General features: G+C 37.6%; 1 protein-coding gene across 5 annotated transcripts; it reads right to left on the bottom strand.

Moving 5' to 3' along the window:
• Positions 1-16,822: 16,822 nt before the first annotated feature.
• Positions 16,823-59,379, bottom strand: RRAGB (Ras related GTP binding B). Of its 5 annotated transcripts, none has more exons than XM_043571569.1 (11): positions 59,316-59,379; positions 57,830-57,863; positions 55,157-55,256; positions 50,517-50,600; positions 48,536-48,602; positions 45,899-46,121; positions 33,354-33,449; positions 31,005-31,127; positions 19,446-19,537; positions 18,281-18,396; positions 16,823-17,347 (listed from the first exon to the last, which is right to left on the bottom strand). In XM_043571569.1, exons 2-11 carry the CDS (start codon positions 57,839-57,841, stop codon positions 17,250-17,252), a joined length of 1,011 nt encoding a protein of 336 aa, XP_043427504.1. In that variant the 5' UTR covers positions 57,842-57,863; positions 59,316-59,379; the 3' UTR covers positions 16,823-17,249. The 5 variants fall into 5 exon arrangements, with proteins under 5 accessions (XP_043427504.1, XP_043427503.1, XP_043427500.1 ...); XM_043571568.1 differs by having other exon boundaries at positions 59,238-59,353; XM_043571565.1 differs by having other exon boundaries at positions 58,699-59,352.
• Positions 59,380-72,089: the final 12,710 nt, after the last annotated feature.

The following is a 72,089-nucleotide window of genomic DNA, read 5'->3' as shown; positions in this document are numbered from 1 at the left end:
AATATTATCAAGCCATTAAGAAAGACAGAATAAAAGGAACAAGAGAACCACAAAAATATGGAAAATTATTAAAATGGAATACATATGTTTATATCTATGAACAGTTACTTTATTTTTTATGAATAATTAATTTAATTGTAGATGGATAAATTCATGAGTCAATGGATATAGAGTAACTGAATGGAAAACAACAAAAATAAAGACCCAACTATATGTTACATACTGAATATTGATTGTAGATTTATAAATGCATAAATCTAAAAATGAAAGGAGAGCAATGTTATTCCACACAAATGTTAACAAAAAACAAAAAAATGGAATGATAGCTATATTTAGACAAAACAAACAGTAAGTCAAGATAAAACAAAGTTCATTACATAATGATAAAAGAGTGAACTCATTAAGATGATATAACAATTAGACATAAAGACACTTGCAGATTAAAAGTGAGGGGATGTCGAGTCATCTATCATACTAATGAATGTCAAAAGAAAGTGAGAGTAGCCACACTTATATCAGACAAACTAGATTTTAAAACGAAGACCATAATAAGACATGAAGAAGGGAATTATATCACAATTAAGGGGTCTATCCATCAAGATGATATAACAATTATAAATATTCCTGCCCCCAACTTGAAAGCAACCAAACATATAAATTAATAAGAAACCTGAAGAAAGTCATTGATAACAATACAGTAATAGTAGGGGAATTTAATAGCCAACTTAGAGTAATGACAGATCATCTAAGGAGAAAATCAACAAGGAAACAATGGTTTTGAATGACACACTGGACTGAATGGACTTAACAGATATATGTAGAACATTTTCCTGTAAATCAGTAGAATACACATTATTCTTGAGTGCACATGGAACATTCTCCAAAACTGATCACATACTTTGTCACAAATCAGTGCTCAACATGTACAAAAAGATTGAGATCATACCATGCATATTTTCAGATCACAATGCCAAGAAACTTGAAGTCAACCACAAGAAAAAATTTGGAAAGCCTTCAAATACACAGAGGTTAACAAACATCCTATTAAAGAATGAATGGATTAATGAGGAAATGACAGAAGAAATTTAAAAAAAATACATGGAAGCTAATGAAAATGAAAACATGACAGTAATAACTCTTTAGGATGCAGCAAAGGCCATCTCAAGAAGAATGTTTATTGCAATTCAGGCATACGTCAAGAAGCAAGAAAGGTCTGAAATATATAATCTAACCTTATACATAAGGAAGCTAGAAAAGGAACATCAAGTAAAGCCTAAAACCAGCAGAAGAAAGTAAACAATAAAAATCAGAGCAGAAATAAATGATATAGTAAGAAAAAAAAAACTAGAACAGATCAACAAAACTAAGAGCTGGTTCTTTGAAAGAATTAACAAAATTGATAAACCCCTTAGCAGACATATCAAAAAGAAAAGAGAAAGGACCCCAATAGATAAAATCATAAATGAAAGAGCAGAGATCACAACCACCACAGAAATACAATTATAAGAGAATACTATGAAAAATTACATGCCAACAAACTGGGTAATCTGGAAGATATATATAAATTCCTAGAAACATACAAACTGCCAAAACTGAAACAGGAAGAAATGAAAAATTTGGACAGACCCATAGAGAGGAAAAAAAAAAATGAATAAGTAATAACTACAACCCAGCAATTGCACTACTAGGTATTTACCCAAAAGAAAAAATGCTGAATTGAAGGGGCACGTGCACCCCAATGTTTATAGAAGTTCTATCAACAATAGATAAATTATGGAAATAGCCCAAATGTCCATCAAGTGATAGAAGATTTGTCCATTTGGTGATAGAAGATAGAAGTGATATATAAATAAAATATATATATATATATATACACACACACACACACACACACACACACACACAATGGAATACTACTCGGCAATCAAAAAGAATAAAATATTACCATTTGCAATAACATAGATGGGATTAGAGTGTATTATGCTAAGCGAAATAAGTCAGGCAGAGAAAGACAAATGTCATATGATTTCACTCATATGTGGAATTAAAAAAAAAACAGATGGACATAGGGCAAGGCAAGGCAAAATAAGATAAAATAAAGATAAAATATCTTAAAAATAAGATAAAAAGAGAGAGGCAGGGAAACTGTAAGAGACTCTTAAATACAAAGAAGAAACTGAAAGTTGCTGGAAGGTAGGTGGGTGGGAAGATGGGCTAAATAAATGTTGGCATGATGGGTATTAAGGAGGGCACTTACTGGGATGAACACTGGGTGTTTTATGTAAGTGAAGAATCACTAATTCTACTTCTGAAACCAATACTACACTACACTATAACTAATTTGAATTTAAATTTAAAAAGAAGATGATATAATTATAAACATATGCACTCAAAACCAGAGTTTCTAATATATAGAAAAGATTGATATATATCAAGGTAAAAATAGGCAGCAAAACATACATAGTAAAAGACTACATGAGTCCACTTTCAATAACTGGTAAATCATGCACACAGAAAATCTATTATGGAAAAACAGACTTGCACAACAGTATAGATCAAATGGTTTTATCATACATACATAGAATATTCCACCCAATAGCAGAATACACATTCTTATCAAGCATGCACAAAACATTCTCCACTTTGGAGAATATACTAGGTAACAGAGCAAGAATAAACAAATTTTAAAGATTGAACCTATCCCAACAATCTGAGTACAATAAAATGAAAATCAATACCAGTAACTTAAGGGAATGGGGAAATTCACAAATACGTGAAAATCAACCAGCTATTGAACAACCAGTAGGTCAAATAAAATAACAAAAGGTAGTAAAAATGTATCTCGAAAAAAAACCAAAAATAAAACACAGCATACCAAAATGTATGCAATGAAATAAAAGCAATAGTTAGAAAAAATTTATAAACCCATTTTTAAAAAGTTCTCAAATAAACAACCTAATGCCATCTCAAGAGACTTCAAAAAAAGAAAAAAAATTGATTAAAATAAGCAGAAGGAAAAAATAATTATGAAAGCACAAATAAATCAAATATAGGATCAACATTTTAAAAGTAAAAGCTATCAAGCAAATTAAGAGTTGTGCTTTTCTTGAAAATATGAAATATATCCAACTTTTTTCTGGGCTAACTAAAAGAGAGAACTGAAATAGAAACCATCAGAAATTTAAAAGGATTTTAACCTGACTCATCATTATACTTGATTCCACAGAAATAAAAAGCTCTCAAGTGATTAATTATGAAAAATAATATGCCAATAATTTAAACAATGTAGATCAAAGGAAGAATTTCTGTAAACATACAACATGCAAAGACTAAATTGAAAAGAAATTGAAAGCTTGGTCATTAGGATAGCATCAATAAACAAAAACCTTCCAATCAACAAAGCCCAGAGCCATATGTTTTCAAGGTGGATTCTATTAAACATTTAAATGTTAATTACTATCAATAATTTTTCAACTCTTCTAAAATTATAAAGAAAGATGAAACAATTCTGAACTCATTTTAGAGTATGAGAGGAAGATAGTGGCAGACTAGGTAGACCCTAGGCTCGCCTTGTCTTATGAACACTAATTATCAAATCATCATAAATACCACAGAAATCAATCTGAAGGCTGACAGAACAAACTTCACAACTAAAGGGAAAGAAGAGGCCACATCAAAGAAGGTAGTAAAGAAAGAGATGTCGTTTATGGGAGACAGAGACTGTGGGTTTTATGGAGGGGATGGAGCCATGGTCATGTAGATAGATGGACAAGAGAGAGAGGAACATACAGTGGAATGCACAAGGAGAATACTGCCCCAAAGCAATTGGCTTGGAAAACAAGTGGCTGAATTTCCTGAGGTTTTACAACCACCGGGGCTTAAATCCTGGAGTTGAAAATGCCAGTGGGCTTGGCTGGGCTGGGGATGGAGGGCACTGCCCTGCTCCTGGAGAGAAGGCAGAGAAAAAGCCAGGGGGCAGACAGCATGCAAACAGTGAAGTGAAGAGCGCCCAGAGCACACAGTGGGGAGAATATTGGCTCTTCTCAGAGTACATGCCTGAGAAGCAGTGTTCACAGAGACACCTCTCCAGGGACAAAAGAGCTGGTTAGTGCCATTTCCCTCCATGGTCCTTCAGCATAATCACAGAGTCACCTGCAGGAAGCAGTGCAGTACCAATTGGCTGTGAAACTTGCTTACACCAAGCCCCACCTCCTGAGATCTGGTGGAACTGCCTTTCTCAGTCACTCTTGGCTACATCCCTGTATGGTGGGCCCCTTCCCCAGAAGAACAGTACAAACCCCTGCCCAAACCATGTCTCCTGACCAGAGATTTCCATAGGGCCTTAGTTCAAGTGAAAGTAGTATCACATCTTATTTCACAAGCAGACCAGTGCACACTGAGTTAAACACTCACCAGGTTTAACATTCAGGCCAGGGACAAACACTGCCCACAGTAGGCAAGGAGAGCCTCTGCAGATGACTGGCCTGAAGGATAGAGTAGCCAGAATACAACAGAAGGGCACACACAGCACACTGGAGACACTTCCTGAAGCACCCGTCCTGGGCTCTACATGACCTCTTCTTCATAAGGCCATGTCCTTCACGAACTGGAGACATAACAGGATTTTTAAACACTCAGAGTAAGGTAGAAACTTAGATAAAATGTGGAGATTGAGGTATTTATCCCAAATGAGAAAAGATAAGACCATGGCAAGAGATCTAGGCAAAAGAGGTATAAGTAACATGCCCAGTGGATAATTTAATGCAACCATCATACGGATACTCACTGGGTTAGAGAAAAGAATAGAAGAAATCAATGACATCCTTACACAGAGAATAAAGAGTTAAATAATTAATATGAGATGAAGAGTGCAATAAGTGAGATTACAAACATGCTTGATGTAATGAAGAGTAGACTGGAAGAAGCAGAAGAATGAATTAATGACCTAGAAGAGAAAGTAATAGAAAGCAATGAAGCTGAACAAAAGAAAGAAATAATTATGCAACCAAATAATAGACTTTGGGAACTCCGGAAACCATCAAATATAATAACACTCATATTACAGTAGTCCTAGAAGAGAGTGACATAAAGGCAGAAAATTTATTTGAAGAAATAATAGCTGAAGACTTCCCTACCTGGGGAAGGAAACAGGCACCCAGATCCAGGAGGCACAGAGATATCCCATCAAAATCAAAAAAAGCAGGCCAAAACCAAAACAGACTACAATTAAATTTGCAAAATACCGTGATAAAGGAAAAATCTTAAAATCAACAAGACAAAAGATGTCTTTAACTTACAAGGGAAAACCAATAAGGCTAGCTGGAGATCCTTCAACAGAAACTGGCAAGACAGAAGGGAGTGGCATGATATATTTCAATGTGTTGAATGGGAAAATCTGTTGCCAAGAAAATTCTATACAGCAAGGCTATCATTCAAGTAGGAGAGACAAACAAAACAAAACAAAACAAAATAAAAACAACACACACACACACACACACACACACACACACAAACTCTAAAAGAATTCATGATCACTAAACCAACACTACAAGAAATATTACAGGGGACTCTTTGAGTGCAAAGGAGAGACTAAAGTTGACAAAAATAAGAAAGGATAAGAGAAAATCTCCAGAAAAAATAATAAAATGACAATAAATACATACTGATTAAGAATTACTTTAAATGTAAATGGACTAAATGCTCCAGTTAAGATACATAGGGTGTCAGAATGAATAAAAGGCAAGACTCATTGATAGGCTGCCTACAAGAGACTCATCCTTAGACCTACAGACACCTTCAGTGTGAAACTGGGGGGGTGGATTTTATCAAGAAAGGATTCTGTATTTTGTCAAATGCATTTCCCATATCTATTGAAAGGATCACATGGCTCTTCTCCTTTCTTTTACTAATATTGATGTACACATTAATTTGCAAATAATGAACCAGCCCTGCACCCAGGTATAAATCCCACTTGTTCATGGTAATAATTCTTTTGATGTAGTGTTGAATTGGTTTGCTAGAATCTTGAAAATTTTTGCATCCAGGGATGATTGGAAGATGGCAGCATAGGAGGACGCTGGGCTCACCGCACGTCCTGCTGATCACTTAGATTCCACCTACACCTGCCTAAATAACCCAGAAAACAACCAGAAGACTAGCAGAACGGAGTCTCCGGAGCCAAGTGCAGATGAGAGGCCCATGGAAGAGGGTAGGAAGGGCGGAGAGGCGGTGCGCACTACACGGACTTGCGGGAGGGAGCTGGGGCAGAGGGGCAGCTTGCTGGCCAAGCAGAGCCCCTGAGTCTGGCTTGCAAAAGTGGAGGGGCCTGCCAGAGTGTGTTCCCACAGCAAGCACGACTTAGCATCTGGGAGGTCATAAGTTAATAGCTCTGCTCCGAAAGCAGGAAGGCTGGAAGACAAAGGGAGGGAGAGCTGCTGAGCCCCAGGACTACAGAGCTCAGTTTGGTGGGGAACAAAGACGCTCGCCAGCACCATCTCCCTCGCCCATCCCCCAGCCAAAATCCCAAAGGGAACCAGTTCCTGCAGGGGAACTTGCCTGCTCCCCACAAACTCCCAACACTGTGCTTCTGCAGAGCCACCCCTCCGGCAGTGGGTCTGACTCCCTCCCGCTGCCACAGGGCCCCTCCTGAAGTGGATCACCTAAGGAGAAGTGAGCTAAGCCTGCCCCTCCTGCCCCCGTGCACCTTGCCTACCCACCCCAGCTAATATGCCAGATCCCCAGCACCACAAGCCTGGCAGTGTGCAAGTAGCCCAGACGGGCCATGCCACCCCACAGTGAATCCCGCCCCTAGGAGAGGGGAAGAGAAGGCACACACCAGTCTGACTGTGGCCCCAGCGGTGGGCTGGGGGCAGACATCAGGTCTGACTGTGGCCCCGCCCACCAACTCCAGTTATACACCACAGCACAGGGGAAGTGCCCTGCAGGTCCTCAACACTCCAGGGTCTATCCAAAATGACCAAATGGAAGATCCCCTCAAAAGAATCTCCAGGAAATAACAACAGCTAATGAACTGATCAAAAAGGATTTAAATGATATAACAGAAAGTGAATTTAGAATAATAGTCATAAAATTAATCGCTGGGCTTGAAAACAGTATAGAGGACAGCAGAGAATCTATTGCTACAGAGATAAAAGGACTAAGTAACAGTCAGGAGGAGCTGAAAAACGCTTTTAACGAGATGCAAAATAAAATGTAAATGTCCATGGATCGGATCGAAGAGGCAGAGGAGAGAATAGGTGAACTAGAAGATAAAATTATGGAAAAAGAGGAAGCTGAGAAAAACAGAGATAAAAAAATCCAGGAGTATGAGGGGAAAATTAGAGAACTAAGTGATACACTAAAAAGAAATAATATATGCATAATTGGTATCCCAGAGGAGGAAGAGAGAGGGAAAGGTGCTGAAGGGGTACTTGAAGAAATTATAGCTGAGAACTTCCCTGAACTGGGGAAGGAAAAAGGCATTGAAATCCAAGAGGCACAGAGAACTCCCTTCAGACGTAACGTGAATCGATCTTCTGCACGGCATATCATAGTGAAACTGGCAAAATACAAGGATAAAGAGAAAAATCTGAAAGCAGCAAGGGATAAACATGCCCTCACATATAAAGGGAGACCTATAAGACTCGTGACTGATCTCTCTTTTGAAACTTGGCAGGCCAGAAAGGATTGGCAGGAGATCTTCAATGTGTTGAACAGAAAAAATATGCAGCCGAGAATCCTTTATCCAGCAAGTCTGTCATTTAGAATAGAAGGAGAGATAAAGGTCTTCCCAAACAAACAAAAAATGAAGGAATTTGTCACCACTAAACCAGCCCTACAAGAGATCCTAAGCGGGATCCTGTGAGACAAAGTACCAGAGACATCGCTACAAGCATAAAACATACAGACATCACAATGACTCTAAACCCGTATCTTTCTATAATAACACTGAATGTAAATGAATTAAATGCTCCAACCAAAAGACATAGAGTATCAGAATGGATAAAAAAAACAAGACCCATCTATTTGCTGTCTACAAGAGACTCATTTTATACCTGAGGACACCTTTAGATTGAGAGTGAGGGGATGGAGAACTATCTATCATGCTACTGGAAGCCAAAAGAAAGTGGAGTAGCCATACTTATATCAGACAAACTAGACTTTAAATTAAAGGCTGTAACAGGAGATGAAGAAGGGCATTATATAATAATTACAGGGTCTATCCATCAGGAAGAGCTAACAATGATAAATGTCTATGCACCGAATACGGGAGCCCCCAAATATATAAAACAATTACTCATAAACATAAGCAACCTTATTGATAAGAATGTGGTCATTGCAGGGGACTTTAACACCCCACTTACAGAAATGGATAGATCATCTAGACACACGGTCAATAAAGAAACAAGGGCCCTGAATGACACATTGGATCAGATGGACTTGACAGATCTATTTAGAACTCTGCATCCCAAAGCAACAGAATATACTTTCTTCTCGAGTGCACATGGAACATTCTCCAATATAGATCATATACTGGGTCACAAAACAGCCCTACATAAGTTTACAAGAATTGAAATCATACCATGCATACTTTCAGACCACAATGCTATGAAGCTTGAAATCAACCACAGGAAAAAGTCTGGAAAACCTCCAAAAGCATGGAGGTTAAAGAACACCCTACTAAAGAATGAATGGGTCAACCAGGCAACTAGAGAAGAAATTAAAAGATATATGGAAACAAACGAAAATGAAAACACAACAATCCAAATGCTTTGGGATGCAGCGAAGGCAGTCCTGAGAGGAAAATACATTGCAATCCAGGCCTATCTCAAGAAACAAGAAAAATCCCAAATACAAAATCTAACAACACACCTAAAGGAAATAGAAGCAGAACAGGAAAGGCAGCCTAAACCCAGCAGAAGAAGAGAAATAATAAAGATTAGAGCAGAAATAAACAATATAGAATCTAAAAAAACTGTAGAGCAGATCGACGAAACCAAGAGTTGTTTTTTAGAAAAAATAAACAAAATTGACAAACCTCTAGCCAGGCTTCTCAAAAATAAAAGGGAGATGACCCAAATAGATAAAATCATGAATGAAAATGGAATTATTACAACCAATCTCTCAGAGATGCAAACAATCATCAGGGAATACTAGGAAAAATTATATGCCAACAAATTGGACAACCTGGAAGAAATGGACAAATTCCTAAACACCCACACTCTTCCAAAACTCAATCAGGAGGACATAGAAAGCTTGAACAGACCCATAACCAGCGAAGAAATTGAATCGGTTATCAAAAACATCCCAACAAATAAGAGTCCAGGACCAGATTGCTTCCCAGGGGAGTTCTACCAGATGTTTAAAGCAGAGATAATACCTATCCTTCTCAGGCTATTACAAGAAATAGAAAGGGAAGGAAAATTTCCAGACTCATTTATGATGCCAGTATTACTTTTATTCCTAAACCATACACAGACCCAGTAAAAAAAAGAGACCTACAGACCAATATCCCTGACGAATATGGATGCAAAAATTCTCAATAAGATACTAGCAAATCGAATTCAACGGCATATAAAAAGAATTATTCACCATGATCATGTGGGATTCATTCCTGGGATGCTGGCCTGGTTCAACATTCACAAATCCATCAACGTGATACACCACATTAATAAAAAAAAAGAGAAGAACCATATGATCCTGTCAATCGATGCAGAAAAGGCCTTTAAAAAATTCAGCACCCTTTCTTAATAAAAACCCTTGAGAAAGTTGGGATAGAAGGAACATACTTAAAAATCATAAAAGCCATTTATGAAAAGCCCACAGCTAACATCATCCTCAACGGGGAAAAACTGAGAGCTTTTTCCCTGAGATCAGGAACATGACAGGGATGCCCACTCTCACCGCTGTTGTTTCACATAGTGTTGGAAGGTCTAGCATCAGCAATCAGACAACAAAAGGAAATCAAAGGCATCAAAATTGGCAAAGATGAAGTTAAGCTTTCTTTTTTTGCAGATGACATGATACTATACACGGAAAATCCGATAGACTCCACCAAAAGTCTGCTAGAACTGATTCATGAATTCAGCAAAGTTGCAATATAGAAAATCAGTGTACAGAAATCAGTTGCATTCTTACACACTAATAATGAAGCAATAGAAAGAAATATAAAGAAACTGATCCCATTCACAATTGCACCAAGAAGCATAAAATAACTAGGAATAAATCTAACCAAAGATGTAAAAGACCTGTATGCTGAAAACTACAGAAAGCTTTTGAAGGAAATTGAAGACATATAAAGAAATGGAAAAACATTCCATGCTCATGGATTGGAAGAATAAATATTGTCAAAATGTCAATACTACCCAAAGCTATCTACACATTCAATGCAATTCCTATCAAAATTGCACCAGCATTCTTCTCGAAACTAGAACAAGAAATCCTAAAATTCATATGGAACCACAAAAGGCCCCGAATAGCCAAAGTAATTTTGAAGAAGAAGACCAAAGCAGGAGGCATCACAATCCCAGATTTTAGCCTCTACTACAAAGTTGTAATCGTCAAGACAGCACGGTATTGGCACAAAAACAGACACATAGACCAATGGAATAGAATGGAGACTCCAGAATTGAACACACAAACGTATGGACAACTCATCTTTGACAAAGCAGGAAAGAACATCCAATGGAAAAAAGACAGTCTCGTTCTGGGAGAACTGGACAGCAACATGCAGAAGGTTGAAACTAGACCACTGTCTCACACCATTCACAAAAAAAACCTCAAAATGGATAAAGGACCTGAATGTGAGACAGGAAACCATCAAAACCTAGAGGAGAAAGCAGTAAAAGTCCTCTCTGACCTCAGCCGTAGCAATCTCTTACTCGACACATCCTGAAAGGCAAGGGAATTAAAAGCAAAAATGAATTACTGGGACCTTATGAAGATAAAAAGCTTCTGCACAGCAAAGGAAACAACCAACAAAACTAAAAGGCAACCAACGGAATGGGAAAAGATATTCGCAAATGACATATCAGACAAAGGGCTAGTATCCAAAATCTATAAAGAGCTCACCAAACTCCGCACCCGAAAAACAAATAATCCAGTGAAGAAATGGGCAGAAAACATGAATAGACACTTCTCTCAAGAAGACATCCAGATGGCCAAAAGGCACATGAAAAGATGCTCAACGTCGCTCCTCATCAGGGAAATACAAATCAAAACCACACTCAGACATCACCTCACGCCAGTCAGAGTGGCCAAAATGAACAAATCAGGAGACTATATATGCTGGAGAGGATGTGGAGAAATGGGAACCCTCTTGTACTGTTGGTGGGAATGCAAACTGGTGCAGCCACTCTGGAAAGCAGTGTGGAGGTTCCTCAGAAAATTAAAAATAGACCTACCCTATGACCCAGCAATAGCACTGCTAGGAATTTACCCAAGGGATACAGGAGTACTGATGCATAGGGGCACTTGTACCCAATGTTTTTAGCAGCACTCTCAACAATAGCCAAATTATGGAAAGAGCCTAAATGTCCATCAACTGATGAATGGATAAAGAAATTGTGGTTTATATACACAATGGAGTACTACATGGCAATGAGAAAGAACAAAATATGGCCCTTTGTAGCAACGTGGATGGAACTGGAGAGTGTGATGCTAAGTTTAATAAGCCATACAGAGAAAGACAGATACCATATGTTTTCACTGTTATGTGGATCCTGAGAAACTTAACAGAAACCCATGGGGGAGGGGAAGGAAAAAAAAAGTGGTTAGAGTGGGAGAGAGCCAAAGCATAAGAGACTGTTAAAAACTGAGAACAAACTGAGGGTTGATGGGGGGTGGGAGGGAGGGGAGGGTGGGTGATGGGTATTGAGGAGGGCACCTTTTGGGATGAGCACTGGGTGTTGTATGGAAACCAATTTGACAATAAATTTCATATATTGGAAAAAAAAAGAAAGAAAATTTTTGCATCCAGATTCATCAAAGATATTGACCTATAATTCTTTTTAGTGCAGTCTTTGGTTTTGGAATCAAGGTAATGCTGGTTTCATAGAATAACTTTGGAAGCTTTCCTTCCATTTCTATTTTCTGGAATACTTTGAGGAGAATAGGTATTTATTATTCTTTAAATGTCTGGTAGAATTCCTGTGGGAAGCCATCTGGCCCAGGACTCTTATTTGTTGGTATATTTTTGATAAGTGATTCAATTTCTTTGCTGGTTATGGGCCTGTAAAAATTTTCTATCTCTTCCTGTTTGAGGTTTGATGGTGTGTGGGTGTCTAGGAATTTGCCTGTTTCTTCCAGATTGTCCAGTTTGTTGGCATATAATTTTTCATAGTATTCTCTTATAATTGTATTTGTGTTCTTGCTTGTGATCTCTCCTCTTTTGCTGATTTTTATCTATGTGGGTCCTCACTTATCTTTTTGAGAAGTCCGGCTAGGAGGTTATAAATTTTATTTATTCTTTCAAAAAACCAGCTTAGTTTCATTGATAAATTTTACTGTTTTTATGGATATTTTATTGTTTATTTCTAATCTTTATTATTTCCCTTCTGCTGGCTTTGGGCTTTATTTGCTGCTCCTTTTCTAGCTCCATTACATGTAAGGTAGGGTTGTGTATTTGGGACCTTTCTTGCCTCTTCAGGTAGGCCTGTTTGGCAATCTATTTACCTCTTAGGATGGCCTTTGTTACAACCCGAAGGATTTGGACTGTCATATTTTCATTTTCATTTGCTTCCATATATTTTTAAATTTCTTGTCTAATTTCTTGGTTCACTCATTCATTCTTCAGTAGGATATTCTTTAACATGCATATATTTGAAGGTTTTCCAAATTTTTCCTTGTTGTTGATTTCAAGTTTCATAGCACTGAGATCAGAAAATATGCATGGTATGATCTTAATCTTTTTGTACCTGTTGCGGGCTCATTTGTGACCTGATATGTGGTCTATTCTGGAGAATCTTTCATGTGCACTCACCATATATGAAAAGCCTGCAGCTAATATCATCCTGAACAGGGAAAAAAATGAGAGCTTTACCCTTAAGATTGGAAACATGACAGGGATGTCCACTCTCACGACTGTTGTCCAACATAGTACTGGAAGTCCTAGCCACAGCAATCGGACAACAAAATGAAATAAAACACATCCAAAACGGCAAGAAAGCCAAAGTAATGTTGAAAAAGAAACCCAAAGAAGGAGGCATCACAATCGCAGACTTTAGCCTCTACTACAAAGCTGTAATCATCAAGACAGTATGGTATTGTCACAAAAACAGACACATAGACCAATGGAATAGAACAGAGAACCCAGAAATGGACCTACAGATATATTGCCAAGTAATCTTCAACAAAACAGGAAAGAGTACCTAATGGGAAAAAGAAAGTCTCTTTAGCAAATGATGCTGGGAGAACTGGACAGCAACATGCAGAAGAATGAAAGTGGACCACTTTTCTACACCATAAACAAAAATAAATTCAAAATGGATGAAAGACCTAAATGTGAGACAGGAAACCATCAAATCCTAGAGGAGAAAGCACGCAACAACCTCTTTGACCTCAGCCACAGCAATTTCTTGTTTAACACATCTCCAAAGGCAAGGGGATTAAAAGCAAAAATGAACTATTGGAACCTCATCAAGATAAAAAGCTTCTGCACAGCAAAGGAAACAATCAACCAAAAAGAGAGCCCAAACAAGCAACAGAAAGAAGACATTTGCAAATGACATATCAGATAAAGGGATAGCATCCAAAATCTATAAAGAACTTATCAAACTCAACACCCCAAAACCAAATAATCCAGTGAAAAAATGGGCAGAAGACATGAATAGACACTCTTCCAAAGAAGATATCCAGATGGCTAACAGAAACATGAAAAGGTGCTCAACATTGCTCATCATCAGGGAACTATAAATCAAAACCACACTGAAATACCACCTCACACTGGTCAGAATGGCTGAAATTAACAACTCAGGAAACAACAGATTTTGGCGAGGATGTGGACAAAGAGGAACCAGAACCTTCTTGCACTGTTGGTAGGAATGCAAACTGGTGCAGCCACCCTGGAAAACAGTGTGGACGTTCCTCAAAAAATTAAAAATAGAATTACCCTATGACCCAGCAATAGCACTACTAGGAATTTATCCAAAGTATACAGTAGTGCTTATTTGTAGGGGTACATGTACCCCAATGCTTATAGCAGTGCTATCACAATAAATTATGGACAGAGCCCAAATGTCTATCAACCCATCAACTGATGAATGGATAAAGAAGATGTGTATACACACACACACACACACACACACACACACACACACACACACACAGTGGAATACTACTCGGTGATGAAAAAGAATGAAATCTTGCCATTTGCAACAACGTGGATGGAACTGAAGCATATTATGCTAAGTGAAATAAGTTAAAAAATACAGATAACTTATTTTCACTCATACATGGAATTTGAAGAAGCTTAAAAGAATATACCATAGGGGAAGGGAAGGAAAAGACAACACAAAGATCTTCTGCTGGCTATGTGAAGACATGCAGGGAACACGTGCAGATCCAAGGAGTGTCAGGAAATTGCAGCAGATTTTGTATCTAACTGTCCTCTGGGGGATCATGGGGCTCTGTGTCTCATAATGCTATCACATTTGATAGCCTTGAGACCAGAACATCGCTGACATTTCAGCAATTACTCTATTCACCCTTCCAGACTTACAATACACTCTCTAGAAATAACTCCACAGGGATAATCCTTATAAAGCATTTATAAGCTCACACTTAATAAACACTCAACTAAAGGTAGCACTGTTTTCATTTGGTAACCCACATAAAGTTATATATCCTATTGAGTTAGAAAATGAAGCTGGTTGACACTGGGAAAAACTAGCTCCCTACACAAATCACTACCACTACTCTATGCTAGTAATGGTTTCCATTTACAACATACTTTTAAAGTAGAAGCTTCCTAGTTATTATGTTTGCGTAAAACAGTGCTTCACAAACTTTTAGATCCCTTTGAAAATCAGTGGTCTATACTATATATATCTTAGCTCATATAATGCCTTCAACTTATCCTTATAAACTTAGTGAACACGTTTTCATACTCCTCTTTCTACATTTCTTCTTTTCCTTAAAGCTGTGGTTCCTCAAGTATAGCCCATAGACCAGCAGGATCAGTATCTGCTTCACCAGGGAACTTGTCAGAAATGCAGACACCTGGGTCCCACCCCAGACCTACAGAACCTGGAAATCTGGGTACTGGTGTGGGGCAGCAGTGTGTTTCAACAATTTCTCTTCCAAGTGATTCTAGTGCCTGCTCCAGTTTGAAAACTATTGCCCTATCCTAATAACATCACTAACATAGCCTATAAAAACCATCATTTCATTGTATCAATAATCCCATAATATTCATATCTCTAGTTTTGATTTCATCTCTCCATTTCTGTGTATATGCTTTCACTATTCACTTGTGTTTATTTCAGTTTCTAGGTGGTTCCATCTTGGACAAATATCTATCACAAAACATATTTTGTCTTCAGTGACAAAGAAGACTAGTTGGTCATTACAATAGGAAGGATCAAGCTAAATCATAACTTAATTTTTCTAACCTTTCATTCTTTTATGCATCCTCTAAGTCCAAATTATAACTAGAATCTGAGCAAGGGTTGAACAAGAGCAAATAATAACTACACTTTTTTCACACTTACCTGATTTAATGTCTATATCTGTATCTATCTGTCCACTTTCTAACTGCCTTCAAATATAACCCCATATATTGAGGATAATGAGAACATATCAACTCATGGCTCATATTAGTCACAGAACAGACCCCCACTTCATTTACTCTTCTTCATTTTCCTAGATATTAAGAAAATAAAGAATCTAGAATATCTACTAAAAAACTCCCCTTCTGCAGAGGATTAATACAACCGTTGATAAAATTAGTTCCATGACCTTTTAAAGCTTGATAATTTTAATCTACATAATGTAGGCTACCTAAAAACCGTGTGCTTCACTGCTTAGTGAAAACTACTTCTCCCAACTGAGGATGATAAGATTGGGAAGGGTGAGGTTCTGTTGGTCTAGAAGTTTTCTTCATGATATAGAGAGAAGAGAAATGAGATGAATACACTGTGTTATAGATTTACCAAATGTTTTTGTGTTCTTTTATTATATCTACAGAAGCAGATAAAGAGCTTTGAGTAATTCTAGTTAGTGTTATCAAGCTCCTTTTCTCCTAGTTAACAATGCTTCATCTTTTCATTAGGCGATGAAATAAAACACAACTTCTTGAAAAATATTTTAATATTACTTGATCAGCATAATGTAATTATGGGATAATTAGATGTAATGGGATACATCCCATTAGATGTAATGGGATACATAAAGTTAACCATTCCTGGACCACAGAGAAAGAATACTTATATCTCATAAATCTTATCTCTTTTCCCTCAACTTTTTATTCATTCCTTCTCCAGCTGCAACCTAGAAGAAGCTTTCAACACACCTCAGGCCTATATTACTGCCACAGCTTCTCCAGCTGCCACCAGTCAGCCCATATAGTCTAGGTTAATTTTCTTTCAAAATTCCTTTCACATAATTCCCTCCTCAAAAACCTACAATGGTATCCTATTTCCTATCACATAATATCTAAACTCTTCTAACTTTAAGACTATAATCTGCCTCCATCCTTCCTATCCAACTTTATTCTATAATATTTCCCAAACAGCAGATCCCCTCCCCATAGGATAACTATGAAATTCATTTGCTCTTTCTTAGGGAAAAAGTTGAAAAGACAAGGAAAAGAAAACAGACACTGAAATCCCTAACAGCAAAAGTTTATTTACAGTTGAAGTTAAGGAATAATTTTAATGCATGCTGAGAAATTAGTAATATTCCAAACTTATAGGTTACTATCCAATGAGGAATACAAGATGATGTTGGAAAAGGCTATGGCATACACAACTATTAGAACCAGGTTATCAGAACACACACTATTAGAATCTTGTTATCAGAACACTTACATATCACATACTTTTATGTCACATCAAGTCCATGAACAGCTCATTTTCTAACTTCTCACTGGCTATTTTAGTAAATAGCATTCAAGGTTAAACGTTAAGAATGACGTGGGGAAGAAATACACAAGTGGTAAGCATCACATTTCAGAGCCTACATATATGAATACAACATTAAGATTAATTAAGAAACAGTATTTCAAAAATTTTTGAAACAACATGTGGCAATGTTTAGCGCATGAGGAGACACTGTTTTGGTCCATCCACTCTCTCCAGCTTTTCAAAGTGTTTCCTGGCATTGCGGATGTTGATCAGAGTAGCTGCAGAAGCTGAGGGTAGGGAGGGTAGGGGTGGAGGAGATACCCAACATAATAAATACAAGCAGCCAACGGAATGTCTGACTAGTAAAAACAAATAAATAAACAAAAGAGAGCCAAATCTCTCAAAATAGGTCACAGAGAACATACAGGAATAGGAGGTCCCAAGTTAACTATGATTTAATTTTTCTGAATAAGCAGAAGATTTGTTTATATTTAAATATATTTCCAAAATAAAATTTCCAAATCTTTTTTTGGTTCATTTTTAGAATAAAACCCATTATGTTATGTTGTATTTTAATATTAACCTAAGTAGGAAAAGCCAGTGGATCAGAGATAATTTATTTAAACTTCTGGGAACATCCTGGAAACACTGCTAGAACCTTTATTTCAGTAGTTATGATGAACATGGCTATTATGGCATGGAAGTACCAAATACATCCTTTTATGCCCAGGGTACAAATGTGGGAATATAGTATTTAGGAATATACAGTGACATATAAAATGGTTCAGCATTTAGTAATCCAGAGCTTAGACTGATTAGTCTTTTGAAAATTTATACTATATGAAGCATAAATCATACATATGGGTTCTCTTTTCTTTAAAATCCCTAGATTTAGTACCTTGATTTCTGAAATTTCATGAAGAAAAAAAAAACAAATCTAAATTATTTTTAAGCTTCAAAATATAAGTTTAGTAAACAAAAAACTAGTTATTACTAGTACTAAAATAGCTTTTTTATTGTGGTAAATAATACATATAACAAGAAATTTACCATTCTAACCATTTAAAAATATACAGGTCAGTGGCATTAAGTATATTCCCACTGCTGTGCAACCATCCCCACTACAAGATGTTTGTTCATTATCTAATAAAGTACTACCTCTAGGGCAATTAGTTTAAAGAATGAAGCTTTAAATCTATGTCAGCTAAGTTTGAACTTACGAATGGATGGATCAGACATCACGACCATCACATAAGTGTTGGATGTAAAGATGTCAATGAAAGCAGCAAAGTTAGAGTTCCTGACTTCCATGCTCTGGAAAGACGCAGCTAGCTTGCTATAAGCGAAATGAGAAAAAGTAGTAAAGAACATAAAATAATAGCAATATAAAAAATTCTTACTTTGTATGTTGAACATTCAATAGCATTATACCTTGATCCACCACTTCATTAAGACAGTTAATCACTAACTTCACTTTGTTTTCCAAGGAAACTCTAATGCTAAATTTACTATGTTTTGGAAAGTGACTTAGAAAGTGGATTAGGACTTGACATTGACTGTGAAATGGGCTTAGACCTAGATCCATGTTAAAATAACAGATTACAAAAGATTTCCCTAATATTTAAGAAGTTTAGGTTGAAATTTTCCTATCATTGTGATTAATAACTATTTTTGAATGTTCATTATATTGAAATTAGAGAAATGATCCCATTTCTTTAAAAACAAACAAGGTAATTATATTTGCATGCCATTTGCTATTTCTTCTTAAAAATGTTAGCATAAACATGCCAGTAAGTCTCACAGTGTGCTAAGACATAAAAAGAGTAAACTTATACTTGTTCTATTGTCTGGGCATCAAAGTTTTACCAGGATAAGGATTTTGATTATTACATATTTACTAAATTATAATGTTCAGCCATTCCTTCTTCCTATATTCACAATGCTAAGATTCAAACCGTATTTAATCAAAAGTGAGACAACATGATTAGACATTTCCAGACTGTATTCTGTACCATTCCTGAATCAGTATCTATTTTAATTACTATAGTATTATAGCAAAATTTTTATTTGGTAGGGTAAATTCTCCTTTCTTCTTTTTCAAAACTCCCTTGGGTATTTTCTGTTTATTTCTTCCTACATAGTATCGAATATCTCAAAAGGTTTTTCTGCTTAGATATTTTTCACATGCTTCTTCTGTATCAGTTGAGTTTGGATTAAAGGACAATGACTTTCACCTGAACCAACTGTAAGCTCCCTTAGAGTTTAGCTTTCTTTTCAATTAAAAGAACTACTCTGAACACAGAAGTGCAATCTACTGTGGTTATCTGAACCTCTCAAAAGTGACAACTTTTTCCAGACATAAATAGATCACAAAAGATCTCTTACCTGCAGCTCAGCTTAAATTGCTTAATAATGTTGCTGATTTTCTCAAATCTGTGGGCATCACGCTGCTCTTTACACTGATAGTGAGAAATCACCTATGAAAAAAAGCAATACTCTTAAATATGCAAAGTAGTCATATCACCTTCTGCTACTTAATCCTCAAGTTAGACCTCTGTCAGTTTCTTGGTCACCCTGAACTTCAGGATAGACTTGGCACCCAGCCTTACTGTCTCTTCTTCTCTCCCATATCCTGCCAATGTACTGCATAATTTCAACATCCCTATGGATAACCTATACAGTAGTATTCATTTATAATTTTATTGGACATTAAAATATTACCTATTTTGGTTTCACTGCTGTTATTTCTCATTTATGTTAATTAAATTGTCATCTTATTTCAGTATTTCACAGGATGTTTTTGATTTAAAAAGTACAAATTAGGGGCACTTGGATGGTCAATCGGTTAAGCATCTGACTTTGGCTCAGGTCATGATCTTGTGGTTCCTGAGTTCGAGCCCCATGTTGGGGCTCTGTGCTGGCAGCTCAGAGTCTGGAGCTTGCTTGGGATTCTGTGACTCCCTCTCTCTCATCCCCTCCCCCACTCATACTCTGTCTCTCAAAAAATAAATAAACGTTAAAAGTTTTTTAAAAAGTACAAATTTAAAAAAATTAAATATTTTTAGTGGTTCTTCAGATGTACATAATGTACTGATTTTTTAAAAGATTTTTAATGTTTATTTATTTATTTTTTTAAGGTATATTCATTTTTCACACAGAGAGAGAGAGACAGCACATAAGTAGAGGAAGGGCAGAGAGAGAGGGAGACACAGAATCTGAAGCAGGCTCTAGGCTCTGAGCTGTCAGCACAGAGCCAGACGTGGGGCTCGAACCCACAAACTGTGAGATCATGACCTGAGCCAAAGTCAGACACCTAACTGACTGAACCACTCAGGCGCCCCCCTAGTGTACTGATTTTAATGAAGGCTATACCTAAGTAGCTTTTGGCATCACATTTAAAAATCTTAAGTATGCCTTGAGGAGAACCCCTGCATGTCCCTGCCCCTTTCCTATCAGTGCCCCCTACATGTTGTTAGCTGAGTGTCCCATGGGGCCTGAGGCATTTACTCTGAAACAATTAGAATGTTCAAAGCAGGCTGGAGTCACATAGATACAGAAGCCAGGAATAATGGAATAAGACTGCAGTTCTATTCTGTTGGTTTCTGGAACTGAGGGCATAATTAAGAGGAATAGCCAGGGACATTCATATTGCAGCACTACAGGTGAAATTCTTGGACTGGTGCAAGATGGACAAGAGTAAAATTATTTGCCAAGAATGTTGTCATTACTCAAGAATCAATGTCGAATGTATTGGGTGGGATCCAGGGGAAGATGGCAGCATAGGAGGATACTGGGCTCACCTCGTCCTGCTGATCACATAGATTCACCCACACCTGCCTAAATGACCCAGAAAACCAACAGAAGACTAGCAGAATGGACTCTCTGGAGCCAAGCGTAGCCAAGAGGACTCATGGAAGAGGGCAGAAAGGGTGGAGAGGTGGTGCGTGCTACACGGACTGGCGGGAGGGACCCGGGGTGGTGGAAAGGTAGCCCACCCGGCAAGGCAGAGCCCCTGAAGTCTGGCATACAAAAGCGGAGGGGCCGGACTCGGTGAGTTCTGACAGCCATCGAGACTTAACATCTGGAATGTTAAAAGTCAAAAGCTCTGCTTGGAGAGCAGGAGGGCGAGAGGACACCAGGAGGGAGAGTTGTTAATCCCAGGAAGACAGAGCTCAGCTTGGCAGGGGAACAAAGGTGCTGGCAAGAACCATCTCCCTCTCCCATCCCCCAGAAGTAAACCCAAAAGGAACCATTTTCCATCACCAAACTTGCTTGCACTGCGCCAACACCCTCAGCTGTGCTTCTGTGGATCCATCCCTACGACAGGTCTGCCTCCCTCCCAGTGCTGCAGGGCCCCTCCCACAGGGGACCACAGACAGCAAAGCAAGCTTAGCCTGCCCCTCCTGCCCCTGTGCACCTTGCAGATACACCCCAGCTAATACATCAGATCCCATCAAAGCAGCACCACAAGCCTGGCAGTGTGTAAGTAGCCTGGACAGGAGCCACACCACTCCACAGTGAGTCCTTCCCCTAGGAAAGGAGAAGATAAAGGTACACACCAGTCTGACTGTGGCCCCAGTGGTGGGCTGGGGACAGACATCAAATCTGACTGTGGCCCCACCCACCAACACAAGTTACTCCAGACAGCACAGGGGAAGTGCCCTGCACTTCAGCGCCACCCCAGGAAGTACCCAAAATGACTAAACGGAAGAACTCTCCTCAAAGGAAACTCCAGGAAGTAGAAACAGCTAATGAATTGATCAAAAATGACTTAAGCAATATAATGGAACAATAATTTAGAAGAATAATCATAAAATTAATTGCTGGGCTTGAAAGAGGCATAGAGGACACCAAAGAATCTGTTGCTACAGAGATAAAGGGACTAAGAAATAGACATGAGGAGCTAAAAAATGCTATAAATGAGGTGCAAATATAATGGAGGGGACCACAGCTCGTAATGAAGAGGCAGAGGAGAGATTGGTGAATTGGAAGATAAAATTATGCATACATTCTTCTCCAGTGCACATGGAACGTTCTCCAGAATAGACCATATACTGGGACACAAATCAGCCCTAAGTAAGTACAAAAGGATCGAGATCATACTGTGCATATTTTCAGACCACAATGCTATGAAACTCCAAATCAACCACAAGAAAAATTTGGAAAGGTAACAACTATTGGAGACTGAAGAAAATCCTACTAAAGAATGAATGGGCTAACCAAGCAGTTAAAGAAGAAATTAAAAAGTATATGGAAGTCAATTAAAATGATAGCACCACAACCCAAAACCTCTGGGACGCAGCAAAGGCGGTCATAAGAGGAAAGAATATACCAATCCAGGCCTTGCTAAAGAAGGAAGAAAGATCTCATATACACAACCTAACCTTACGCCTTAAGGAGCTGGAACAAGAACAGCAAATAAAACCTAAAACCAGCAGAAGACAGGAAATAGTAAAGATTAGAGCGAAAATTAACGCTATCGAAACCAAAAAAAGAGTAGAACAGATCAATGAAACCAGAAGCTGGTTCTTTGAAATAATTAACAAAATTAATAAACCAATAGCCAGTTTAATCAAGAAGAAAAAGGAAAGGACCCAAATAAATAAAATGAAGAATGACAGAGTAGAAATCACAACCAACACAACAGAAATAAAAACAATAATAAGAGAATATTATGAGCAATTATATGCCAACAAAATTGGAAATCTGGGAGAAATGGACAAATTCCTAGAAACATACACTACCAAAACTGAAACAGGAAGAAATAGAAAATTTGAACAGACCCATAACCAGTAAGGAAATCGAATTAGTAATAAAAAATCTGACAAAAACTAGAGTCCAGGGCCAGATGGCTTTCCAGGGAAATTCTACCAAACATTTAAGGAAGAGTTAACACCTATTCTCTTGAAACTGTTCCAAAAAATTGAATGGAAGGAAAACTTCCAAACTCTTTCTATGGAGCCAGCAGTACCTTGATTCCAAAACCAGACAAAGACCCCACTAAAACGGAGAATTATAGACCAATTTCCCTGATGAACATGGATGCAAAAATCCTCAACAAGATATTAGCCAACCGGATCCAACAATACATTAAAAAAATTATTCACCACGACCAAGTGGGATTTATACCTGGGATGCAGGGCTGGTTCAATATCCTCAAAACAATTAATGTGACTCATCACATCAATAAAAGAAAGGACAAGAAGCATATGATCCTCTCAATAGATGCAGAGACAGCATTTGACAAAATACAGCATCCTTTCTTGATAAAAACCCTCAAGAAAGTAGGGATAGAAGGAGGATACCTCGAGATCATAAAAGACATATACAAGCAACCCAATGCTAATACATTCTCAATGGGGAAAAACTGAGAGCTTTCCCCCTAAGGTCAGGAACAAGACAGGGATATCCACTCTCGCCACTGTTATTCAACATAGTATTGGAAGTCTTAGCCTCTGCAATCACACAACACAAAGAAATAAAAGGCATCCAAATCGACCAGGAGGAAGTCAAACTTTCACTCTTCACAGGTGACATGATACTCTATATGGAAAACCCAAAAGATTCCACCAAAAAACAGCTAGAACTGATTCATAAATTCAGCAAAGTTGTGGGATATAAAATCAATGCACAGAAATCGGTTGCATTCCTATACACCAACAATGAAGTGACAGAAAGAGAAATCAAGGAATTAATCCCATTTACAGTTGTACCAAAAGCCATAAATTACCTAGGAATAAATCTAACCAAAGAGGTGAAAAATCTATACACTGAAAACTATAGAAAGCAGATGAAAGAAACTGAAGAAGACACAAAGAAATGGAAAAAGATTCCATGCTCCTGGATAGGAAGAACAAATATTGTTAAAGTCTCGATACTACCCAAAGCAATCTACATATTCAATGCGATCCCTATCAAAGTAACACCAGTATTCTTCACAGAACTAGAAAAAATAATCCCAAAATTTGTATGGAACCAGAAAAGACTCCAAATAGTCAAAGCAATCTTGAAAAAGAAAACCAAAGCAGGACGCATCACAATGCCAGACTTCAAGCTATACCACAAAGCTGTAATCATTAAGACAGTATGGTAATGGCAGAAGAACAGACACTCAGATCAATGGAACAGAATAGAGAACCCAGAAATGGACTCACAAACGTATGGGCAGCTAATCTTTGACAAAGCAGGAAAGAATATCCAATGGAATAAAGACAGTCTTTTCAGCAAGTAGTGCTGGAAAAACTGGACAGCGACATGCAGAAGAATGAACCTGGACCACTTTCTTACACCATACACAAAAATAAACTCAAAGTGGATGAAAGACCTCAATGCAAGACAGGAAGCCATCAAAATCCTCGAGAAGAAAGCAGGCAAAACCCTCTTTGATCTTGCCTGCAGCAATTTATTACTCAAGACGTCTCTGGAGGCAAGAAAAACCAAAGCAAAAATGAACTACTGGGACCTAATCAAAATAACAAGCTTCTGCACGGCAAAGGACACAATCAGCAAAACTAAAAGGCAACCGACAGAATGGATGAATATATTGGCAAATGGCATATCAGATAAAGGGCTAGTATCCAAAATCTATAAAAAAGTCAACAAACTCCACACCCGAAAAACAAATAATCCAGTGAAGAAATGGGCAGAAAATATGAATAGACACTTTTCCAAAGAAGACATCCAGATGGCCAACAGGCGCATGAAAAGATCCTCAATGTCCCTCCTCATCATGGAAATACAAATCAATACCACATTCAGAAACCACCTCACGCCAGTCAGAGTGGCTAAAATGAACAAATCAGGAGACTATAGATGCTGAAGAAGATGTGGAGAAACGGGAACCCTCTTGCACTGTTGGTGGGAATGCAAACTGGTGCAGCTGCTCTGGAAAACAGTGTGGAGGTTCCTCAAAAAATTAAATATAGATCTATCCTATGACCCAGAAATAGCACTGCTAGGAATTTACCCAAGGGATGCAGGAGTGCTGATGTGTAGGGGTACTTGTACCCCAATGTTTATAGCAGCACTTTCACCAGTAGCCAAATTATGGAAAGAGCCTAAATGTCCATCAACTGATGAATGGATAAAGAAATTGTGGTTTATATACACAATGGAATACTATGTGTCAATGAGAAAGAATGAAATATGGCCTTTTGTAGCAACCTGGATGGAACTGGAGAGTGTTATGCTAAGTGAAATAAGTCATATAGAGAAAGACAGATACCATATGTTTTCACTGTTATGTGGATCCTGAGAAACTTAACAGAAGACCATGGGGGAGGGGAAGGAAAAAAAACAGGTTAGAGAGGGAGGGAGCCAAAACAGAAGAGACTCTTAAAATCTGAGAACAAACTGAGGGTTGATGGGGGGTGGGAGGGAGGGGAGGGCAGGTGAGGGGTATTGAGGAGGATATCTGTTGGGATGAGCACTGGGTGTTGTATGGAAACCAGTTTGACAATAAATTTCATATTAAAAAAAAAGAATGAATGTCATTACTCAAATATGATCTGATACTTTTATAGTTCCAACCACGAACAATGCAGCAGAATTATTACCATGACCCACCAGGTAGCATGTAGGAAACCAAAGTCTTTGGGTTCCAGAAAGAGTATGGTTACAAAGAAACTTAAAAGAATTGATGGAAGGGAACCACCAGAATTGGAGACTGTGGCTTAATTTGAGTCAGCATAAGAAATCTCACCCAACTTAGACATGGACAGGATAGCTTAGACATGGACACTGATAGCTCTTTCCCATTTCTGTGCATGGTGGCCAGTTTTAGTTTGTGGAGCAATTTGCCTGGTTAATTTCAATAACGAACAAGGCTCTGGCATGCTAACTAGTTACAGGCTTCCTACGCTAGGATCACCCAAACACATAAAGCAGTTAATAACAAACAAAGGAATTAATCGATAATAATACAATAATAGTAGGGGACTTTACAGCACACTTACATCAATGGACAGATCATTTAAACAGAAAATCAACAAGGAAACAATGGCTTTCAAAGACATAATGGAACACACGGATTTAATAGATATATTCAGAACATTCCATCCTAAAACAAGAGAATATACATTCTTCTCAAGCCCACAAAACAAACCTCAACAAATTCAAGAATATCGAAATTGCGCCATGCATATTTTCTGACTACAACATTATGAAACTATAAGACAAGCATAAGAAATAGTTGGCAAAGACTACAAATACAAGGAGATAAAGAACATGCTACTAAACAATAAATGGATCAACCAGAAAATCAAAGAATAAATAAAGTACATGGAAACAAATGAAAACAAGGGTCCAAAACCTCTCAGATGCAACAAAACCAGTTCGAGAAGGAAGTTTAACAAGCCTACCTCAAGAAGCAAGAAAAATCTCAAACAAGCTAACTCTACACCAAAAGGAGGTAGAGAAGAACTACAAACAAAACCTAAACCAGTGGAAGGAAGGAAATAATAAAGATCAGAGCAGAAATAAATGATGAAGAAAATTAAAAAATCAATAGAACAGATTAATGAACCCAGGAGCTGATTCTTCGAAAAAATAAAATTGATAAGCCTCTAAGCTGTCTGATCAAGACAAAAGGAGAAAAGACCCAAATAAATAAAATAAGACAGTAGAAATAACAACCAACCATATAAAAAAGCATGAGAATATTATGAAAAACTATATGCCAACAAATTGGACAGCCTAGAAGAAATGGATATATTCCTAGAAACATATAAACTACCAAAACTGAAACAGGAAGAAATAAAAAAGTTGAACAGACTGACAACCAGCAAAGACACTGAATTAGAAATCAAAACTTGGGGCACTGGGTGGCTGAGTCAGTTAAGCATCCAACTTAGGCTCAGGGCATGATCTCACCGTCTGTGAGTTTGAGCTCTGAATCAGGCTCCATGCCAAGAGCTCAGATCCTGGAGCCTGGTTCTTATTCTGTGTCTTCCTCTCTCTCTGCTCCTCCCCTGCTAGGTGCTCTCGCACTCGCTCTCTCTCTCTCTCTCTCTCTCTCTCTCAAAAATAAAAAAGATAAACAAACAAACAAAAAAAAGAAATCACAACTCTCCCAACAGATAAAAGTCCAGGGCTAGATAGCTTCACAGGCAAATTCCACTAACCATTTAAATAATTTCAAAAATAGAAGAGGAAGGAAAACTTCCAAATTCATTCTATGAGGTCAATATTACCCTGATACCAAAACCATATAAAGACACCACTAAAAAAGAGAACTACAGGTCAATATCCCTGATGAACATAGATGCAAAAATTACCAACAAAATACCAGCAAACTGAATTCAACAATAAATTAAAAAATCATTCACCACAATCAAGTAGGATTTACTCATGGGTTGCAAAACTAGTCCAATATTTGCAAATCAATTAAGATGATGCATCACATCAATTAGAGAAAAGGTAAGAACTATATGATCATTTCAATAGATGCAGAAAAAGCATTTGACAAAGTATAGCTTCCATTCATTATAAAAACCCTCAACAAAGTAGGTTTATAGAGAACACACCTGAACATAATAAAGGCGATATATGAAATACCCATAGCTAATGTCATCCTTAATGGGGAATAACAGAGTATTCCCCCTAAGGTCAGGAACAAGAAGTTATTTTCACTCTCCTTCTGGCACCACTTTTATTCAACATAGGACTGGAAGTCCTAGCCACAGCAGTCAGACAACAAAAAGAAATAAAAGACATCCAAATTGGTAAGAAATAAAATATTCATGATTGGCAGAGGACATTATACTACATATAGAAAACCCATAAAGTTCCACCCCAAAACTGCTAGAACTGATAAATTCATTAAAGTCACAGGATACAATATCAGTGTAGAGAAATCTGTTGCATTTCTATATACCAATAATGAAGCAGCAGAAAGAGAAATTACAAAAACAATACCATTTACAACTGCAACAAAAATAAGATGCCTAGGAATAAACCTAACCAAAGAGGTGAATGACCTGTACTCTAAAATTATAAAACACTGATGAAAGAAATTAAAGATGACACGAAGAAATGTAAAGACATTCCAATCTCATGGATAGGAAGAACAATGTTAAAATGTCTATACCACCCAAAACAAGCTATACATTTAATGCAATCCCTATCAAAATACCACTAGCTTCACAGAACTAGAAAAAACCTAAATGTGAGACGTGTTAACCATCAAAATCCTAGAAGAGAACACAGTCAGTAACTTCTTTGACAATGGCAAACTTGTCTCTAGATATGTTTCCCGAGGCAAGGAAGACAAAAGCAAAAATAAACTATTGGGATTATGGCAACATTAAAAGCTTCTGCACAGCAAATGAAACAAGCAACAAAACCAAAAGGCAACCTTTGGAATGGGAGGAGATATTTGCAAATGACATATCTGATAAAGAGTTAGTATCTAAAATATATAAAGAACTTCTGTAACTCAACACCCAAAAAATGAATAATCCAGTTAAAAAAATGGGCAGAAGATATGAATAGACGTTTTTCCACAGACAACATATAGATGGGCAACAGACCCATGAAAAGATGCTCAACATTACTCATTATCAGAGAAATGCAAATAAAAACTACAATGAGATATCACTTTATACCTGTCAGAATGGCTCAAATCAACAACATAAAAAACAACAGGTGGTGGTGAGGATGTAGACAAAAAGGAACCCTCTTGCACTATTGGTGGGAATGCAAACTGGTGCAGCCACTCTGGAAAACAGTGTGGAGGTTCCTCAAAAAATTAACAATAGAACTACCTTAAGATCCAGCAATCGCACTACTGGGTATTTATCCAAATAATACAAGAACACTAATTCAAAGGGATACAGACACATACCCTATGTTTACAGCAGCATTGTTTACAATAGTGAAGATATAGAAACAGCCCAAAGTGTCTATCAATTGATGAATGGATAATAACATGTACGCACACACACACACACACAGTAGATATTACTCAACTATAAAAAAGAATGAAATCTTGCCATCTGCAATGAAGTGGATGGAGTTGGAGAGTACTATGCTAAGCGAAGTAAATCAGTCAGGGAAAGATAAATACCATGTGATTTCACTCATATGTGTAATTTAAGAAATAGAACAAACAAAGGGGAATAAAGGACAGAGTGAGAGAGTGACAAATCAAGAAACATACTTTTAATTAACAGAACAAACTGATAGTTTCTAGAAGCCAGGTGGTTGGGGGATATAGAGGATGATGATTAAGGAGTACACTTGTGATGATGGGCACAGGGTGATGTATGGAATTGTCGAATCACTATATTGTATATCTGAAACTAATATAACACTATATGTTAACTAGAATTAAAATAATTTTTTTAATTGTAAATTAAATATATATAAAAAACAATGAAAATCTTAACTAAAGGATTCCAACCTCTAAGGATTTACTATTTATAAATGAACTTATTCATTATGAACACTCACATCAGCTGAAAATACTTCTTCTACCACTTTCAGATTTTAATAAAATCATGTATTTTTATAGGCTGAATATTTAGATATAAAGTTTCTAGTAGGAAGCAAAAATGAGTTGCTCACCAGAAGAAAATTCACAGGGCAATTTACTGAAACCATGTGAACCTTTCGAAAGGTAATTCCTAGACCAATGGTGGAACAGGTTCCCCTTGCTTGACTTCAACTCGCTCAGTGAAGATGGTTGATCACAACTAAACTTGGTCTCCAAGAGAAACCAAAGCCACCTGTTACTGTTAGTGAGAAAGAGGGAACTTATATAAGGTTAACCTCTATGATCATATGTGGTGGATAAGGCAGGAGAATACTGCTGAAAGCAGGATTCTGCCATGCCAATGTGTATCAAGATGGTAAGAATAGCTCACTTGTTTGTTGCTATTCACACTAGAAGCAAGAGGTTGCAGGGTAGTAAAACTGCAAGCAAGTGACTCCTGCCAGTGAGCTGAAGCAGAAAGTCACTCTAGTTAGAACTTCTTGCTGCAGCTGTACCACCTAGCAGGATAGATGACTCAGAAACTACAGTTACAAATAATGTTTCCACAAAGGATGGAGTAGGAAAAATTACAGTACACATTCTCTGCCCTCTGTTGCTATAATAACAAAAAGAACCTACTTTTTATAGCATGACAACTATATGGTAAGCTTTGTATTAGGGCTTAACATTACCTTGTGCCATTTATTCCATACAATAAACTTATGGTATAGATGTATTATCTCCATTTTATAGAAGGGAAACCAAGCTCAGATAGATTTAGAAATGTGTTTTAAAACCATCAGGCATTGGTAGAGCTCAGTAACCAATTATTTACTGTGAGTTGCTCTTAGAATTATATTTATTAAACTGATCAGCAATTATATGCAGTGTTTTATGATATCCCTAATTAGCTTCTGTTACTGTTCTTTAAAATTTTTTTTATAAATATAATACTGCAACCCCCTTAGGGCCATACACACAGTAGGCTCTATAGTTAAGTTGAATTTATATGAGAAAAATAAAAATGCCAAGGCACCTCGTTCCCCTTCCACCTCTCCATCTGAACTCTTAGCTAAATCACTAAAATGACCATTATACCTCTTCCATGTTAAAAGTTTTCAAATCAGTCTTTTGGAGAAAGGGGTGGGATAAGAGTTTTCTCAAAAGGAAAATACCTCTTATTTCATAATAAAAGTCAATAAGAAATTAGGAATTATTTAACACAAATGAATAATTTTTAGCAGAAATAATCTAAACTCTATAATAAGGCATGCTTGTAAAAATCTAAGTCTTACTAACTACTAAAGAGCTACACACAAAGGACTTCTTTTGGGTCACCTGTAAATAAGGTTATATATGCTGATGCAATGACAAGAGGGAAAAAGGTTCTTCCTGAAAGTAACAACATGTTGTTCTCTGTTGCTGGATAGAAGGTAAGTGTGAAGTACACCTGCAGAACAGAAAGTTCTCACCAGAAAAGTAGCTCTCTCAAACAAAAGGACTTCATCAGCCTCAATAATTTCAGCAAAATTCCTTAGGTTCATTTCCAGCTGCTGAACATTGGGGATCAGCTGATAAACAATGCTGGACCAGGCCTAACGGAACAGAAGCACAGTGTAATATTACTAACTGGTAGGCAGTCCCAGACCTTTGCAAATGAGTAAGTATACTATAACATATGGACAGCAAAATATGGTGATATAGAGTCCCAAACAAATACTTGTAACAAATATGGCATGACACAAACAAAATGAGATGAAGGTGATATTTGATTATTATCCTTCAGATGGAATTTTTTAAAGTTTCAAACACATAAAATGCTGGAGAAACTTCTTTCCATTGATAATTTTTTTAAAAATTAATAATTTAATTCCATGACGTTTGCCTTAAGAATAGTTGAAAACTCTGATTTACTGGACCAAATAAAACGTTTGTAATCCAGCCATTCAACAAATATTTAAGTGCAATAATGTAGACCACTCTAAATATCAGAAGATAATAGTGCTATATTTAACATAAATCCAAGAATCAATTTTGTAAAAAGTATCATCAGAGTCACATGGAAAAATGGCCCCTCCCCTTAATGGGATAATGTACAAAAGAAATCACAAGAGAAATTAGTGGCATTATCATTCCAAAAAGCTTATTATTGTCAGTTGTATAAATTATTGATCCAATTGAATTAAAAATGGTCCATTGTGTGATTCCTAAAACTGACTTCATCCAGAGAAGTATTACTAATGTAAGTAGTTGAAATTAACCACACCCTCCCTCTATTCTCTTAAGGCTCTTTTATTTGCATTTCCATTGTAATAATTCCTTCCAATTTGTCTGATAAGCTTGTTCTTCTCTCCCCTACTAGAGGGCAGGAACCTGGTCTTAGTCAATTTGTGTGTCCAACAGCATCAAGCAGATATGCAATGAGTGCTTGTAGAATAAAACAAAATAAAAATTTAAGTCAGCTCTATGCAACATTGATGTAAGAGATAGTAGTGCCATGTCTCTGTTCCAATTAGTTTTATTACTTAAGCATAGGGGTTCAGGTTCCAAGTTCCCAGGTCGGTGTTAATGTCACTGCTGAATTTACCTTGGAGAAGGCACCAAAGCTAACCACAGCAGAGACATTGTCACTCACAGCAGTGTTGTGATTAGCCAATTGTCTTTGGTCGTGTTATGTATTGCCATCCTTCACACCGCAGTTGGTTCTTATCAGTGCGTCATGTCCATCCTTATTCACGGTTACCTGTTCTATGGGAATAAGGCTTTGAGAGAAATTCGGCCCAAATTAATCTAGAGCAGTATTTCCTAGACAGGTATCTCAAAATGATCTGTTATTAGAGTGAGGCTGAGTCAACAATATTGGGAAAAAATGAATTAGTTTAAAAAAGAAATAAATGGCTATTTTTAATGCCCATTGGTTTTTCTCCTTGGCAAATCAGGTTTCTGTGCTTCTCTGGTTGTAGATAATTGTCAGATGCAGTTGATAATGAGGCTGTAGCTACCAGTGACAGAGAAAGATGCTTTCCCACCCAGAGTCAGACTTGTCAATGAATATTAGCAGCAGGAAGGAAAGGTCTGACCAGGAGAGGACCCCAAAGAAGCCAGTCTTTCAAATCACCAGATCAGTAGGGAAAAATCAGGATAAGGAGCCTATGTGCCAATAATGTAATTTCAGCTTAATCTGTAACATAGCTATTATAACCTCTACAACTACTACAAGCAGTGCTTCCATTACAGCAATGGAAACAATCCTGGTTAAAAGAATACTAGTCTCCAATATGGCATGAAAGTTGAAGCTACCATATTCTAGGCATAACATATCTCATTTTAAGACTCTCATTTCCAATATCGTCCCTAAATGTTGTTATTCTACTGCCATCCAAACTGAAGCAGACTAGTTTATATACTGAAGAGATACCTGAATATTACACACAGATCCAATCAGCATTGAGACCACAACAGGTCACAATGGATGATGGCCAGTAAAACCTCTGCTGTCACAAAGATCAGTATGAAATTAATCATGATGAAACTGGCTAGTTCAGTCACTTGGTAGGTATCTCAACACAATTCAAGATCAAACCCCAAATCTCTTAAGGTTAAGTTTGATAGTTTTCAAATAGGGTAGAAGAGTTATGTGAGCAAATCATAATGGAAAAACTTTCCTAACCTGGGCAAATTATTTATTGTAGATTATTTCCTTTTTCAGTTCAACACATCTAAATGGATATGACAGAGTTTAAAATCTTTTACTTTTGACAATACCCTTTTAGCTTTTTTTTCATTTTCTTAAGTAAGGGCACTAAGGGAAACATACACACCTTATAGAGAGTTTCATCCCAGATAGATGTTCGGAAACAAGAACATTCCAATGGGCGAGACAAACGCCTCAGATCTTCTTCTCGCTCTTTAAAAATCTGAATTAAAAAGTCCACATATAGATTAGCATATAACAGCTCTTCTCTTTCATTGCAAAATCTGAAATGTAATTATTTCAGTGTATTTTAAACAAGAACATTTCCTCTTTCCTCAGAGGAGTGTGTACATTACTTCGTAAAATAGGATGGCAGAAATTATTTCAGGTCAGGTCTAAAAGTACAACTACTAGAATTCTTCAGGCTTCTGCTGCTTGTGCTGAGTGCTCACTGAGAGCACTGTGTTGGGAAAAAAAATTACCATACAGAGGAGTGTTTATAAAATATATCTAATGTTCCAAATCACCTAATCTGGGTCACTTTAAGGTACTAATATTGTAAATTAAAATACTTTAACCTTTGTAGGTATTTTTCTCTCTCACACAAATATATGCATATACTCAAATATATTCTCATATATATTATTTCTGAATGGACTACATTTATTTGGCTATATAACACCCCCCACACACAAACAGAAATATCTATCCATTTTGGTATGATATGTATCTATGTATAAATGCCCACATACACATCGAAGAATACCTATTTGTACAAATATATATATACACAGGTATTTTCCATGACTGGGTGGGTTTGTAGTGAGCGCATGTATACACTGTGGTGGTTAATTTGATGTATCAATGTGGCTAGGCCACAGTACCCAGACATTTGGTCAAACAGCAGTTTAGATCTTCTTGTGAGGCATTTTTAAATGAGATTAATATTTATATTAGTAGACTACTCCATAATGTGGGTAGGCTTTATACAATCAGTTGAAGGCCTTAAGAGAAAAAAGGTCACCATTCCGCCAGGAAGGGGGAATTCTGCCTCCAGACTGACTTCTGAATGGAACTGCAATAACTACTCTTTCCTGGGTCTCTATTCTATCAACCTGTCCTGCAGATTTTGGACTTGCCAGTCTCCACAATTGTACAAGTCAATTCCTTAAAAACCAATCAATCAATCAATCAATCAATCCCCCCCCCTCTCTACACACACACACACACACACACACACACACACACACACACTTATTGGTTCTGTTTACTTGGGGAACCCACACACATACAATAAACTATCTATCTTGCTTGAAATTGATATTTAGGGAAGCACCCTAGCCACTTTGACTTCAAAACTTGCAAGTTTTAATCTTTAATTAAGTGAAGTACACTTTTATTAATTGAGTTTAAAATATCACAAAGAACATTCATATATCTTTGGGGATATATCCTATAAGCATTTAGGAAACAATAAGTTGATTAATAAAAATGAAAAGTAATTTAAAAAAATCCATGAGGACCTTATTTGTTGGAATGCTCTGTTTTTCTATCGCAAATTGGGCCAGGTAATGAAGTGATTTTTAAAGGAAACAAAACAGAAAACAAAACAACAGCAAGAATAACAATAACACAGCCCTCATAATCCCAACACTCAAGCTACATGCAGATATTCTACTGAATTACAACAGAATTAATATTTCGTGAGAAAAGGAAAGAGAGAAGGAAAAAAGACTAGATACTCAAAAATAGTTTTCAGAGTCAAATACAGAACCCGGTCAAGTTGTTTATAACCTGTAAGGTTACCTAGAAACACCAAAATATGCCCAAACACCAAAACACTGGAGGCAATACTGTAACTAGTTATACAAAAAAAGTATTCCTTACTGTAGCTATTACCAAAAAATTCCTTTAAATAAAGGGTATCCTTAGACTCCTAGGTTCCAATCCAAAAAGGAACTGTATTCTTCTATATCACCAAAATATTCTGAAACTGCTTTTCTTACCTTTATCCTTACAGGATCTTCTCTTTCAGCTTAGACTTTAAAATCAAATCCTCTTATATTGCATAAACTAAAGTTGGACTATTTTTGTTACTTGCCAGACCTGGGGTCTCATAGCTAGCTAGGAGTCATCTCTTTCTACTGTGTCTTCTTTGGTTAATTTATGTGTACTAATCCCTATGCTAGAAAAGAAGCCAAAGATACCATATCAGTGTAATTAAGAGGGACTGGGCATTGAGCCTAACCTAAAGTGATTGGCACTTCTATTGGTGCATAAATATTTTCTAAGTTAACCTAATGAATGCAATAACCCTTCTTCATCTCACCCCTGGTGGGTCTTCTAGCCTTCACAGTAACTACCTCTTTTGAAGGACAATAAAACAGGATAAGTAAACATAAACATACATAAAGGAGGATGTAAATGGAGAAGATGGCGGACTAGGAGGATGCTAAGCTCATTTTATCCCATGGACACACAAAAATAACAGTCACATCAGTGCAACCAAACAAGAAAATAATCTAAAGACTGGCAGAAAGAGTTTCCATAGCTAATAGAACACACTGAAAGGGTGAGGGGCAGAGATGTGGGGAACCAAACTCTCAGCCAGACTAACCACAAATGGGAGGGACACCACAAGCATGGAGAAGGGAGAGGAGCAGACCCCACATTAGGCACCCCAGACATAGGGACCTGCACTAGGAAGATGAGTCCCCCTAACATTTGGTTTTGAAACAAGTGGGGCTTAACTTTGTGAGTTTTTATAGTCAGGGGCTTAAATTCAGATACGTTAAAATCAGCTGGCTCAGCTCTGGGAGAGCTGGAAGGCAATAGGAAACTAAGTCTTCATCCTCAAAGAGTCAGCATATCAAACAACTCCACTGAGATACTGCATAGAAGCAGCAGTGTGAAAAGTGCTTAGGGTACACATTAAAGAGATTTATTTTCCAATCTCAGAACATGTGAAGGAGGGCAAGGGATCTTTAGGAGACTTCTCCAAGAACAAAAGAACTGGTGGGAGCCATTTCTTTGCACCCACAGCCTAGATAGCTAGACACTTGCAGAAAATACCATGAACACTCTCCACTTTGCTTGCTAACACTATGCAGCTCACCCTCACAATCTCTTGTGGACCGGTTCTATCCAACCCACTCTACAGAGGAGTCCCTCCAAAGCAGCTCCTGCATGTCTAATCCTACAGCGGCCAGCACTACTCCAAAGTAACTCCTGTACTGGGGAGAGGGGAAAATAACCCTTCGACTAAAGCCTCGGTAACCAAGCCTTATAACTGGCAGTATAAAGAGAGTCCTGGGACGCCTGGGTGGCTCAGTTGGTTAAGCGTCCGACTTCGGCTCAGGTCATGATTTCCCAGTCCGTGAGTTTGAGCCCCACTTCGGGCTTTGTGCTGACAGCTCAGAGCTTGGAGCCTATTTCAGATTCTGTGTCTCCCTCTCTCTCTGACCCTCCCCCATTCATGCTCTGTCTCTCTGTGTCAAATATAAATAAACACTAAAAAAAAATTTAAAAAAAGAGAGAGAGTCCTGCCAAACATTACTCCTGCAGGCCCTGCAGGAATCTGGCCTGACTCCTGACCCCATACACCAACAAAAGCCCCTCAGGGGACAAGACAGGGAGAGCACTCTGCTGGTAGGTGCTATTTCAGCCCCAACAGACAGACCAGGAGCAGAGAGCTGGTTCGTCTCCAGACTCTGTCCACAAATGAAAGCCTCTCATTAGACAATGCAAGGAGACTGCACTTCAGTTTGATGCTACTGTAGCCCCTGCAAATGTGCTGAGGGCAGGCATCTGTTCTGATTGCTGAAACCACCCAATGATAAGCCCACAATGGCTTCAGACTGCCCTCTTAACAGAACAGGGACCAAATCCTACCCAGTGCGTGCATAATAGGCAAAGCAGGCCATTATAGCATACTGATAGGAAGGCAAATGTGGCTCAACCAGAAGAATAAGGCATACACAATCCACACAGGAGAAAGTCCTGAGGCACCTGGTTCTGATAAACAAGGGACATTGTGCTACAAGCCACAACAAGAACTTTTCTTCATAAGGCTATTACTTTCAATACCAGGAGACATAAATGATCTGATACAGAAACAAACACAGAGTTAGATAAAATGAGGAGGCAGAAGAGTATGTCCCAAATGAAATAGCAATAGAAAATAAAAGCAAAACAGCTAAGTGAAACGAAGATAAGCAATATGTGTGATAAGAATTCAAAGTAATGGCCATAAAGATACTCACTGGACTTTTAAGAGGTAGAAAATATAAAAATAACAAATAAGAAATGAAGGATTCAATAACTGAAATTAAAAATACACAAGAGGAAGACAGAATCAATAGTTTAGAGGAGGAAGAAGACTGGATCATAGAGCTGGAAGAGAGACTAATTAATAGGAAGAACCAAACTGAAGAGCAAAAAAAAAAGGAATAATAAAAAATAAGAATAGGTTAAGGAAAGTTAACAACATCATTAAGTGTAATAACCCTTACATATTAGGGATTCCAAAAGAGAGAGAGAAGGGGGCAGAAAATGTATTTGAAGAAATAATAGCTGAAGAATTCTCTAATCTGGACAAGGAAACAGGTATCCAGATCCAGGAGGCACAGAGAACACCTAAAACAATCAACCAGAGGAGTACACACAAAGACACATTAAAGTAAAATTGCAAAAAGTAGTGAGAAATAGAGAATTTTAAAAGCAGCATGAGAAAACTTATAGGAAATTCCATCAGGCTATCCACTGCTTTTTCAGCAGAAACTTGGCAGGCGAGAAGGGAGTGGCATGATACATTCAAAGTACTAAAACAAAAAAATCTGCAACCAAGAATACTTTACCCAGCAAGGCTATCATTCAGAATAGAAGAAGAGATAGAGTTTCACAGGCAACAAAAGTTAAAGGAGTTCACCACCACTAAACTAGCCTTAAAAAAGTTAAAGGGAATTCTTCAAGAGGAAAGAAAAGGCATGACCAGGAAAAAGATTATGAAATTATGATGAAATTATGAAATGAAAATACTTCATAGGTAAATATAAACATAATAAAAGTAGTAGACTAATTACTTATAATACTAGTATGGACGTTAAACACAAAAGGATTAAAATAAATTATATCTATAAATATTACTCCATAGATTCACAAAATAAAAAGTTATGAATTATGACATCATGTACATAAAAGGTTGTTGATGGCAGGAGTAAAAATTTAGTACTTTTAGAATGGGTTCAAAGTGACCATCTGTAACGGTTAAATTGTAGTGTAGGGCTAACGTAGCTTAAAAAATAACAGCTTTGTTCTGACACTGAAGGTCAAGAGATAATAGCCTTGCTTTACTCTTGTAAATTATGCTTCACTCTTGTAAATCAGGCTTCACTAGTGAGGGAAACAAAAGCTCAAAGAAAAGAGCATCAGAGGCAAGGTCAAGGAGATCCACTGGTTGCAACTTAGCGGCAGAAAGTCTAAAATAATCACCTCATCCGGCAACTGTTTCTAGCTCATCTGGGAACTGTTTCTAACTAGTCTGGGAACTGTTTCTCTGTTCTGTTCCCAGGTGATAATAAAATGATGTGATCAGCCATAAAAACTCTGTATCCCGGCTGTTCGGGGCCACACTCTTATCAAGAGTGTCGGTCCTGATCGGTTGGCCTTGCCTCTCATTGCAATAAACTTTGTTGTGACTGTCACTGGTGCCCATAGCATTCTGTTTCAGGAGTTGTGTGGATGCAACACATCAACTTAACATAGACAGCTATAGTCATCAGATGTTATATATGAGCATAATGGTAATCACAAATCAAAAACCTATAATAGATAACCAAAAAATAAAGAGAAAGGAATCCAAGCGTATCAGTAAAGAAAGCCATCAAACCACAAAGAAGAGGACAAGGGGAAAAAAACACAGAAAAACTACAAAAACAACCATAAAACAAATAATAACATGACAATAAGTACATATCTATCAATAATTACTTTGAGTTTAAATGGACTAAACGCTCCAATCAAAAGACACAGCATGACTGAATGTATAAAAAGCAAGACCCTGTCTATAAGAGACTCACTTCACACTTAAAGACACATGCAGATTTAACGCAAAGGAATGGAAAAACATTTATCATGCAAATGGAAGTGAAAAAAAGATGGGGTAGCAAAGCTTATATAAGACAAGATAGACTTTAAAACAAATACTGTAATAAGAGACAACAAAGCATTATGTAACAAGAGACAACAACTACATGATGATAAAGGGAATGATCCAATGTGAGGTAAGACAATTATAAATATTTATGCAATCAACATAGGAGTACCTAAATAAAGAACATAAAGAAACAAACATATACACACAAAGACAAGCATTGAAAGTAATAATGGCAGGGGACTTTAACACCCCATTTACATCAATGGATATATCATCAAGACAGAAAATCACCCCCCAAAAAAATAGTGGCTTTGAACACTGGACCAGATATAACTAACAGATATATTCAAAATATTCCATCCATAAACAAAAGAATACACTCTTTTAAAGTGCACATGGAATATTCTCCAAAACAGATCACATGTTATGCCACAAAATAAGTCTCGGTAAATTATAAAAGAGTGAAAGCATATCATGCATGTTTTCTGACCACAATGGTACAAAATTAGAACTCAATCACAAGAAAAAATCTGGAAAGATCACAAATACATGGAGACTAGGGCACATGGGTGACTCAGTCAGTTGAGCATCTGACTTCAGCTCAGGTCATGATCTTGCAGTCCATGAGTTTGAGCCCTGCGTTGGGCTCTGTGCTGACAGCACAAACATTTAAAGAAGAATGAAAACTATTCTTCTCAAACTATTCCAAAAAAATATGAGGAAGGAAAGCTTCCAAATTCAATCTATGAGGCCATCATTACCCTGATACCAAAACCAGATAAAAACACGACAAAAAAGAAAACTACAGGCAAACTCACTGATGAACAAAGATGCAACAATCCTCCACAAAATATTAACGAACTGAATCTAACAATACAGTAAATAAATCATTCAACATGATCAAGTGGCATTTATATCTGGGATACAAGGCATTTAGTATTTGCAAATCAATCAACGGGATACACCACATTAGCAACAGAAAAGGGAAAAAGCATACAATCATTTCAATAGATGCAGTGAGAGCATTTGAAAAAATATAATATCCATTCATGATAAAAACTCTCAACAAAGTAGATTTAAAAGGAACATGCCTCAACATAATAAAGACCATAGGAAAAACCTACAGCTAACATTCTCAATGGTGAAAAACTGACAGTTTTTTCTCTAAGATCAGGGAAAAGACAAGGATGTCCACTCTCACTACTTTTATTCAACATAGTATTAATAGGAAGTCCTAACCAAAGCAATCGAACAAGGAATAAAAGGCATCCATATTGGTAAGGAAGAATTCAAACTTACACTGTTTGCTGATGGCACGATACTATATATTGAAAACCCAAAAGACTCAATCAAAAAACTATTAGAACTGGTAAATGAATTCAGTGAAGTTGCAGCATATAAAATTAATATACAGAAATCTGCATTTCCATACACTAATAATTAAGTAACAGAAAGAGAAATTAAGAAACCAATCCCTTTTATAATTGCAAAACAAAGAATAAAATATATAGGAATAAACCAAGCAGATAAAAGACCTGTACTCTGAAAACTGTAACATAGTGAAGAAGGAAAATGAAGATGACACTAACAAATGGAAATGATATTCCATGCTCATGGATCAAAAGAACAAATACTGAAATGTCCATACTACCCAAAGCAATATACAGATTTAACGCAATCCCTAACAAAATACCAACAGGATTTTTAACAAAAGTAGAACAAATAATCCTAAAATATGTATGGAACCACAGAAGACCCCGAACAACCAAAGCAATCTGGAAAAAGAAGAACAAAACCGGAGGTATCAGAATCCCAGATTTCAAGATCTACTACAAAGCTGTAGTAATAAAAACAGTATGGTACTGGCACAAAAATAAACATAGAGCCCATGGAACAAAATAGAACACAAATACACCCATGCTTATATGATCAATTAATCTACCATAATGGAGGCAAGAATATACAATAGGAAAAAGACAATCTCTTTAACAAATGTTACTGGGAAAACTGAACAGCTACATGCATATGAATTAAACTGGACCAACTTCTTACTCCATACACAAAAAATGAACTCAAAATGGAGTAAAGACCTAAATGTGAGACCTGAAAATGTAAAATTCCTAAGAGAAAACATGGGCAATGATTTCTTTGACATTGGCAATAGAACCATTCTTCTAGTTACATCTGTTCTGGCAAGGGAAACAAAAGCAAAATCAAACTACTGGGACTACATAAAAATAAAAAAGCTTTTGCACAATACAGGAAACCATCAATAAAACAAAAAAGGCAACCTACCAAATGGGAGAAAATATTTGCAAATAATATATCTAATAAGGGGTTAATATAAAAAATATATTAAAAACTTAAATAATTCAACCCCCCCTCCAAAAAAACCCCCAAACATCCAATTTAAGAAATGGGCAGAGGACATGAATAGACATTTTTCCAAAGAGGACATACAAATGACCAACACACATGAAAAGATGTCCAACGTCACTAATCATCAGGGAAGTCCAAATTAAAACCATAACAAGATATCACTTTACACCTCTCAGAAAGGCTAAAATACACAAGAAATAACAAGTGTTGATGAGGATGTAAAGAAAAAGGGACCCTCATACACTGTTGGTGGGAAGGCAAATTGGTGCAGCCACTGAGGAAAACAGTAAGGAGATTCCTCAAAAAAATTAAAAATATAATTTTCATGTGATCTAGTAATTCCACTACTGGGTATTTACCCAAAGGAAAGGAAAATACAAATGTAAAAAGATATGTGGGTCCCTATACTGCAGCAATATTTACAATAGCCATGATATGGCAGCAACCCAAGTGTCCATGCATAGATGAATGAAGAAGATATGGTATATATATATACAATGGAGTATTATTCAGCCATAAAAATGAATGAAATCTTGCCATTTTTAAGAACAGGGATCAACCTAGAGAATATAATACTAAGTGAAATCAGCCAGACAAAGATAAATACCATATAACTTAACTCATTTGTGGAACTTAAGAAACAAGACAAAGCAATAACAGAGGAAAAAAACACAAACAAAAAAACAGACTCTTAAATACAGAGAACAAACTCCTAGTCTCCAGAGGGGAGGTGGCTGGGAAAAATGGATGAAATAAAGGGGATTAAGAATACAGTTACCTTGATGAGCAGTGAGAAATGTATAGAACTGATGAATCATTATACTGTATGGCTAAAATATAACACTATATGTTAATTTTACTTAATTAAGAAAACATACAGGCTGCTTAATGATATCACATTGACAAGTTCCTTACATAAACCTGAAAATTACTTGCCAAATGGATATTATATTTCCCTTACCATGGAAAATTTCTGAGTATTTTTAAAAAACTTTGAGAGAACTCAGAAGATAGCGGTGTAGGAGGACGCTGGGCTCACTGCGTGTCCTGCTGATCACGTAGATTCCACCTACACCTGCCTAAATAAACCAGAAAACCGCCAGAGGATTAGCAGAACGGAGTCTCCAGAGCCAAGCGCAGACGAGAGGCCCACGGAAGAGGGTAGGAAGGGTGGCAAGGCGGTGCGCGCTCCACGGACTGGCGGGAGGGAGCCAGTCATTCTATGAAGCCACTCATTCTATGAAGCCAGTATTACTTTGATTCCTAAACCAGACAGAGACCCAGTAAAAAAAGAGAACTACAGGGGCGCCTGGGTGGCGCAGTCGGTTAAGCGTCCGACTTCAGCCAGGTCACGATCTCGCGGTCCGTGAGTTCGAGCCCCGCGTCAGGCTCTGGGCTGATGGCTCAGAGCCTAGAGCCTGCTTCCAATTCTGTGTCTCCATCTCTCTCTGCCCCTCCCCCGTTCATGCTCTGTCTCTCTCTGTCCCAAAAATAAATAAACGTTGAAAAAAAAAATTAAAAAAAAAAAAAAAAAGAGAACTACAGGCCAATATCCCTGACGAATATGGATGCAAAAATTCTCAATAAGATACTAGCAAATTGAATTCAACAGCATATAAAAAGAATTATTCACCATGATCAAGTGGGATTCATTCCTGGGATGCAGGGCTGGTTGAACATTCGCAAATCAATCAACGTGATACATCACATTAACAAAAAAAAGAGAAGAACCATATGATCCTGTCAATCGATGCAGAAAAGGCCTTTGACAAAATCCAGCACACTTTCTTAATAAAAACCCTTGAGAAAGTTGGGATAGAAGGAACATACTTAAACATCTAAAAGCCATTTATGAAAAGCCCACAGCTAACATCATCCTCAATGGGGAAAAACTGAGAGCTTTTTCCCTGAGATCAGGAACACGACAGGGATATCCACTCTCACCGCTGTTGTTTAACATAGTGCTGGAAGTTCTAGCATCAGCAATCAGACAACAAAAGGAAATCAAAGGCATCAAAATTGGCAAAGATGAAGTCAAGCTTTCGCTTTTTGCAGATGACATGATATTATACATGGAAAATCCGATAGACTCCACCAAAAGTCTGCTAGAACTGATACATGAATTCAGCAAAGTTGCAGGATACAAAATCAATGTACAGAAATCAGTTGCATTCTTATACACTAACAATGAAGCAACAGAAAGACAAATAAAGAAACTGATCCCATTCACAATTGCACCAAGAACCATAAAATAAATTTGGTTAGGAATAAATCTAACCAAAGAGGTAAAAGATCTGTATGGTGAAAACTATAGAAAGCTTATGAAGGTAATTGAAGAAGATATAAAGAAATGGAAAGACATTCCATGCTCATGGATTGGAAGAATAAATATTGTCAAAATGTCAATACTACCCAAAGCTATCTACACATTCAATGCAATCTTAATCAAAATTGCACCAGCATTCTTCTCGAAACTAGAACAAGCAATCCTAAAATTCATATGGAACCACAAAAGGCCCCGAATAGCCAAAGGAATTTTGAAGAAGAAGACCAAAGCAGGAGGCATCACAATCCCAGACTTTAGCCTCTACTACAAAGCTGTCATCATCAAGACAGCATGGTATTGGCACCAAAACAGACACATAGACCAATGGAATAGAATAGAAACCCCAGAACTAGACCCACAAACGTATGGCCAACTCATCTTTGACAAAGCAGGAAAGAACATCCAATGGAAAAGACAGTCTCTTTAACAAATGGTGCTGGGAGAACTGGACAGCAACATGCAGAAGGTTGAAACTAGACCACTGTCTCACACCATTCACAAAAATAAACTCAAAATGGATAAAGGACCTGAATGTGAGACAGGAAACCATCAAAACCTTAGAGGAGAAAGCAGGAAAAGACCTCTCTGACCTCAGCCATAGCAATCTCTTACTCGACACATCCCCAAAGGCAAGGGAATTAAAAGCAAAAGTGAATTACTGGGACCTTATGAAGATAAAAAGCTTCTGCACAGCAAAGGAAACAATCAACAAAACTAAAAGGCAACCAACGGAATGGGAAAAGATATTTGCAAATGACATATCGGACAAAGGGCTAGTATCCAAAATCTATAAAGAGCTCACCAAACTCCACACCCGAAAAACAAATAACCCAGTGAAGAAATGGGCAGAAAACATGAAAAGACACTTCTCTAAAGAAGACATCTGGATGGCCAACAGGCACATGAAAAGATGCTCAATGTCGCTCCTTATCAGGGAAATACAAATCAAAACCACACTCAGATATCACCTCACGCCAGTCAGAGTGGCCAAAATGAACAAATCAGGAGACTATAGATGCTGGAGAGGATGTGGAGAAACGGGAACCCTCTTGCACTGTTGGTGGGAATGCAAATTGGTGCAGCCGCTCTGGAAAGCAGTGTGGAGGTTCCTCAGAAAATTAAAAATAGACCTACCCTAATGACACAGCAATAGCACTGCTAGGAATTTATCCAAGGGATACAGGAGTGCTGATGCATAGGGGCACTTGTACCCCAATGTTTATAGCAGCACTCTCAACAATAGCCAAATTATGGAAAGAGCCTAAATGTCCATCAATTGATGAATGGATAAAGAAATTGTGGTTTATATACACAATGGAATACCACGTGGCAATGAGAAAGAATGAAATATGGCCTTTTGTAGCAACGTGGATGGAACTGGAGAGTGTGATGCTAAGTGAAATAAGCCATACAGAGAACGACAGATACCATACGGTTTCACTATTATGTGGATCCTAAGAAACTTAACAGAAACCCATGGGGGAAGGGAAGGAAAAAAAAAAGAGGTTAGAGTGGGAGAGAGCCAAAACATAAGAGACTTTAAAAACTGAGAACAAACTGAGGGTTGATGGGGGGTGGGAGGGAGGGGAGCGTGGGTGATGGGTATTGAGGAGGGCACCTTTTGGGGTGAGCACTGGGTGTTGTATGGAAACCAATTTGACAATAAATTTCATATATTAAAAAAAAAAAACTTTGAGTGCTTCTGCTGAGATTTATTCTTCCTAAAAACAATCCTACCATTTACCTATATCTGTACAAAAGAAGTTTAGAAAGCATGTCAACCATTTTGTGCAGCACCCTTTATATTACTTACCAGGTCCCGTTGATCCTCCTGTACCAGATCCATTTTGTGTACCAAGCAAAAGATTTTGGCATCTGGAGAATTCTGCAGAATAGCCTCTAGGCATGATTGGTAATAGTGCATGTCCTTTTCCAGTTCACGGCTTTCCACATCAAACACATATATCAGAACCTCCACATTTCTGAAGATGTTGTCTCGCTGGCTAGTGAAATAATTTTCCATGAAAGTGTCCTGTCTAGTAGGAAAAAAAATCTAGGTAGTAAACAAGTCCTTGGTTTAGTCACTCCTATTTACAATCTATTTTTGTTGGCTTAATCAATGTGAAAGATAATCTTACAGCTTCAAATTACTAGGCAAATAAATAATAAAATAAATAGGCCAAAAAGGTATGGCCTCACCTTATTTCTTGAGCCCCACCTTGCACCACTCTTTGCTCCTCTCCTTGTGTTCCAAATACACTTTGACCTTCTCTCATTTGGACTAGCCTGTGGTGTACCCACCCAGGGGCATTTACACATTGTTTACTCTGTTGCACATGCTATTCCCCTATCTCCACATCTAACTAACTCCTACTTGTCCCTTTAGATTTCAGTTCAATCCATATTTCCTCACAGAAACTATCCCTGATATCCCTGTCTTGAGCAAATCCAGTCACCATAGTCCCTAATATAACAGTTTTTTTAATATTTATTTATTTTTGAGAGAGAGCATGTGCACAAGTGGGAGAGGGGCAGAGAGAGTGGGAGAAGGAGGATCCGAAGCAGACTCTGTGCTGACAGCAGAGAGCCCAATGCGGGGCTCGAACTCATGAGCCTTGAAATCATGACCTGAGCCAAATAGGACACTTAACTGACTGAGCCACCTAGGTGCCCCAACACTGTTTTTATTTTTCACACTTAACCACAAATGTGATATTACATGTGTCTGTGCAAATTTTTAATTAATGGAATTCACTTCCCTACACAATATATTCCATGAAAGCAAGGATCATGTCTGTTACTGTCTGTCGTTGTTTCTTTATGCAAAGAGCCTGCCATAGGATAGGTGCTCAGCGAATGTTTATTGAATGAATAACCATCATATACTCTAAACTATATGACAATGACTCCAAGATAACTTTTTATAAGTGTTGTTCTTTGATCCTTAGGCTGTGTACTGCCTACCAAGAACTTCTCAATTACCAGGCAGCCAGTGAAAAAACAGTAGTTTTGTTGGAATTTAAGAAACAAAACAAGTAAGCAAAGGAAAGAGAGAGAGAGAGAGAGAGAGAGAGAGAGAGAAAGCAAAAAACAGACTCTTAAGTATTGAGACCAATCTGATGGTTACCAGAAGGGAAGTAGGTGGAGGAGATGGGTGATATATGTGATGGGGATTAAGGAGTGCATTTATCGTGATGTGCACCGGTTACTGTATGGAATTGTTGAATCACTATATTGTATACCTGAAACTAATGTGAAACTGTATGCTAGCTATACCGGAATTAAAATAAAATAAAATAATAAAAAAACAGTTTTGTCATGTCACGAGCTTTTAGTCTTGTACTTTGTTATTAATTAGCTGTGTGACCTTGGGGGATTCATAAGCTCACTGGACGTCAGCTGCCTTATCTGCAAAATTAATAACACCTTAGTGCCTAAAAGCAAGGAACTATGACTAATCTCTTGAAATAGATTACAGAACTAGAAGAATGATAATGAGGAAGGATTTGTATGGAGAGAGCTCCTAGAGCATTAAGTGAACCATCTGCTAGCAATAATGGAGTCATTTTCTTATAGAATATTTGGCTATTTCATTATTATTTCAACAAAAAACTCATTCAGCACCTGTTATATGGTTGGTTCTATGCCAGGAGCTGGTAAAACACTGAGCTAACAATAATGTCTGTCTATTTTGTGAGGAACTTTCTTATGCATTTATATATCATCTTACTGAATCATCAAAACAACCCTATTGAGTGGGTACCACTATTATCTCTTTTGTACAGATGAAGAAACTGTAGCTCAAGAGTTTAAATAATCTACCCAAGATAACACAGCTAACAGAGGTGTGCTATAAACCCCAATGTAACTCCAGAGCCTAGGCTCCTAACCACTGCGCAGCATGGAGATGCAAATGGCCATATTGTAGGGAGCAGTATCCACATATAAGCACAGTGAATGTGCATTTGTGATGGACTATTCTGGAAGTGCCTCAGCCATGAGAGGAAAAACTGTTTCCTACTCCTCCAACAGCTGGTAACTCAGCTGGAGAATATATACTTAGGGCAATCTACAGTGCTTAGACTGCCTGGAGATTGAAAATAATAAAGAATGAGGTGGTATGGTATGATGACTAAGAACTCAGCATTGGTGTTATGACACTTGAGATAAAAACCTAATTTCTTCACCTGCAAAAGAGGGTGATAATCTATCCCATACTACATATAGCCCCTAGATATAGCTTATGTTACTGATGATTAAACATGTCACATATGGCATGTTCACAATTACATAAAAGTCAGAAATCTTTAATCAAGTGCCAGTTCTGAAGTAATTTCTATCGAATGTATCTATTACAAGTGATAGTTACTTTAATGTATTTTCTACACTTGATTATACTAGGTGCTATGATTACTGCCACTGGCCCCACAAACAAGCAGATGGTACTTACCCACCACAGTCCCACAGGTTCAATACCAGGTTTCCCAGAAATCGAACATGAGAATGTTCTACATCAACTGGAAGACAAATATGACAAATCTAGTATTGTAGCATGTGAGGTGAAATTCAAAATAAGCTAACCCAAAAAGAACTAACCCATGGAATTTAGAAGGACCAAAGTGGAGTGAAATGCTCAAAGCTACAACAAGAAGGTGATATTTAGCTTAGTAGTGCAGTTTAGTGGCAAGGTGGGCACCTAAACTAGTCTGAGCTACAGAGCTGGCTTTCACGTACGTCATTTTACTTTTTAGTACTTTAGTGCTTAGAGCAGAAACAATCTCCAATTATAATATTAATGTTAACATTTCAACATGTAAGACAGAGACATATACCATTTAATAGCTCTTCTCCAACCCACCAACACCCTCCACAAAAAAATTTAATACCAACACCAAATACAAAACAAGCATAAAACATAACCCAACTCACTCCCTCTATTGGTTTCCCTATTTCAGTTAATGATCCTACCACTGTCCCATTTGGAGGGGGGGGAACAGGTCATTGTAGACTTCTCTGTCCACATTCATCGATATTCCTTTGTAATCTCTCAATTCCACTCCTTGTTTTACAACTTGCCACTAACATTAAGGAAGGCCCTTTACCTTTTCAAGCCTATATAACTATAATAGCTCTATAATTATCTCTCATCAGGAAACCTTACCCACTTTACTTCATCCTATAGGCTACTGTCAGGTTCATCTTCTTAACACTACTTTGAACATGTCACTCCCCATTCAAAAAACTTTCAATGGTTCCTCCATGCCTACAGGGGGGCATTCAAGGTCCCTTAGAATTTGCCTTCCAATCTACCTTTATATCCCCAGTGAGTCACATTAATAAAGCCTTTTGCTTCAGTCCAATTTGGTTTATTCATAGTCCTCCCCAACCCCACTACCTCCCCAACCCCTAATATACCTTACACCAGGGGTCGCAAACTTGCTAATATGGGCCAGGCCAGTAATGTACAAAAGCAAAGATTATCATGTATGGAGAGCAAACATCCATCCAAGAGGATGATGGAGTGGTTGTCAATTACTCAATTACTCAGCTGTAGCTCATTTGTCAGGCATGAATGTGGGATCAAGACGATCATATCTTTAAAACTTCCAATAGTAGTAGGAAATCCAGATTTTTACAGAAACTTTTACATATTAATAACTAATTCCAATTTTTCTATAACATTGTACAGGCCAAACAAAACATATCTACAGGCCTTATCCAGCTTATAGATTGCCTGTTTGCGACCTCTGCCTTACACTTCTCTCTGTACTCTATACTTTGCCTACTCTGTTCATCTGCCTAGAAAGTCCTCCCCACCTTTCTTTCAAAGTTATGTTCATCTATTAAAACCCAGATTAAATTCCACCTCCTCTAAAAGCCCTACCTGGCCACCCCCACTTACCGTCATCACTCCCTCTGAATTCATTCAAACATTTATTAAGCATCTACTCTCTGCCAGGCACCAAAAATCACAAGGAGGAATAATGAAAATTCTTATCCTGAAAATTTCCTTAAAGTCTAGCAATTATCATTTATACAATTTATGTGACAATCAATCATACAGTGGTGTTTCTTCTATGACTATCTTGAATCTATTGCTTAAATTGACTGCTCTCTAAACTTTGTGCAATTTTTTTCTTCTTATAACCTAGATCATAAGCAGCAAAGCATTATTATAAAAAACATGGGCATTGGAGGTAAACAATTTTAGTTCAAATACCAGCTGTACTTCTCTGTGTGACCTTGGGCAAGTCACTTAACCTCTGAGTATGTTTCCTTTTCTATTAAAAAAGATGGAAGGCATGCTACTGACCTCACAGGATTATTGTGAGGTTTAAAGGAGTTACAAGTGCCTGGCACGTAGTAGGTGCTCAAACTATTTCCCTTCTTCCCCTTACTTCCCCCTCCTTGGAAAAGGAATCATATCTTACATGTCTTTGTATTTCCAACAGAGTCTACGAGAGAGTAGGTGCTCAAACTGCTATTAATTTGAAGACTATGTAAACGGTCTAGTACTAAAAAAAAATGGAAAGAAGTGCTACTGAGAAAGGGAAAGACAATAACAAAAGAAGTGACAGGATTCAGTGACTGTTTAGATATGAAGCACATGGGACAGAAATCTGGTTTCTACTCCCATATCAGAAATTGTTCTCATCAAGTGACCAGTGGCCCCATTATCAAATCCAGTGGACTTTTTAGTCCTAGTCTTACTTTCTGCAGCATGACACTGTTGACTACTCTCTTCTCAAAAAATTCTCTTCTCTTGGCCTCTGATATCATACCTATAACCTCTCTGGCAGATCCTCCTATTCTTCTTTCTGTCCCTTAAATGTTAGAGTTCTTCAGGATTTCACCTTTGGCAACCTACTTTTTTCTCTAGATTTTTCCTCCAGGCAAGCTTTCTATTCTATTTCTATTATTTACCATTTGGATACTGTTAACTCATAAACGTGTATCTCTTAATATAGATGTCCCTCTCCCTTTCTGAAACATGTATTGGACATCTTCACTTGAATAATGCACAAGTATCCCAAACTCAGTGTATCCAAATATAACTCATCTCACCATTTTCCCTACAAAATCTATTCTTTCAGTCTTCTCCATCTCAGTGAATTTAACCAGTTGCCTAAGCCAAAACCTTAATTTTATCCTTAAGTCCATCCTTTCCTCTACTATTCCCCCCAAACCTATCAGCAAGTTCTATTACTCTACCTCTTAAATATATCCCAAATTCATTTTCTCCTCACTATATCCACTACCACTACTTTAACCCAAGTTAAGGTCCCATCATCTCTTACCTTGTCTACTAAAATAGTTTCCTAATTTATCAACCTGCTTCTACCCTTGCCTCCGTCCAATCTGTCCTCCATATTAGATATAATGGTCTCTCCAAAATGCAGATTTTACTCCATCCTTCTTTAAAAAGAAAAAAAAAAGTCTCTGTATATGTATGATTGTATACACCCAGGAAAATTAAAAAAGGCCAGAAGGACAAGTTCAAACTACTAATGGTGGTTGTCCCTAGGAAGCAGGCCTGATGATGAGGGAAGTAGACTTTCTACACTTCTATAATACCTGAATTTTTTGTATTACTTTTGTAATTAAAATTGAAAATTAAAAATAATAAAATCTGATCATGTTACTTTTCTGTTTAAAATTCTCTAGGGGCTGCCCTCTACCCTCAGTTCAAACTACCTGACTTGGGTTATAAGACTTTATGATCTAACCCCTATGTTCTGCTTCCCTCTTCTATTCTTCCTGTCCTGCTGTCATAAGAGCAACTGAAAAGAACCAGAAGAGAGCTTTGGAAAATCACATACACTTATGGGACAGAAAGAAGAAAATATTTTTTAAAGGAGTAGGGATAGTTAAAGATAAAGGAAGAAAACCAGGGTAATAAAGCATTAAATAAAAGCCAAGGGAACAGAGAATTTTGAGAAGGTAAGAAATCTTGGAGCTGTCAACAGTGTTTGTGACTAAAATACTTCAAAATCATATTTTTATTGACAAGTTTACTATTCCAACAAACACATTTTAATAGCCCTCTAATAAATTAATTATATCACCATTCTGTATCTTTACCTCAAAGTTTAAAACACAGTAGGCTCTAAGTTTAACAAAATAAAACTGGATTTTTTCAGCAATGACAAACTAGGAAACCATTAAAGGTGATATAATATTTTAGAAGTACTCTTTTACTACTTTTAAAGAAAATCAGCAACTGCATAAAAAAACCAATAAGTGAAAATCAAAGCACTATATGTATTTTCAAGTAGTCTTTAAGTTTAGCAGTAGAATCCAGACTTTTCTTCAGCAGATACATTCAAGCATTAAGTCCAACATAATTATTTAAAGCATATTTTACTACCTTTAAGGAAATATAGCAACTGCTAGCAAAGTATATCAATAAAGCTCCCACTTGCGATATTCTTAAGGACAAGTGTCCTGTCCCATTCACAGTGCCTGGCACACAGGACGATTGAGAAAAGCACTTGTTGAATAAATGGACTGCTTGAATATATGGGGTTCATATAATTTGCAACATTCTGTTTGTAACCTTTTAATGCTGCTGCTAGATTACTTCAAAACTATTTCAAGTAGCTTGAATAGTTTTGAAATTTGGGTTGCATGACTATTCACTAGACTTAGGGTAGTAAATCAACCTCTGCTGATTAGCTAAACACAAAAATATTAATTGACTAGAAAAAGGTACTTCAGTAAAATGTACATAATTTAAAACACACAAAGAATGAAATTCCCCAGGAATAGTGGCTATAGAACAATGGATAGAGCAGGAGCATATAATGACATTTCAGTTCTAACACTTGCTAGTTGAGTAAGCTCAACTTCTAGTTCATCTATCAAAATGAAGCTAATATAAAGACTAAATAAAAAAGCATATAATAAATACCAGCTTCCTCTAATATACTGAAACCATATGATTATTAGGTCTAGATATTTAACTTGGGGGAATAGAAACAAATTAAAATCTAGCAAACCAAGACATGAAGAAGTCTGGAGAGGTACTTTTCTAAAAGGAAGTCTCTCAAGGCATGACAAACCATAGGACCTTGTCCTGACCAAAATTTCTGAGGAATGGCTTAGATGAAAACTAGATGAGGTGCTTATCAAATGTACAAAATGCACCAAGCTAAGAATAGCTAACAGAACAGATGAAATAATAAGCATATAAAATGAAAACAGTATCGTATCCCTTTTCTACAGATAAGGAAACTGAGGCCCTGAGAGATAAAGACTCATCCTGGACTTCACAGTTAACAAACAGTGGGTACAGGAACATAAAGGCTAAAACAAACAAAACTGAATAATTTAATAGATATAAGAATTTATTCTTAGATTTTAAATATTAGCTGCACAAGAGTCAAAAGGATGATACGTGTTTTAGTAACAATGTATGTGAAAAGGAATTTTTTTTAGTATGACTCAATATAATGAAAACCACTCCAAAAAATAAGAGTAGGGGGCTAGACTGTGCTAACAGCAGTGCGATGCCCAGAATAAGAAATATAATAGTCCTACCTTGATCTGATCAGATCACATCTATATTCAAGTCTCAGCACTTTAAGAAAAACATAGACACATTCAAACAAGCCCTTAAAATGCTTCAAAATGATGTCAAATGAGGAATATATGAAGGAACTGGAGATATTTAACTTAGGTAGATAAGATTTGGGAAGCAAGGATAGATTGAGACATTAATCATACTCAAATATTTGTAGAGACACAAAGGAACAAAAAGAGGACCAGCTAACAAAAGGGAAATACATTTAGGGTTCTAACTAAGAAATAGCTTTCTAACTATTAAAGCTGCTCCAGGGGTGCCGGGGTGGCTCAGTCGGTTAAGCGACCAACTTCAGCTCAGGTCATGATCTCAGGGTTCATGAGTTTGAGCCCCGCATTGGGCTCATGCTGACAGCTCAGAGTCTGGAGCCTGCTACAGACTCTGTGTCTCCCTCTCTCTCTGCTCCTCCACTACTCTGTCTCTCTGTCTCTCAAAAATAAAAATAAACATTAAAAAAAAATTTAAAGCTGCTCCAATTTTGACAGTATGTGGGTGTATGTATGTGTGTGTATATATATGTATGTGTGCATATATATATATATACATATATATATATATATATATGATACTCCCAGTACTTTATAAACAAAAATGAGGTATCCTTCTTTGTATCCTAGGGTGTGGAACATAAACTGTTTTAAAATGTTTGTGGTTCTTGAAACAAGAATGAGATACCTTATGAAGTAGTGGGTGACTTTTCCCTAAAAGTGTTCAAGATGCTAGAAACCCAGATCAGGAATCTTTGAAAGCCAGGTAGGGCAATGCTTTCATCACTTAGAGGCCAAGGACCATGGCAGAATCCAGAAATGCCTGGATGTTGCAAAATAAATTGGCATTACAACCTAGAGACAGAAGAGGTCTTCCAGAAGCATAGATCCACTGAACTGGCAGCCACAGCAGTCCAGTTAGCCTATATTACGAAGCCAGATTTAACATTCAAACAAAAAAGGGCAATGAAACATTTCTCAAGTCAGAGCTGGAACTCCATTGAGAACATCTATATATATATCCAGGAAGAGAAGCAGCAGAGAATACACATCAAGCTAACCTCCTGCCCACAGCCCCCACCACTCAGAATTTACCTTTTAATGACTAACAGCTTTAAAAAAGTCTTAGAGATTTTATTGTTATGCTTGTTAATACCTATCATGTTATTTCCTTTTATATAATAAAAACAACCCCCCACAAAAAAGGAACAAATAAACAAAAGGGTCCCTATGTTTATTTAAGAAACAGCAGGACAAAAAACAAATTGGACAAGGGTATCCTACTTGGTAAGCAACCTAGAAGGGACCTTCCCCAAGAGAGCAAGTAGTAGTAACCAGAATTAGGCCACACCCCTCTGAGAAGGAATGAAAAACAAAGGAGAAACATGTTCCAAAACAAATCTCTCAACCTCTGCATCCCTAACTTAATGCAATCAAGTGCCTTATGCAGACTATTAATAGTTAAGATCACCTGATTTCACAATAAGATAAAACATCTTACTTGTTGCACCAAGGCGACGTGTGTCTCTGGCAATATAATTTGCAAAGATAATAGACCTCATACTGGTCTTACCAGACCCACTTTTACCCATCAACAGCACCTAATGAAAAAGTGAGAAAAAACAATGAAGTTAGAAATCTAGAGCAAATCAAGTCTAAAGGGACCTATTTCTCTCCTGTACTTGATGTTTTACTGAAGTGACAGTACCAACAACCTGCTGCAGATACTTGTAACTAACTAGTTCCCTGACCAATGGTGAATACAGAGATACCTAAAATTCCAGGGACCAGGCACTTACCTGTCATGGATCACACATCCTCTTGGCAATATAATCACATGAATTTATTATGCTACCATTATACACTATCATATATTCAGAACTATGTTAGAGAAATAACAACTTGAGGAAATCAAACCCTGACTCATAATCTAATGCTTCATGCACTGAACTACCTGGCAGGGGATTTCATTGTAACTGAAAGTTCCTCCTCCTGATTAAGGTCAACCTTTCCACCTCTGCCCTTGGTCTCATGCCTTCTACTTACTCTATGATTTTATTCTTTAATTACTCTGTATACTCTGTATATTTTTTTAAGTGTCCCATGGCCTACAAGATCAAGTCCTTAAACAACATATAAGACCTTCCTTGATCTGGCTTATCTACTTCTCTGTAATTACCTCCTGACCTTCCTGGCCTGGAACTTTTAGAGTCCAGCCATACTGAACTGAACTAAACTGCTTATATCGACTTTGATTGCTCCCAGAACTCCAGGCAGCCCAGCTCTATGTCTCTGTTTCATGCTGTATTCTCTGCCAATAACTTTCCATTCATTTTTCTTCCTTCAGCTAAGTTCCATTCATCTCTCAAGACTTGGTTCAGTAACCAACTCCTCAAGAAGCTTCTCTGATCTCAATGTCCTAAGCTGGCTTGGGTGCATCTCACCTCTTTCCTCCCATGGCACTTGTAGAGCATTGCAAAGACCATAATGCACTGCGGTTATCTGGGATTTTTTTGGTCTTTCACAAGACTCTGAGTTCTTGAATAGCAGGGAGAATACCCTTTGTATCTCCAGTGTGTAACATATAACAGGCGCTTAAAATATGTTCATCAAAAGAATGACCAAGCTATCAAAACAAAGACATAAACCTAGCAAGTTTTTAATGATGAGAACTTTCCAATGGAAAAGGTGAACTTATGAAGGTGAATAGCCATCATATCAAAGTCAGCACCTAACAAAGACAGAAAAACACCTATCAAAGATACTGTAGATTCTTGCACTAGGAGGGAATTTGGTAAGGTAACTTTTCAGTCTTTTCAAACTTTAAAATTTATGGACTATAGTTCCAATTACCTTGCTTTTCAAATGAAGGGGGTATATCTTCAAGCCCTAAATAATTTACGAAATTTTCTAATTACAAATGTAGGGAGTATTAACAAAAGTGTATTGCACTCAGACTCAATTTAATCTAATCTAGCTATTTAGCTACATAACTTTATCTCACTAACAAAATGTTACTGACAAGCCAGTCTAAGGCTGTTGGAAAAATAACTTTGTTTTATTCTTAATCACACAGAAATTTCTGGTATTTTTAGCCAACCTTATTGACAGCAACTTTATTTTTTTAAGTTTATTTATTTATTTTGAAAGAAAGAGAGAGTGTTAGTGGGGAGGGCAGAGAGAGAGAGAGAGAGAGAGAGAGAGAGAGAGAGAGAGAGAATTCCAACCAGGCTACACTCCATCAGTGCAGAGACAGATGTAGTGCTCCATCTCATGAACCATGAGATCATAAACTGAGCCAAAATCAAGAGTCAGACACTCAAGTGACTAAGCTACCCCAATAGCAACTTTGGACAGGCTCATTAAGAACATTCCTTTAGCAAACTGAATTATATAATTGAATTATTGGATGAAGTTACGGGTAAATATGGTGTTTTTCTTGTGTTTTTTAATTTAAGAAATCTTCAACTGCTTAGGAAAGAGTAACCAAGGCTAACGGTGTTAGGTGCTAACTTAAGGCCTACACATGCATTTACTCATTTAAACTTCATAACAGCCCTATGAGATAGATCATATTATTATCACCATTTTACAAATGAAGAAACTGAAAGCCCAAATTTCAGAAATTTGCTCCAGAACTGTGCCCTTATTGATTCTGTCTAACCCCCAGGTGGGGCACAGTACCATAAGAGCACAAGGGAAGGAATGTTCAATTCCACTTGGAAAACTCATATGAGCCATTATAGAGGTAACATTTAAGTTGGGTTCCACAAAAATGTGCAGGAAGACGCCTGTTTAGTGTTTGTGTATGGCTTGCACAAAATGCAAATTCGTAATTTGTAGAAAAACAGATTCTGTAGAGAGAGCTACGACAAGGTGCACAGGTGTGGGAGATTGGTTTAGTCAGGAAAAGATTTTTAAAGGGCATTCTATACTATGAAGTCACTTGAATTTCATTCTATGGGCTTTGGGAAGTATGTGAATGACCCAGTTAGATTTAAATATTAGAAAAATTAAATCTGATAGCAGAGAAGGGGATAAGAGTCAAAGAGAAAATGTAGAAGATTCCTGAAATGGTCCAGGAAAGATGATATATATACACCACAAATTTATTTCCTGAATGATATCTTCTTACCTTCACTTTTATGTATTTGATGTAATTAACATGTCTTACCTTTTTCTTCATGGCTGTATTTGGTAGCACCCACCTGCAGATATAAACCAAAAGACAGTTTCCAGGATCCATTGCCTTAGAAATTGGAATTTAAAAAATACAAATAAATGTGGAGTTGCAAAAGAACATGTTTAGCACAACAGCTGAGTACAGCTGTGTGCAGGAACTTCGTTAAAGAGGTCCTTGTTCTCCTAAATTATAAAACTGGATTCAAGTTCCCTAACCCTTAATTACAGTGCTCAGGAGATGGCTCCTAAGGTTTATTTAGGGATATAAATGAGCCATAAAATTCAAGATTTAATTTTTTATTATCTTAAAAAAATTATCAAAGCAACATATATAAGTGCTTTAGTGAAACAATACTGTCCTATTTGAATGTCCTCTATTATTTTTAAGTTAGCCTATTTTTAAAACCTGGAAGTATGTTTAGTCAGCTGTCATATTTTACTCATTACATGCACAAAGTATATACAATAGAAATCTCAAGTTCAGAAACAAAAATGCACTGAAAGTACTCTCAAGCCACTGATCTCTGCCCTGGAAATACCAACCTTCTCCCTAGTCGTCTTATCCTCAACATGATGATGTTAAATCTCTTTTACTGATAATTCAAAGAAACTCAAAACTATCTTCTCAATTAGAACAGTTCCCTCAACCTCAGGACTAATATTAGGCCCATCCCAAGGGTTGTTTCTGCCCAGTTAACGACCAATCGATCCTCTTTCCAGTTTATCCTGTCACCAAAAGCATGACACCAATCAACCTTACGGTAAATCAAAGCAATTTATCACAGGTGGGGTGTTCTAATTCATGATATTTTCTTCAGTTAGAACCCCCATTCTAGGTTTGACATAATAAACTTCACCCACCCTAGCGATCCTTCAGGTTCCCCTATGGGAGGATCCATTCTTGGCCCCAGATTCTCTTTCTCCATCTTTCTCTCAGAGTCAGATTCTTCCATCGTGCAACAAGTCCTTTCCAGTCCTTTCTAAACCGCAGTACTCTTTTTTTTTTTTTTTTTTTCCTTTTTCCCTGTTCACACCCTCAGTCGCCTACTTTAATTGCCTGTGGCCGCTAGGCCTGCTCTATTCTTGCCTCCGCCTTTGTCCACTGGGGGGCTGCTTTCCCCACGGTTACTTTAAACCGCCTTGAACTTGGCCTCAAGGAACAGCCTAGCTGGCCAGTTCAAAGGCTAAATGATGTGGTGGTGCAAAGGAAGAGACGGAGGATGAGTGAAAAAGAGGAGTGGTGGGGACTCGTGTCGAGTTTGGGCCTCAGGACCCAAAGTCTCGAAACGCAAATGTGACTTCACCCGAAAAGAGGTGGAGATGGCGGAGGTGGCAGAAAGAGCAGACCCGTGCGGTAGGCACTAAGTAGTGACTGTCCCCGCCGGCTTGTCGTTACCGACCCTGGTCGCCCGAGAGCGTCCGCCGGCAGCGGCAGTTATGACCTAAACGCCCGCCCTTCAGGAGCCCAGGTACCTCACCGCAGGCACCGACAGCAGGCCAGGATCACGTGGGCACCTCCTGTAATCCCAAAGCCCGTCACGTGACGGCTGCTACCCAAGGGGCGGGTGGACTCATAAGACTACCATAGATACTGCGCGGAGAAAGAGCGTCGCCAGTCGCCATAGCTGCTATCGCTCCGCCTTGAGTCGGGTGGGAAGCTAACATCCTGTAAACTGTTTCCTTGTGGGCTGGCCTGACCCAACTGGCCTGCCACGCAGAATTAAAGGAGACGTTTTCAATTTCAGTGCTTCAACGCTAGCTTCTTTGTGTGTGTGTGTGTATGTGTGTGTGTGTGTGTGTGTGTGTGTGTGCGCGTGTGTGTTGTTGTTGTTGTTGTTGTTGCTGTTTTAATTGCTATTTCACCCTTAACATTTTTCTGTGAGGAAGGCCGAGCATCGTTTTTGTCTTCCTGCTTTTTAAGTCTTTGTCTTCTTTTTATTACTAGTCCCTGTAACTGAGCTTGTAATGAAATGACTTATTACATCCAAAGTGATTACAACTAAGTCTTTCGAATACTATGCACACAATGAAAGTTATTGCTGGGACCAGGTACTCATTGGGAAGTCTAGAAAGCATACTCATCTCCAAACTTGTTTAAAAGTGGAAGGGAAATAAATTCTCACTGACCATAGTAAGAAGTCAATAAAGTCTAAAATTGATAATGAAGGGACATTGATAGGTATTTATATAATATATTTAGACATAGAGACCTCCAGATAAAATGGCCAAAAAAGTTCAAAGGGGTTGCTTCTGGAGAGGAGCAGGGTAAAGGAAGTGAGGGGACTATTGCTTTTCATCCTAAGCCCTTTTGTACTATCTATCTATATCTAGAGATATAGATATAGATGGGTATATCACGTGTATATGTTACTTAATAAGAAAGGAAAGAAATAATGACAGAAGGGAGGGAGGGAGGAAGGAAAGTAGGAAGGGAAAGGAAACTGGATAGAACCAGGGTGCTATCTGCTTCCAGATTTCCCCAATTGCTGTTCTATATGATCCCTTCTCACCACAGCTGCCATACCTCATGAAATACTTATTTCATTCTGATCACAGCTTCCTTAGCCCTTTCACTCCCTATTTTACTCCTTCCTACCTACCAGCTTCCCCCAAACAAGTATTTGTTCAATTTTGTGTGTGTGTGTGTGGTGAAAGACTGAGTCCCAAAACCCTCCATAGATTCATTAGATTCGTTGCCGTCCATACCAGACAGTGAAACTAAACCATGCTTAGTGTCAAAGATAAACAGCGTCTGAGTTAAAGCAGTGAAAACAGATTTTATTCAGTAACTACTGACAGTAGAAGGAAAAGCTGAGCTCCATTCCAATATGTGCAGAGGTAATTGGGCCTTTTAAAGGGACAATGAGGGAGGGGGAAGAACTGGGCTTCATTTGAGTCAGAAAAATGAAAATCTATAAAGGTTGGTCAGTATAAATGCAATTAAGCTGTTTGTTAGCAGGCAGTTATCAAAGTCAGGAATCTATCTTCCCACAGAGACTTGAAAACAAAAGCCCTATCCTTCCTGATTATTGTATTTCAATGGGATGGCTTTCAAGTCCTTGAAAAAGACACTTCTGAGTTGTAAGAGATACATATTCACAATTGTAAGCCCTTTACAATAATCTGAGAAAAATAGGTCAGGGACCTATCATCAGGCTGTATAGAACGAACAGTAAATTATCTTTGATGTGTTGAGCTTTCTCAGGCACTTTAATGGAGGTTTGGAATCAACAGAGAGCTGGGAGTCATCCTAGGGGCGTGGAAAGTCTCTTCGTGCAGGGATTTAGGCAGAGTTATGTGCTGAGAGTTCTGCAGTTCTCATTAGCCCATTTTCTACAATTTGTCTTCTCCTCCCTTTTCTTCTGCTATCTTTGTTCCAGCTGCTATAATATCTGGCCTGGATAATTGAAATAGACTGCTAAATTATTCTCCTACAGTGGCAGCTCCAACGTTGTTGGGAGTGGTTGGAATAATCTTCATCAGTCATCTCACCCCAAAAAACCATTTAATGTAAGTAATATGTGCATGTTGTGTAAAGGAAGCTTTCAAACATATTCTCCAACCCTCCACTACCACCAGGTATCACCAGCCAAATTGTTCCCTTACACTCTTCTATTACAGAAATTCACTGTATCCCTGTTGCCTGTCTCCCTTTCCCTCCCCCTCTCAGAAACATCACATGTATATACCCACCATGACTACTTCCCTCAAGGTCCATGAGGAACAGATGAAGAAAGGGAGAGGAAAGGATGAAGAAAAGGGGGAGAAGTGAGGAGATGAGAAGAGTGAAGAGAAAGAGGAGAAAAGAGATGAAGAAAGAGGAGAAAAGAGATGAAGAAAGAGGAGAAAAGGAGTAGGAGGATGGGAGTGGAAGAGAGGGATCTGAAAAAAGATTGAGGAACTAAACTGAATTGAGTTAATTGCAAAGTAAATGAATAGGATTGTTGATACAATGCATTCCTATATGGTCTAGAATTTGAGATTCTGATTTCTACCCAGGCATCCTGGGATGCTTATTTTTATATTTTCATTGACAAATCTTACAGAAATAAAAGATAAAACTTTTTGTCAAATTAATTTTTATTATAAGTACTTTTCAAAAAGTGTTGATTAAACTGTGCAGAGTTATTTATGCATCCATTCAGGAAATATTCATTGAGCAGCCATTCAGTTCCAGGAGCTACGTTAGACACTAGATATACAAACATTTCTCTATTTCAGGTCCTTACTGCATGTGAGATGCTTCTTTCTGACACCTCAGCTTCACTATATTCATATGCACATAAAACAAATCAGCATTCTGTCTATCCACATCTCACCCCATATTTTTTCAACCATCCATCTCAGCAAGAAAAAGTAATAGAGACCCATAAGATCCAATAAGATATCTTTCCTTATATTCTCTAAACCCATTCTAGTCACTTTTATCCTCAACAACCACCATGGGTCTCCAGATTGGTCATCCAGTTCCTAAACTGTCCCTCATAACTTCCCTGATCTTCTTTTTCTCCACCTCTGCTTCTTTCCCTGTTCCCATAGCTCACTGCTATTTTCAAGAGCCCCATGAGCTTATCCCTACATCTTTCTTGCAGTTCTTTATTCTCCATTCTCATCTCCTTGCTTGAAATATCAGGAAATAATCTTCCAGTTAACTAGACTTAAGGATTTTATGAATGAAATTCTAATAGAAGGACTTCTGGTTTCATGTACAACATGTAAGTAGATTAGGAGTTGCCAATCCATACTAACAAATAAAAGGCTGAACAAGCTGAAAAAACAACAAATCTTAGATTCATCAGAGAATTGAAGCCACAGGAAAAACTGCTAACCCTAAAACTGGAGAGACAAACAGGCAGACACAGAAAATGAAAACTTCAGAACAGAACACCGCCCCCCCCCCAACAGAAATATCTGTAGGAACCACTATTAGGGTAGAAAAACCTAAATTGTAATAGACAATTTTTTGGAGGTTCAATGTGGACGAGTCTGAGAGTTAAAAGCTCCAGGGCATCCCAGGGGCGCCTGGGTGGCTCAGTTGGTTAAGCATCTGACTTTGGCTCAGGTCATGATTTCATGGTTTGTGAGTTCAAGCCCCACATTGGGCTCTGTGCTGACAGCTCAGAGCCTGGAGCCTGCTTTGGATTCTCTGTCTCCTTCTCTCTGCCCCTCCCCCTCTATCCCCAAAATAAATAAACATTAAATTTTTTTTTTTTAATTCCAGGGCATCCCAGTCAGAGAGAGGCCTCCATACTTTTGTGAATTTTACCTCCAGGAACTCTACTAAGTTTTCAGTGAGTGTCAGAGAATATTACCTTCCTAATACTGGAAGTGAGAGGTGAAAAGTAAACATTTTGAAATCAACTAGAACTTTCTGTTCTTATTAACAAGGCTGGACCTCAGGAGAAACTACTTTACTAGAGCCTAACTTGCTGGGGTTTTATCAGTGCATAGCCTACCTAAGGAAAGAGAAATGCCCAACTCCAGCCCACTTTAGACATCCTGTCCCACCCAGAAAAAGATAAACCTGAGAAGCACTGGTTAAGTTCACAGTCTAGAGACACAGGATCACCAAAGACATACATTACTGAGAGACTATAGATTATAGCCCCTACACAAACACACACACACACACACACACACACACGCACACATACACATTCATACCACAGTAATACTAAAAGTCTATTTGCCTAAATTCCTTCCACCTCTACATTATCTATGTTATGTGCGCCTTCAACAAAAAATTACAAGTGATACAAAGAGGCAAAAAACACAGTTTGAAGAGACAGAACAAGGATCATTATCAGAGACAGATATGCCAGAAATGTTAGAACTACCCAAACTGTTAATTTAAAATAACTATGATTAATATGCTAAAAGCTTTAATGGAAAAAGCAGATAACATGCAATAACCAATAAGTGATGTAAGCAGAGAGATTGAAATTCCAAGAATGAATAAAAAATAAATGTGTGAAATAAAGAACACTGTAACAGAAATGAACAATGCCTTGGTTGGACTCATAAGTAGACTAGACACAGCTGAGAGGAGAATCTCTGACCTTGAGGATGTATAAAGAAACTTCTAAGACTGAAAAGCAAATATTAAAAAGACTGAAAAAAACACAGAGAAATACACACACACACGTGTGTGTATATATATATATATGTGTGTGTGTGTGTGTGTATGTATATATACATATATATATGTATAATGGACTATGGGATAACAACAAAAATGTAACATATACATAATGGGAATATCATAAAGAGAAAAAAGAAGAAGGAGCAGAAACAATATTTTAAGCAATAATGACTGAGAATTTCCTCCAACTTAATGTCAGACATCATCATAGACTCAGGAAACTCAGAAAACACCAAGCAGGATAAATACCAAGAAAAGAAAAAACTACAACCAAGCATATCATTTTCAAATTACAGAAAATCAACATAAAGAGAACATGAAAAAAAAATCTTGAAAGAAGCCAGAAAGAGCCCACATTATTTCCATAGTGGAGCATAGGTAAGTATTACATCTCATATGTTCTGAAAAACCATGGAAACAAGAAAAGAGTGGACTTAAATATTTAAAGTGCTGAAAGAAAAAAAAAACCACCAACCTAGAACTCTGTGCTCTACAAAATTATTCATTAAAAAATGTAGAATAAATAAAGACTTTTGAACAAACAAAAATTGAAGGAATCTGTGGCCAACAGATTTGCTTATAAGTAAAGGTCTTCAGAGAGAAGGAAAATTATACAGGTCAGGAATCCAGATCTAGATAAAGAAAGGAAGAACCTCTGAGAAGGAATAAATGAAAATTTATTTTTCTTATCATAATTGGTTTGAAACCAGCTACATGAATACCAAAACATTCAGAATACCCAAGAAGTTGATCTGAAGACTGACAGAACAAACTACACAAGAAGAGGGGGAAAAAAGGACACATTGTGGAAGGTAGGAGGAGTGGAGACATGATTTTGGGGAGAAACAGATCATGAGTGCTGTAGAGAAGAGGGAGCACTGGTCATGGAGAGAGAGGATAGAGGAGGGAGGAGAGAGAAGAGAGAGAGAGAGAGGGAGAGAGAGAGAGAGAGAGAGAGAGAGAGAGAGAGATCCACATAGGGGATCACATGAGGCAAGCACTTCCCCAAAGCCATTGACTAGAAAATGAGAGGGGCTGATTTTCATGAGGTTTTACAACCAGTGGGACTCAAAGACTGGAGTTTTAGAGGTGTGCTTGTGGCTGATGTGGAGCCCTGAGGGCACTGCAGTGCTCCTGTGGAGAAGGAGCACAGAAGCCCAGTAGCAGACATTGTGATCTAAGGACTCCATAGGACACACTGGGAGAGACAGTTCCCCCTTCTTGGAGCAAATCTGGGAGAGGTGGCATTTGTCTCTCGGGAGACAAAAGAACCTGCAGGTACCATTACCCACCCCGCCACCTAGCATAGGCACAGAGACACTTGCTGAGGGCAGTTAACCTGGACACTGGTCTTTTGCTAGGCTACATTTGTCTGCAAACTCCACACCCCTGTAATTTGGTGCAGCTGTCATTCTGGGTCAAGCCTGCATCAGTCCCAGTGCTGTGAGATGCTACCCCAGAGGACCAGCACATGTTCATGCATGCTAGGTCCCCATGATTTGGATTTTAAAAACTCAGCCAGCCTGCATAGGATAGAACACAGGTGTACTGTGTAGCTGAGTGGGCAGATGGCCTGGATATAGACAGGGTGAAGGAGGGAATCTGAGGGACACCTGGAATACATGAGGTGGAGATTGTATGCTCTTCAGGGAGGACTTCCAGGGGCACGAACACCCCTCTCCAGGGACCAGGAGGGGGCTGATGCCCTTTCTTTCCTCTGCCCCTAAGCATAAACTACCCTCAGTAAGCAGCACAGCACTAACACTGGAGGCCTAAACCACTTACACCAAGTCCTGTCCACCTGCATTCTTCAGGGGCTGCTTTCTCGGGCAAGTGTGCCTAAGAACCAGAGCAGTGGGACAGTCCCACATTATAGTACAAATATCCCACACTTACAATAACTGCTGAAAATAGAGTTCTGCAAAATTTTAGTTCTAGTGGAAATAGCATAGTCTCATTTAACAAGCAGAATAGAGAAAACCTACTTAAAACTCACAACACTCTGGCCAAGGACCAAACACTCTGCACTGAAGGCAAGGAGAAACTCAGCAGACGACTAGCTTGAGGGAAAGAGCAGTCATAACACAGGAGCAGAGCAGAGTGCACACAGCATACACCAGAGACACTTCATGAAGTGCCAGGCCCTGGACAGTATATGACTTCTTCTTCATAAAGCCGTTATTCTCAGGACAGAAAACATAAAAGGCTTTCTTAAGACACACAAGATGACAGAGATGAAGAAAAAACACTAAGATGGAGGTATTCATTCCAAAAGAAAGAACAAGAAAATATCATGGCGAGGGATCTAATTGAAACAGATGTAACTAATATGCCTGATCCAGAATTTAAAGCAAAAATCATAAGGATACTAGCTGGGATTGAGAAAGTCATAGAGGACACAAGGGAGTCCCTTACTGCAGAGATAAAGACCTAAAACCTAGTAAGGCTGAAATAAAAAATACTGTAACCTAAATGTGAAACTTACTGATGGTAATGACCACAAGGATGGAAGAAGCACAGAAATGAATAAGCGATATAGAAGATAAAACTATGGAAAATAAAGAAGTTGAAAAGAGGAAAATAAAAATATTGGATGATTAAAGTAGACAAAAGGAACTCAGGGACTTCATAAAACATAACGCATTCATATTGTAGGAATTCTATAAGGAGAAGACAGCAAAAGGGGCAGAAACTTTACTTGACGAAATTATACCTGAAAACTTCCTTAATTTGGGGAAGGAAACAGACATCCAAATTCAGGAGGCACAAAGAACTCTCATCAAAATCAACAAAAGCAGGCCAAGACCAAGACATATTGTGATTAAATTTGTAAAATATAAAGACAAAGAAAAAATCCCAAAAGTGGCAAGAGAAAAGAAAGTCCCTAATTTACAAGGAAAAACAGATAAGGTTAGCAGCAAATCTCTCCACAGAAACTTAGAAGAGCAAAGGGAGTGGCATGATATATTAAGTATGGTGAATGGGAAAAATCTGCAGCCAAGAATACTCTAACCACCAAGGGTATAATTCAGAACAGGAGACATAGAGTTTCCCAAACAAAAACTAAGAGTTAGTGACCTCTAAACTAGCCTGGAAGAAAGTAGAGCAAGAGAGAAAAACCAAAAGTGACAAAGACTACAAAAGAACAGAGAAAATCTCCAGAAATGACTTGCCAAGTAATACAATGGCACTAAATTCATATCTATCAATAACAACTCAAATGTAAATGAAATAAATGCTACAATCAAAAGACATAGGGTGTTAGAATGGATTAAAAAAATCAAGACCCATCAATATGATGCCTACAAAAGACTCATTTTAGACTTAAAGACACCTGCAGATTGAAAGAGGGGGAATAGAAAACTATTTATCATGCTAATGGATGTCAAAAGAAACCTATGGAGTAGCCATACTTTTATCATACAAACTAGATTTTCAACCAAAGACTGTAAAAAAAAAAAGAGAGAGAGAAAGAAGGGAACTACATAATAAATAAAAGGGTCCATCTAATAAGAAGATCTAATAGTTGTAAATATTTATGGCCCCATTTAAAAGAACCAAAATATTAAAAAAAATTAATAGAAAACATAAAGGAACTCCTTGTTAATAATACAATTAAGGGACTTTAACACCTCATGTACATCAATGGACACATCATCTAAGTGGAAATCAACAAGAAAACAATGGCTTTGAATGACACACTGGACCAGATGGACTTAACATATATTAAGACCATTTCATCCTAAAGCAGCAGAATATACATTCTTTTCAAGTCCACATGTGACATTCTCCAGCAGAGATGATATATTGGGTCACAAATTGGCTCAGAGAAGTACAAAAAGATTGAGTTCATACTATGCATATTTTCCAACCACAATGCAATGGAACTTGAAGTCAACCACAAGTAAAAACTTGGAAAGACCACAAATACAAGGATATTAAAGAAAATCCTAAAAAGGAATGAATTGGACAACCAGAAAATTAAATAATAAATAAAACAATACATGGAAATAAGTGATAATGAACATGAAAGTCCAAAACATTTGGGATGCAGCAAAAGCTGTCATAACAGGGAAGTATATAACAATACAGGGATTACATCTGGTAGCAAGAAAAGTCTCAAATACACACTCTAACCATACACCTATATGAGCTAGAAAAGGAACACTAAATAAAGCCTAAAGCCAGCAGAAGGAAGGAAATAATAAATATTAGAGCAGAAATAAATAATATACAAAATAAAACAACTCCTCCAAAACAGCAGAACAGTTCAATGAAACCAGGAAGTTGTTCTTTAAAAGAATTGATAAAATTGATAAACCCTTAGCCAGATTATCAAAAAGAAAATGGACCCAAATAAATAAAATCATGAATTAGAGACGAGAGATCACAACCAACACCACAGCAATACAAATATTTATAAGAGAATATTATGAAAAAAATATTTTCCAAAAAACTGGACAATTTAGAAGAATGGATAAATTCCTACAAACATATAAAGCAGAAACAGGAAGGGGCACCTCAGTTCGTTAAGTGTCTGACTTATTCAGCTCAGGTCGTGATCTCATAGCTCATGGGTTCAAGCTCCACATCGGACTCTGTGATGATGGCTTAGAGCCTGGAGCCCGCTTCGAATTCTGTGTGTTTCTCTCTCTGCCCTTCTCCTGCTCATTCTCATTCTCATGCTCTCTCTCTCTCTCAAAAATAAATATACATTAAAAATGTAAAAAAAAAAAACTGAAACAGGAAGATATAGAAAACTTGAACACACTGATAACCAGCAAAGAAATTGAATCAGTAATCAAAATCTCCCAGCAAACAAAAGTTCAGGGCTAGATGGCTTCACAGGGGAATTTTACCAAACATTTAAGAAGAGTTAACACCTATTCCTCTAAAACTTTTCCAAAAATAGAAATGGAATAAATTTTTCCAAACTCATTCTACAAGACCAGCATTGCCTTGATTACAATATCAGACAAAGACCCCACTAAAAAAGAATTACGGGCCAATATTTCTGAAGAACATGGATTCAAAAATTCTCAGCAAAATACTAGCAAATTGAATCCAACCATACATTAAAATAATCATTCACCATGATCAAATGAGATTTATTCTTAGGCTGAAAGTGTGGTTCAGTATTGGCAAATCAATGTAATTCACCACATTAATTTTTAAAAAAAGGATAAGAACCATATGATCCTCTCAATAGATGCAGAAAACGCATTTGTCAAAATACAGCATTCATTCTTGATAAAAAACCCTCAACAAAGCAGGGATATAGAGACCACAATATATCTCAGCATCATAAAGGTCATATGTGAAAGACCCACATCTAATATAATCTTCAATGAGCAAAAACTGAGAGCTTTTCCTCTACAGTCAGGAAAAAGACAAGAATGTCCACTCTCACTACTGCTATTTAAGCTAGTACTGGAAGTCCTAGTCTCACCTATCAGACAACAAAAAGAAATAAAAAGCATCCCAATTGGCAAGAAAGAAAGTAAACTTTCACTATTCACAGATGGTATGGTACTCTATGTAGGAAACCCAACACCCCACCAAAATAATAGCTAGAACTGACACATGAATTAAGAAATGTCACAGGATGTAAAATCAATGTACAGAAATCAGTTGCATTTCTATGCACAAATAATAAAGCATAAGACAAATCAAATAATTGATTCCATTTACAAAAACCATAAGATACCTCGGAATAAATCTAACCAAAGTGGTATAAGATCTGTACTCTTGAAAACTATAGAATTCCCCCCTTTTTAAAATTTATTTCTTCATTTTGAAATAAAGAGAGAAAGCGCATGTGCAGGAGAGAGGCAGAGAGAGAGAGGGAGGGAGAGAATGCCAAGCAGGCTCCACGATGTCAGTGCAGAGCCCAACAAAGGGCTCAATCTCACAAACCATGAGATTGTGACTTGGCTAAGATCAAGAGTTGGATACTTAACTGACTGAGCCACCCAGGTGCCTCTGAAAACTATAGAACTCATATGAAAAAAGTTGAAGAGGACACAGAAAAATGGAAACACATCCCATGCTCATGAATTGGAAGAATAAATATTGTTAAAATGTCTGTACTACCCAAAGCAATGTACAAATTTATTTTTTTAAGTTTTTTATTTATTCATTTTGAGAGAGAGAGAAAAAGCGTGAGCAGGGAATGGGAAGAGAGAGAGGAGAGAATGAGAATCCCAAGTGAGAATCTCCACACTGCCAATGGAGAGCCCAATGCAGGACTCGAATTCATGAACCATAAGATCATGACCTAGCTGAAATGGGATACTTAACAAACTGAGCCACCCCGGAGCCCCACAATCTACACATTTAATGCAATCACTATCAAAATACCACCAGCATTTTTCACAGAGCTAGAACAAACAATCCTAAAATTTGTGTGGAACCACAAAAGACCCCAAATAGACAAAGCAATCTTTAAAAAGAAAAGCCAAGCTGAAAGTGTCACAATTCTGGACTTTAAGTCCTACTAAAAAGCTGTACTGATCTACACAGTATGGTACTGGCACAAAAATATACACATAGATCAGTGGTACAGAATAGAAAACCTAGAAATGGACCCAAAACTATTTGGTCAGCTAATCTTTGACAAAGCTGGAAAACATATCCAATGGAAAACAGATAAACAGTGTTGGGTAAACAGATAAACAGATAAACAGATAAACAATAAACAGTGTTGGGTAAACTGGACAACAACATGCAGAAGGATGAAACTGGACTATTTTCTTACACCATACACAAAAATAAATTCAAAATGGAGGAAATATCTAAATGTGAGACAGAAAACCATCAAAACCCTAGAGGAGAACACAGGCAGCAACCTCTTTGACGTTGGCCATTGCAACTTCTTACTACATATACCTCCTGAGGCAAGGGAAACAAAAGCAAAAATGAACTATTGGGACTTCATCAAGATAAAATCTTTTGCACAGTGAAGGAGACAATCAACAAAACTAAAAGACAACCTTCAGGATGGGAGAAGATGTTTGCAAGTGACATATATGACAAAAGGTTAGTATCCAAAATGTATAAAGAATTTATCAGATTTGATATTCCCCCCAAAAAACAAATGATCCCATTAAGAAATGGCAAAAGATATGAACAAGCACTTTTCTAAAGAAGAAATAGAGATGGCTAACAGACATGAAAAGATGCTCAACATCACTCATCATCAGGGAAATTCAAACCAAAAAATACAATGAGATATGACTCCACACCTCTCAGAATGGCTAAAATCAACGACATAAGAAACAACAGGTGTTGGGGCGCCTGGGTGGCGCAGTCGGTTAAGTGTCCGACTTCAGCCAGGTCACGATCTCGCGGTCCGTGAGTTCGAGCCCCGCGTCGGGCTCTGGGCTGATGGCTCAGAGACTGGAGCCTGTTTCCGATTCTGTGTCTCCCTCTCTCTCTGCCCCTCCCCCGTTCATGCTCTGTCTCTCTCTGTCCCAAAAATAAATAAACGTTGAAAAAAAAATTTAAAATAAAAAGAAACAACAGGTGTTGGCAAGGATGTGGAGAAAAAAGAAACTTCTTGCACTGTTGGTGGGAATGCAAACTGGTGTAGCCACTCTGGAAAACAGTATAGAGGTTTCTCAAAAAGTTCAAAATAGAACTCCTCTACTATCCAGCAATTGCGCCGGTAGGTATTTACATAAAGGATGCAAAAATACTGATTAAAAGGGTCATATGCACTCTGATATTTATAGCAGATATATATAAAAAAATATATATTTAATATATTTAATATATATTTAAATTTATTTAAAATATATTAGATATATTTAATATATATTTAATATATATTTATATATAAATAAATAAATATTATATATATATATTTAAAAAGCCATAAAAGTTTTTAACTCAGCCATAAAAAAAAAGAATGAAATCTTGCCATTGGGAACAATGTTTATGGAGTTAGAGTGTATTATGCTAAGCAAAATAAGTCAGAGAAAGACAAATACCACATAGTTTCACTCATATGAGGAACTTAAGAAACAAAACAGATTATCTGGGGGGGGGGAAGAGATACAAACCATATAATAAAGTCTTAACTAAAGAGAACAAATTGAAGGTTGCTGGA

The sequence above is a fragment of the Prionailurus bengalensis genome, chromosome X (assembly GCF_016509475.1).
Source record: "Prionailurus bengalensis isolate Pbe53 chromosome X, Fcat_Pben_1.1_paternal_pri, whole genome shotgun sequence".
NCBI classification, from domain to species: domain Eukaryota; kingdom Metazoa; phylum Chordata; class Mammalia; order Carnivora; family Felidae; genus Prionailurus; species Prionailurus bengalensis.
The sequence above is the reverse complement of the archived record's forward strand: the minus strand, read 5'-3'. Positions and strand labels throughout refer to the sequence as shown.

Coding starts and splice junctions, on each gene's coding strand:
- RRAGB (XM_043571565.1), bottom strand. CDS start 58,790: ATGGAAGAATCTGACTCTGAGAGAAAGATGGAGAAAGAGAATCTGGGG. Junction 50,601..55,156: donor ACGTCGCCTTGGTGCAACAA/GTAAGATGTTTT, acceptor ATTTTTTTTTAG/TACTAGACCGTTTACATAGT. Junction 46,122..48,535: donor AACCTGTGGGACTGTGGTGG/GTAAGTACCATC, acceptor TTTTCCTACTAG/ACAGGACACTTTCATGGAAA.